We start from the raw sequence: 71,344 nt of genomic DNA, 5'->3' as shown, positions 1-71,344 counted from the left end.
CCTCGTTGGGAGGGAGGCCGGGGCCAGAACCTGTGTGGAGGCTCCTCCCCTGGTGGAGAAGTTGCAGAGGGGAAAGTCAGACCCCCTGAGGAAAAGCTAAGTATGAGGAAGGGGAATTTAGGGGTGTAGGAAGTTAAGGCCATTGGCGAAAGCTTGTCTGGGAAAGGGAGGCCTGTTGGGAAGAGGAGGTCATGTGAAGTCGTTGTCCCTGAGGGAGGGGTGACACTGCTGGCAAGTCCTGTAAGTTCCAAGTCCCGAGGACCTTCCTTTGCCAGGACAAGCGGACGCTGGAGCCAGCCCGGCCCAGGGTACGGAGGCAACACAGCTCCGTGTGGTCACTAGGGGTCCCTCTTGAGCTGCTCCTACAGCCCAGCCCTCAAAGGAACACCAAGTGGGACACACGTGCAGTTCCTGGCACTTTGGACAGTTAGGCCCTAAGAAGGCCAGCGGTCAAATGGAAGTGTCAGGTTTCACTATGCTCACCTATTCCACACATCCTGGAAAATCAAGACCTTTCAAAGCTACAATCCAACTTTAAGCCTTTCTTAGGGCCCAGCGTGGGGAAGTCACACTCCAAGGAGAAACTTCACTTAAATATTTCATGACTTGGCCGGGCACAGTGGCTCACGCCTGTAATCCTGCACTTAGGGAGGCTGAGGCAGGTGGATCACTAGGTCAGGAGTTCAAGACCAGCCTGACCAAGATGGTGAAACCCCATCTCTACTAAAACTACAAAAATTAGCTGGGCATGGTGGCAGGTGCCTGTAATCTCAGCTACTCAGGAGGCTGAGGCAGGAGAATCGCTTGAACCAGGAGAGAAAGGTTGCAGTGAGCCAAGATCAAGCCAAGATCACACCACTGGGAAACAGAGTAAGACTCCGTCTCAAAAAAAAAAAAAGCCGAGAGATCCTCACTGGAGGTCACCCTGGGCACCGTTGGTCAGGTGGAGGGGTGTAGGGAGAAGAGAAGAGGAAAAAAGTCAGGGCAGAGATCAATGTTGAACAGCATTCTGAGTCACCAACCTGCATGTCACGAGGAGGCCTGTGGCGCCATGGGAAGGAAGCAGGCTGACACACACAGGCACGGGGTCTGCCCCATGACAACCCGGCGAGGAACTCCTTCTGCCTTAAGGACTCCTGGCCTCGAGGTGGACACAGGTGCCCCTAAGAGCACCCGGAAGCCCCTGATCCCAAATACTTCCCCCATATCTGGAATTCCACAATAAAAGATTCTGTGTCCTGGAGTACACACAATTAAAAAAAAAAAACTGGAATCAGCCTAAATGTGGATAAATGAGGGCCTGCTTAAATAACCTACAGTACACACTTACAAAGGAACACTACACACCTGTGGAAAAAAAAGGAGGAAGCCAGGTGCAGTGGCTCAAGCCTGTAATCCCAGCACTGTGGGAGGCTGAGATGGGTGGATCACTTGAGGTCAGGAGACCAGCCTGGCGACCATGGCGAAAACCCATCTCTACTAAAAATACAAAAATTAGCCAGGCACAGTGGCACGAGCCTGTGGTCCCAGCTACTCAGGAGGCTAAGGCAGGAGAATCGCTTCAACCTGAGAGACAGAGGTTGCAGGGAGCTGAGATCACGCCACTGCACTCCAGGTTGGGTGACAGAGCGAGACTCTGTCTCAAAAAAAAATAGAATATAATAAAATAAAAAAGAGGGAGTAAACTCTTACCAATGGGTCTCTGAAAAACACTGTTCCATGAAAAGAAATCAAGGCGCAGAACTCTGGGCATAAGAAGGAGGGGGAGGATGTGTCTATATATCTGCTTGTGTATGCAAAACCTCTCTCTGGAAGAATCCACAAGGAACTTAAATACTTGTCTCTACAGAGTATAACTGGGGGTGTGGTCAGGCCATGGGAGGAGGGGTCTTGCATCACATGCTCTTTTGTGCCTTGTGAATTTTAAATCCATGAATGCATTATCTTTTAACATGGATTTAGATTTTGAAAGGAAAGAAATGGAAAAGTTCTCTATGTAGCGACATGGAAAGATGTACAGGATTTGTGATTCAATAAAAAGTGAGTTGAACAACAGTGTGTCTAGTGCACTTCAATGTTCTACAAAAACAGAGAGAGAGAATAGGATATTCACATGTATACTTGTAAATATATAGAAAAAGACTTGAAGACTATACTAGGAAACAGAGGACCCTGCTGGGGAAGATGGAAAAACACAGATCTTTCACTTTTTTAACCTCTTCTCTCAGGTTTTTTTTTTTTTAAGAACCACGTATTACTGTTCTAATAATAGTAATACAGAAATGGTGAGGGGAAAGGGAAAGGCCTGGTGGCTGTCACATGGAGATGGTACTGGTTCCTGCTGTCCCAGCCATCCCTGACGGGCAGTGCAATGGTGGGTAAACTAATCCAAGATGGGGCGGCTGTGCCAACCTCCAGGGCTACTATAAAGCTCACATAAAGAGACCGGTGTGAGCAGCTCCAGCACGAAGGCTCGTGCTGAGGTCTCATGGGCAAGGGCAGCAGCCGGGAGGCTGTGGTGTGGGAAGTGCTCGTAACCTCACTGCCATGGGACATGCACAGCGGCACAGGTGATAGAATTGCAGAGAACTAAATACACACACACACACACGCATACCATAGGTGTGCAGAGCTAGGAAAACCTGCAGAAGATCGGTGGATTGCATTAATGTCAATATCCTGGCTGTATGTCACACTGCAGTTTTATGAGATGTCACTGTCAGGGGAAACTGGTGAAGAGTACCTGGAATTCCTCTGTATTATTTCTTATAACTACATGTGAATCTACAATCATCTCAATAAAGATTTCAGTTTTTAAAAACACAGAAGCGGCCGGGCACAGTGGCTCATGCCTGTAATCCCAGCATTTTGGGAGGCCGAGGTGGGTGGATCACTTGAGGTCAATAGTTCAAGACCAGCCTGGCCAACATGGTGAAACCCTGTCTCTACTAAAAATACAAAAATTAGCCAGGCGTGCACCTGTAATCCCAGCTACTTGGGAGGCTGAGGTAGGAGAATTGCTTGAACCTGGGAGGCGGAGGTTGCAGTGAGCCAAGATCACCCCACTGCACTCCAGCCTGGGTGACAGAGCAAGACTCTGGCTTAAAAAAAAAAAAAAAGCCAAGCGTGGTGGCTCACACCTGTAATCCCAGCACTTTGGGAGGCTGAGGAGGATAGATCATAAGGTCAGAAGTTCGAGAGCAGTCTGGTCAACATAGTAAAATCCTGTCTCTACTAAAATTACAAAAATTAGCCTGCCGTGGTGGCGCACACCTGTGGTCCCAGCTACTTGGGAGGCTGAGGTAGGGGAATCACTTGAACCTGTGAGGCAGAGGTTGCTTTGAGCCAAGATTGCGCCACTGCACTCCAGCCTGGCAACAGAGCAAAACTCCGTCTCAAAAAAAAAAAAACAAAAAAACAGAAGCAACTTGCAGCCTCATGAACTTCGCCACGATCAAATGAAGCGTTTCAAGAGTTGAGGCCACAGCAGAGATGTGTGTAAGGAGACAAGCCCCTGAAAGAGGATGAGGGAGACTCAGGATCCACGTGTGTCCTTGGGTGCTGCTTCCTGGGCCCGCCAAGGGGAACCATCACAGGGCCCTCCCTGCCCCACCGGGGGAACTGGGCCTGAGAAGGAGGACTTCGTCCAGGGAGGTGAGTCCCGTAGAACAGGAGCACACAGGGGAAGTGCACCAGCCAAGGAGGTCTCTCTTTCCCACCTTGGAGTGTGGCAGAAATATCGGGGTCTCCCGTCTGCGAGGCAGGCCTGGCTCAAGGCCCAGCGTGCCTTTGGGCAGGGGGCTTTGGCTCTGAGTCTCGGCCTCCCGGCCTACGCAGTGGGGCCTGCCGGGAGGGTTAGCAACACCAAGGCTGGATGTGCTGGTGCTGTCTGATGTGTGGTGGATGCTCAGGAAACATGGTTTCCTTCCCCTCGGCACCAAGGGGAGAATGACATTGATGAGCACAGTCCTGTAGTCTTCTGAGGATCATCCCTCCTACCTTTCCCCAGAGCCCCTTCCCTTTAGGGAGAAAACACCCAGAAAGACAAAACTGTGTCTGCTTGGAAACATCTATCGCACCCGGACCAGAGCTGCTTCACTGGAGCAGCAGTGCTTTCACTTAGAAGGAACATTTCCAGCCAGTTCAGGTCGGGCCAAGCGCGGGGCTGGAAACAGCAGTGACCCGGCCTCTGCCACCTCTAGGCAGACCTCTGCAATCCCCCGTGCCTGTTCCCTCTTGTAACCTAGGGTTGAGAACTCCCAGAATGAGAGAGGACATGAAATGAGACAGTACGGATGAAAGGGCCTTGCACACAGCAATTTGCTTGCTATTATAGTATTACTATCAATCCATTTGGTTCCGGGACACATCTCCCCTCCACTGTCACCTGTGGGCACAGACCCATGTCCCAGTGGATGGAAGATTAAATGGTCATAGTAACACTCACATAGCAGGGCTCAGCTTCAAGTGCTGGGCTGAACTGATTCTCACAACCTTGTGCAGAAGCTACTGGTGTGTTCCCCACTTTCAGGTGGAGAAAATGAGGCCCAGAGAGATCAAACCACTGCAAGAGTTCAAACTTCCCACACAGCCCCAGTCAGCTGGCAGCGAGCAGCAGCCACCTTCCTGCATGGAACATGTGCACCAGTTAGCCAGAGTCCCCACCACTTCCTACTGCCACCTGACATGGAAGCTGAGATACTGTTTCATTTTTAAAGGCCCTTATGCTATTGCTTTTTGTGTGGTGGAGGCGCCATTCTTGGTGCCCATGTATCTATCCAAATTCACACTGTCTGGTTTAAGAAGACTCACACGGACACACAGGCCAGGGGGCACCTTTCATGAAGACTCAAACGGGCCTGGCATTCCTGAGTCGTGCAGTGTGGCAGCTTGGTCTGGTGACAAGTTTGCACTTCTGGGGCCTCAACAGGACCACTGGGAAGGCAGAGGCCAGTATCAACATGATGTGATGGAGGACAGCCAGCCCTCTGACCATGCACACTCACCTCAATTCCTTTTTTTTTTTTGAAGAGTCATTTCTCTGTGCTCAGCAGTGCCCTCTCCCCTTTCAAAAATCAGAAAAGCTGGCCAGGTGCTATGGCTCACACCTGTAATTCCAGCACTTTAGGAGGCCGAGGCAGGCGGATCAGTTGAGGTCAGGAGTTCAAGACCAGCCTGGGCAACATGGCAAAACCTCATCTTTACTAAAAAATACAAAAATTAGCTAGGCATGGTGACCTGAGCCTGTAATCCCAGCTACTCAGGAGGCTGAAGCAGGAGACTCACTTGAACCCAGGAGGCAGAGGTTGCAGTGAGCCAGATTGTGCCATTGCACTCCAGCCTGAGCGACAGAGTAAGACTCCATTAAAAAAAAAAAATCAGAAAAGCTCAAGTCTTTGGTCCCCAAGTCATAGAAGAGGAGAAGAAAAACAGAAAAGAAAAGAGAAGCTGCTCAGGTACAGTGGCTCACACCTGCAATCCCAGCACTTTGGGAGGCAGAGGTGGGCAGATCTTTTGAGCACAGGAGTTGGAGAACAGCCTGGCCGGCATAGCAAAACCCCGTCTCTACAAAAAAATACAAAAATTGCCAGTGTGGTGGCTCACACCTGTGGTCCCAGCTACTTGGGAGGTTGAGGCAGGAGGATCGCTTGAGCCTGGGAGGTGGAGGTAACAGTGAGCCGAGATCATGCCACTGCACTCCAGCCTGGGCAACAGAGTGAGACCCTGTCTCAAAAACAAACAAACAAACAAACAAAAGGCCGGGCACAGTGGCTCATGTCTGGAATCCTGAGGTGGGTGGATCATCTGAGATTGGGAGTTCGAGACCAGCCTGGCCAACATGGTGAAACGCCCATCTCTATTAAAAATACAAAAATTAGCCAGGCGTGGTGGCACGCACCTATAATCCTAGCTACTCAGAAGGCTAAGGCAGGAGAATCACTTGAGTCCAGGAGGTGGAGGTTGTGGTGAGCCAAGATCGTGCCACTGAAATGCAGCCTGGGTAACAGAGCAAAACTCCATCTCAAAGAAAAGAAAAGAAAACGAAAGTTGAACTCCAACACCTAATCCCTACATATGAATGGTTTGAGACCACAGATAAAAGGAAGGGCTAAGGAGCAGAGGCAGCGGCCCTGCTTGCAGGGTCTTACATCTGTTGTCCCATTACTCCTGACAAGGTAGTTGCTATGAGTCCTCCCATTCCACAGATGGAAAAGCTGAGGCACACATAGGGTAAGTCACCTGCCAAAGGTCATTGAGCCAGGAGATTAGCCAGGAAGAGCTCTGCTCACCGAGTTGGGACTGAGGAGTGGCAAGGGGGAGACTAATGTTTAGGGAGACCCACTGCGTGCCTGCCGCCAGGCTAAGTACCCTCTGCACTAGCTACTCTCATCCTCAAGCAACATTAAGAGCCTGGCATCCTGCACCCAATTAGAGATGATGAAGCAGGGGCTCCAGGACTGGAAGCCTCGGCTCACACAGGAGTGAGTGCAGGACTAAGGCTAGAGCCCGTCTGCCTGGCTGCCAGGCCTAAGCCCTAGAGAGAGAAGACATCACCCTGCTGGTACTATCATCAGCCCCCTCCATGCCCTGGGCACTGGTGCCTGACACCCAGCAGGGGTGGTGGCCTTGGCCCTGGGCAGACACTCTAGACAACCAGCAGTTCTCTAGGGCCCCCACTCCAAAACACAAGGGCCATGCTTGAGACTCCAGGTGAGAACAAGGCTCTGCTGCTTCTACCAGCCCCCACAACCAAGGTGGGCAGGGTGGACACTGGTGTTTCTCAGGCCCCTGCGAGCACTCAGCCCTTGCCATACCAACAGGTGACAGGTGTTGCTGTCCCAGCTGCTTCTCCACGCCTGGTCAGCCCTCCAGCAAGCTTTGTCAGGCCTATGTGGTGATTTAAACATCTGAGTCAACATGTAAATATCAAACAATTGCACTTTTTAAAATCCAAATTTCAGATTTCCCTAGGAAAAAAGTAGATCTGTCAGCCCTAGGCCCATACTCTCACAGAGCCCCGGTGAGCAGGGCTGAGCAGCAGCCTCCTCTTACGTGAAACACGTGAGCACCAGTTTGCCCCAGTCCCCACCACCTGAGGCCGAACTACTGGTTGTTTTTGTTTTTGTCTTTGTTGCTTTTTTGGGTTTTTTTTTTTGTTTTTTTTTTGAGAAAGAGTCTCGCTCTGTCACCCAGGCTGGAGGAGTGCAGTGGAGCGAACTCGGCTCACTGCAACCTCCACCTCCCAGGTTCAAGCAATTCTCTTGCCTCAGCCTCCCAAGTAGCTGGGATTATACTGGGTATGTGCCACCACACCCAGCTAATTTTTTGTATTTTAGAAAAGACAGGGTTTCACCATGTGGCCCAGGCTGATCTCGAACTTCTGAGCTCAATCCTCCCAAAGTACTAGGATTACAGGTGTGAGTCACCGCACCCAGCCCTACTGTTCTCATTTTTAAGGGCCTTTATGCTGCTGGTCTGGTAATGGTGGAGACATAGTTCTTGGTACTCACGTCTCCATCAAAAATTGGAAAATAGAAAATAAATGGAAGGGCCACGAGTTTTACTCCGTGGACATGCAGAATGTTCACACGCGGTCCACCTGCAGACACCTGTCCTGTTCAACATGTGCAGTGCCCCTGGGCCAGAGCCACCTCTCAAGGCGGTAACGGCTGCGCACTGCTCCTCCCCAAGGGGCACTGTTCAGCCAGGTCTGCAAAATGGCACCTCCACTGTCCACCACCACCACCACCAGCCCTGCCCTGGCACAGCAGAAGGCCCAGGAGGTTTGGCATCTTTGATGTCAGCTCTCAGCACCCTCAGCCCTGCTCCCCATGCCGTGCACACAGGGCTGCCTGGTTTGAGGGTGCCCTTCCGTGGGCTCCACGCTTGTGGTGTGCATCTGCCCCAAGGCAGGCCAAGCCTGGGGCTGGGTCCTCTCTACCAAGCCCCGAGCACTTCCCGAAAGGGCTGCAGATAATGCAGCGAAGATGGCCGTGGGCGATAAGGATAATGATGATGCCGACAACGGCACTGCCCAGAAAGAAGCTTCCCGAAAGTGATCTGAGATGCGTCTTCTGATCTGTGAACCTCCACGAATGAGAATCCCCTAGTTTCAGTTTGGGCCTCACATAATCGCTGCCAGGGACCATTAAAAATATATTTTTTAATCTATCCCCCTTGCCCTGTTTATTTATTTATTTCTGGAAATCTAATCTTAGAAAGTCATTATTTAAAAAAAAAAAAAAACAGATAAAAGGAGGGGAAGAAAAAAGAAAAAGTTATGTTTATGAAAATGTCCACTGGGCAAGGACACACCCAAATGATCACAGTGGGAATGCGGTTTTATGGGGCACTGTTTTGTTTGCTCATTTTGGTTTTGTTGTGTTTAAAACTTTCTACAATGTTATGTCACTTCTCAGAATAAACAGATACAGGCTGACAGCAGTGGCTCACACCTGTTATCCCAACACTTTGGGAAGTCAAGGCAGGAGGATCACTTGAGTCCAGGAGTTCAAGACCAGCCTGGGCAACATAGGAGATCCCATCTCTACAAAAAACTTAGCTGGACATAGTGGCACACACCTGTATTCCCAGCTACTAGGGCAGAGGGGTGGGGGCTGAGATGGGAGGATTGCTTGAGCTTGAGGCTACATGAGCTGTGATCATGCCACTGCACTCCAGCCTGGGCAATAGAGTGAGATTCTAACTCAGAAAATAAAAAAATAAATGCAAGCCAGGCATGGTGGCTTATGCCTGTAATCTCAGCACTTTGGGAGGCCAAGGCGAGTGAATTGCCTGAGGTCAAGAGTTTGAGACCATCCTGGCCAACATAGTGAAACCCAGTCTCTACTAAAAATACAAAAAAAAAAAAAATTAGTGGGGCATGGTGGAGGCAGCTGTAGTCTCAGCTACTAGGGTGGCTGAGGCAGGTGACTCACTTGAACCTAGGAGGTGGAGGTTTCGGTGAGCCAAGATCATGCCATTGCACTCCAGCCTGGGCAACAACAGCAAAACTCCATCTCAATAAATGAAGAAATGCAACTTTAAAACTTGAAGTGTCCTGAGGATTCCAGGCCACCCGTGTCCCTCCAGGCGAACCTGGTGGTTAATAGCAAAGACAGGCTTCCTAGGCTCCTGTCCCAGCTCTTGCAGTCCCCTGCCACCAGTGTCTGTGGCAAGCTCCCAAACCTCTTTTTGGCTCAGTTTCCTTTTTTTTTTTTTTGAGACAGAGTCTCACTCTATCACCCAGGCTGGAGTGCAGTGGTGCAATCTTGGCTCACTATAACCTCTGCCTCCTGGGTTCAAGCGATTCTCTTGCCTTAGCCTCCTGAGTAGCTGGGATTACAGGTGCCCATCACCACATCCAGCTAATTTTTTTTTTTTTTTTTTGTATTTTTAGTAGAGATGGGGTTTCACCATGTTGGCCAGGCAGATCTCCAACTCCCAACCTCAGATGATCTGCCCGCTTCAGCCTTCCAAAGTGCTGGGATCACAGGTGTGAGCCACCACACCTGGCCAGTTTCCTTATTTTTAAAATGGGCATCTTAACAGTTCCGACCATGTCGGGTCATTGCAAGGGTCAAATGAATTAGTTCGTGCAGAAGTGCTTAGAACAGCACCCAGCTCACAAGTCCTTCTGAAGCCCCAGTCACCCTCCTCCGTCTGCTGCCCCCTGCCAGGCCTGGGCCCCTTCCTCCCCAAGCCCCTCACCTCCACGTTTCCCCAGGCCTGTCTTAGAGCCACCCACTTTCTCAGCTAGTCCTCAACTTTATGACCATTATCCCTGGAACACTGATGTGAAGCTCCTATCTGAAGTTAAACTTAATTCATTTTATGCAGAAGAAAACCTCAATTCATTTTATGTTTATGCTGACATATTTCTCAGTAGATCACAGCCATTGTGTCTTCATGTACCTTCCAGTGCACGAGTTAAAAAAATACAGAAGTTTTTCTACATAGTCAAAACACGTTGTCATCGCAGACAAAATAATTCATCAATTCCATCTAATAGTTGGTTCACAGGCAAATTTAGAGGCAACATTTAAAATCTGTAATGTTCTTTTTTTTTTGAGACAGTGTCTCATTCTGTCACCCAGACTGGACTGCAGAGGCATGATCCCAGCTCACCACAACCTCCGCCTCCTAGGCTCAAGCGATTCTCCTGCCTCAGCCTCCTCAGTAGCTGGGATTACAGGCACACACCACTACTGCCCAGCTAATTTTTGTATTTATTTATTTATTTATTTTTGAGACAGTTTCACTCTTGTTGCCCAGGCTGTAGTGCAATGGTCCAATCTCGGCTCACCGCAACCTCCCTCTCCCGGGTTCAAGTGATTTTCCTGCCTCAGCCTCCCAAGTAGCTGGGATTACAGGCATGCACCACCACACACAAATAATTTTGTATTTTTAGTAGAGACGAGATTTCTCCATGTTGGTCAGGCAGGTCTTGAACTCCCAACCTCAGATGATCCACCCGCCTTGGCCTCCCAAAGTGCTGGGGTTACAGGCGTGAGCCACTGCGCCCGGCCTAATTTTTGTATTTTTGTATTTTTAGTAGAGACAAGGTTTCACCACGTTGATTAGGCTGGTCACTCCTGACCTCAGATGATCCACCGGCCTTGGCCTCCCAAAGTGCTAAGGCACCATTACAGGTATCAGCCACCGTGCCCAGAATTTTTTTTTTTTTTTTTTGAGACAATTTCACTCTTGTCACCCAGGCTGGAGTGCAATGGCACGATCTCGGCTCACTATAACTTCCACCTCCCAGGTTCAAGCAATTCTCCTGCCTCAGCCTCCCGAGTAGCTGGGACTACAGGCACCTGCCACCACTCCCAGCTAATTTTTTTTTTTTTTTGAGGGGCAGTCTCACTCTTGTTGCCCAGGCTGGAATGCATGCGCTCTCCGCTCACTGCAGCCTCTGCTTGCTGAGTTCAAGCGATTCTCCTGCCTTAGCCTCCCAAGTAAGTGGAATTACAGGCACAAACCACCAGGCCTGGTTGATTTTTGTATTTTTAGTAGAGATGGGGTTTTGCCATGCTGCCCAGGCTGGTCTCAAACTCTTGAGCTGAAGCAATATGCCTGCACCTTGGCCTCCCAAAATGCTGGGATTGTGGATGAGTACGGTGCCGGCCAAAAGTTAAAAATTAAATAAAAGAATGAGATAGGAAAACATAACCAATATGGGCAATCTCCAGAATAACAGATGAAGCCTGGTGCTGCAGGCTGAACGGCTGTGCGCTCTGGTCCTGTGTATGGAAGAATCCACACAGCCGCAGATCTCAGCCCACGGGTGTGCAGAACCCTGGGGAAGCCTGCAAAACAGCCTCAGGAGCCAGGGGAATATCTCATTAAAGGGACAAGAAAAAGCCATCATCGGGGTGGAGAATGATTTAGGTGGCCCTGGGGAACTGCCACAAGCTCTGTGTCCCTCACAGCTTCACCACAAGGACGGGAGTCCTGGGTTCCTGAGGCCTCCTAATTTCAAAAATTCCCCTCCCAACTTTTGTTGATACCCTCAGCCAGCTGGGGGTCCCAAAGTAGGCTTGAAAAATATGTGGGCAAGAGTCTCGTCCTCCCCTACCCTCTGCCCAAGAAGGACAGGGCTGCTATCCCGGACCCAGGCCCTGGAACCCATCCCCACTGGCTGGGCAGTCTGGGCTTGGCTTGGGCCAGCAGAGCTCCCAGGTACTCCGGCGCCACCTTGGCCATGCTGCCTGAGAGCGTCTTGCTGAGCAGACGGCCTGGAGTCCTAGACCCTTGTGGGAAGCCGAGCCTGTGCCAGCCCGGACGCCCCAATCTCCTTCCTCCCAGTGCGGGGCCTAATCACTCATGGTTAGCTGGAGGTCTGCAGAGGGAGAGACGAGATTGGCCCTCCAATCCTGCCTCTGGGAAGGCTGGCTGGTGCCAAGTTCTGAAGGAAGGGCCTGGAGCTTCCAGAAAAGTTTAGGAAGCAGGAAGGCAGAGGGGCACCCCTTGCTCTGCCAATTCAGACCACTCTCACAAGTTGGGGCCAGAATAACCAAGCAGCTTCCTCTGGTGCCTACTCTGAGGGGTTGGCAGTGCTGCCAAGCGCTGTGATGAGGATTCTGAGGCACCGTCCATGCTTGAAGGAAGGAGCTCCTTGGAGATGTCGCCAGGTTCACCCCAGTGGAGGACCAGCAGTGTGCAGACCAGATGTCTGCCGCCCTGGAGGCAGGGACTTCCCTTCCCCCAAGTTCTATGCATGACCCCAAGTAAAGAGGGGTGGGAGGTGTTATCAGGAGGATGATTGGTAGTATTGCTTTCATTACGGTCCTGCTGCCAGTCCTGGAACACCCACTTTTAGCCAGGCACTTCACAGATGCTGCCCGTAGTAGTCCTAAAGGGTAAGAGATCAGCAAGGCCTCGCATCTTGCTGATCTCTGAACATTTGCTAATTGGGGGCTGGGCATCATGATCCCATTTTACAGCTGGGGCAACTGAGACTACAAGCACCTGCCAAGGACCCGCGCCGGTAGGAGTGGGCCCCAAACCTGGGCACTCTCTCGCAGGCACCCTCACAGACAGAGCCTGGTCTCCCACTGCCTCTCCTGAGCCCCCACCCCGGGCCTGAGCTCCCCTGCTGATGGGGGGCAGGGGACACACCATCTGTCTGCAGAGCCAGAGGTGCCACTGGGGGAGGACACGCCACCCCCACAAGGCAGTGGACGGGGCCTCCCTGCATCCGTTACTTGCCCCCCACCCAGACTCTGCCCACCGCACAGCAGTGATAGATAGTTTGTGAAATACCCTGAGCTTGCGGTTGACCAGAATTCTGAAATAATTCCATTGAGACCGGAATTCATGCAATGTTCTGTATCCTGATGTGGTAAAGCAGGCCGCCCGCGGGGGCGCAAGGGGATGTGAAGGCCCGGGGATGGTGAGGCAGTCTCCAGGCCCTGCAGCAGGGGCTTCTGCCACCCCCCCTCGCCCACGGGCTCCGGAAGGCCCATCTGACAGGAGCAGGGCCCTGATAAGCACCACCTGACCAGGAGGCCCCCGGCAGAGAGATTAATGCACAAATTGTCAACAACCTCCCCATGCTTCACCCCCCGAGAAGAGCAGGGCGGGGGGGGGGGCCACTGGGAAAGGAAGGACAGAGGAGGCCTCACCCGGAGAGAGGCAAGAGGACAGCTCAGCCCGGCCCTGCCCTGCAGCCTCAGGCTGACTGCCCCACCTGCGCCGGCCGGGCTCTGGGCATCTAGGGTGGGAAGAGGCCAAGGTGTAAAGCCAGGCCAGCATCGTGGGCCAGTGTGATGCCCGAGCAGACCCTGGCTGTGCAGGAGGGTGGGTGGGAGCTGCTGCCTGCTGAGCCCCCTCAGCCTGGAAGCTCCCCGAAGCTGGAGCTGACGCCAAACCTCCTGGCCCAGGACCCTGCACTCCAGTCCCTGGCTCTGCCGGCCCCCAGGGTGGCTGCTCTGGAGGGAGACATGGGTTTCTCCTTGGCGGACACCCCTCTCAGTACTGTGGAGTGTCCCTGTATTTCTGCAGCCAGGCAGGGACTCCAGGCCTGCTTGAGCCTAGGAGGTTGAGGCTGCAGTGAGCTGAGCTCACACCACTGCACTCCAGCCTGGGTGACAGAGTGAGACCCTATCACTTGGCAGAGCACGGTGGGATTACAGGAGGAGGCTGAGGGTGGCTCTGGGGTCATCACATTCAGGACCACACATGGTCAACAGGCTCAGGCTGATGAAGTCCCCTCTCCTCGTGGGACAACCAGAAGCTCAGGGGCAGCCTGGTGGGTTTTCTATAAAGCAACATGCAGCCATTGGAAGGGCTGCCCTGGGCTCTGCCATTAGGAGCTTCCTATTTCTTACGTGGAGGAAACTTTTCTCTAAAGCAGTGAAGGTACCAAAGACACAAACTGAGGGCCACTGGCATACTGAGCTTGCTGCATGGGTTATCAGGTTCTCATTTTCTTTAAGTCCATTCTTTCAGGTCGTATTTCCAGCTTTGCTGTGGAAGCTCTGGCCACTCTGAGCTCACATTCCCTCAAAGCTCCACGTCTGGAGCTGAGCAGGGGCCACCCTAAAACAGGCCCATCCACTTCCCACCCCTGCTCCTCTCTGCAGTGAACAGAACAGTGAGGATCCAGAGTGTGAACCCCACGGACTGGGAGGAGTATGTACCACGCAGGACAGCACTGCGGTTCACGCTCCTGCAGGGGCCCCGGCCTGGAGTCCGTCTCCATCATTCTCCCACCTCTGCTAGGGCACTCAGCTGCTGCAGTTGCTCGTCATGGACTATTTTCATGCAAGTCCATCTTCCTCATTGGGTTGCCAAAGACAGGGAACACAGGCTCAGGGGCCATGGGACTCAGGGACTAGGAGCGGGGGTGGACGTACATGAGGCTGCACAGACCTGAGTGCTCAGTGCTCAGATGAATCCTCTGAACCTTTTCAAGAGCAAGAGATCTGGAAAATTCAATTTCTTTTTTTTTAGCGGTTTTGCTCTGTTGCCCAGGCTACAGTGCAGTGGTGCAATCACGGCTCACTGTAACCTCGACCCCCTAGGCACAAGCGATCGCACCTTGGCCTCCCAAATAGCTGGAACTATAGGCACACACCACCATGCCTGGCTAATTTTTTAAAGATTTTTTTGTAGAGATGAGGTCTCCCTCTGTTGGCCAGGCTGGTCTTGAACTCCTGGGCTCAAGCGATCCTCCCACCTCGGCCTCCCAAAGTGCTGAGATTATAGGCATAAAGCACTGTACCAGATGGAAAAATTGCATTTTTTAAGTAATATCTCCGAGGTTTTAAATGTTGAAAATGAATTCACCATTTAGTAATAAAAATAATATTCTATAAGGAAAATAAAATACATCTGCCAGATAGGAGGTGCAGCCTCCAATTAGGAGCAAGGAGGTTCATCAGATCCCATGCTATCTGGTCAGCTGGTGTCAACAGGGAATGAAAGTCTATGGCCATATCACCCTGAACACGCCTAATCTCGTTGGATCTCAGAAGCTAAGCAGGGTCAGGCCTGGTTAGAACTTGGATGGGAGACCGCCTGGGAATACCGGGTGCTGTAGGCTTTGTGTAAATAAAAAAAAAGAAAACTATCCCCTGTAAAATGTTCTGATCATCTTTTCTAGCCCGGCCTAGGGCTGCTTCTGAGCACCTAGCTAAGTCAGATTCTAACCAGCCCTCGGGGAACTAGGCATGGTGCAGTGGACAGAGACAGATAATTAAAGCAATGAAATAGCATGACATCCTTCTGTACATGAATGGAGGGTTTCCTGAGGAATTCACAAGAAATTGCTAGTACCGTTCTCCTCTGGGAGGGAGGCCGGTAGGAAGCTGGAGCTTCTGCTTGCCTCTCTACACCCTTCTCATCTGTCTGGATCCTTGCTATAAACATGTGTTACTCTTACAATTTTTGTTTTTGTTTCTGTTTTTGAGATATGGTCTCACTCTGTCACCCAGGCTGGAGTGCAGTGGTGTAATCTCAGCTCACTGCAGCCTCAACCTCCTAGGCTCAAGCCATCCTCCCACTTCAGCCCCCTGAGTAGCTGGGACTAATCTTTGCATTTTTAGTAGAGATGGAGTGTCATCATATTGGGCAGGCTGGTCTTGAACTCCTGAGCTTGAGAAATCTGCCCACCTCAGCCTCCCAAAGTGCTAGGATTACAGGCATCAGCCATCACGCCTGGCCTCTTACAATTTTTTTAATCTCTTTTTGTTGTTACAAACGGGTCTTGCTATATTGCCCAAGCTTGCCTCAGTCTCCTGAGCTAGACCTATCCTCCAGCCTCAGCCTCCCAAGTAGCTGGGACTATAGGCCCACACCACTTTTATAATTTTTAAAACACAGAAACATTTTTAAAATAAATCTGGATATAAACAGATGTGGCAATACCTTCACAACATTGTAACCTCAACGCACAGAGAGCCCACCAAGGCAGTAACCACATCTATGAGAGGGAGAAGGAAAGTAGCACTGAAGTTTTCCCAGGGGTAACGCTGGAGGTGGGTTTGAGAGAATGAATAGTTTTTCCAGGCAGACCAGAAGGAATGTTTCGAAGACACAGGACACCAGGAGTTGTGGGGATCACCAGGAACGGTTTTGTGGCGTTTGTGGAGGGGTTAAGCCTTGAAGGAGGGGAGAATAGGACAGAGACGGGGTTAGGGCAGGAAGTGTAGCACAGGCACGGACACGGAGCACAACTCCAGGGACAGTGGCATCTGGCTGCGGCTCCATGAAGGCCATCTCCCCAATGGCAGGGAGGGGTGAGGACCTGGGTTCAAGTCCAGGTTCTGCCACTTACTTGGCATGAAGCCTTGAATTTGCCCTATCCATGCACCGTTAGCTCCCCTGTTAAAGGGGGGATGTGTAGCAGGGTGTAGTGGTGCACGCCTGTAGTCCCAGCTCATCAGGAGGCCCAGGCAGGAGGATGGCTGGAGCCCAGGAGTTTGAGGCCAGCCTGAGCAACATAGCCAAACCACATCTCTAAATAAATAAACGGGAGCGTGGAACTTGTGTCCTACTGAGAGAGTGTGCCAGAGCACCTAAGAGCCACAGCTAAGGAACTGTGCACACGCTGTGAGGAGTTGGCACAGGTCCTCACTGCCCCAAACAGGGTCAGCCCAGGAGAGCGGCTGCCCCACCCCTCGCTGCCACACAGGCCGGGAAAAGCCATGGCTCTCCAATGGGCATCCATGCTCCGGGCTAAGCAAAGGCTCTGCAAAACTGGGGCCAGACAGCTACTCAGTGTCTGCTGTCTCCTCTAGCCCTGAATCACAGGCCGCCGCAGGATGGCTCTGGTGACAGAGGGTAGGCTCTGAGCAGGAACCTCAGCCTGGGAATGTCAGGTCCTGAGGACAGGACCTGACACGGAGCCGCCACTGGAAAGAAGCCCAGGGCTCCCAGGCCGGCGCTGCGGGGACGGGCCCGGGGCAGAGGTGCTCCAGGTCAGCGGGGGACTCTGGTCGCTGCAGAGGCCGAGGACACACGGGGTGACAGCCCGTTCCGGAGCCGGTCATCAGGCGTCAAGCCCCGCTGGGCTCCTCGCCGTCGCAGGGCCTTTCTCTGCCCTTCCCGAGGCTCAGTTTCCTGAACTGGAAGCTGACGGCGCGGGGCAGCCGGGAGGAGCCAGGGCGTGAGGAAGGGAGTTCCCGTCACCCCTGGCTCAGAACAGCAGCGCCACAACAACCGCTGGCGTTCATCGAGCCTCTCAGCAGCACTGCGAGGCGATCTCGGGGAGAATTCCATGCCACAGCAGAGGAAACTGAGGCAAGCAGGGTGATCCACAGCCGGGGAGTAGCGGGCGGGCGCCCAGGCTGCCACTGAGCTGAGGACCGGCCCCTCTGCCCGCCGGGAGGCGCGTGTGGCCTAGGCGGGGGCGCCCTCTGGCGGCCGCGGGCTCCGAACCCCGCCGGCTTCGCAGGCGTGGGCCAGGACAGCAGCGCTCTCGCCAGGGCCCAGCGCCCCACTTTGCCAAGGAGAGACCAAGGCTGTCCCTGGAGCAGCAACTTTGTTCAGAGCCATGGAACACGTCCACGGGAGAACTGGAGGAGGAGGCCAGACTTGCTGCTGGGCAGCTGGCACGTGGACGTGGGGTGTGACTCCAGCATTTAATGGAGTGCCTGCTCCCAAACATGAGTCCCCGAGTATGAGGTTATCCTCTTTTATGGATGAGACCCTGAGGCTCAGAGACCTGTCCGACGCTAAAGCCACCCGTTGGGACTGACCCCAGACAGCCTCTTAACAGCCACTGGGTTCCACTGGGGCCAGTGGAATGTGGCATGAGGCAAAAGGGACTCTTTCCCCTCTGAAATGTGAGCTGAACTAGATCAGTGTTTTGCCAGCATTCAAGTCCACCTTGCAGCGTGTGCAGGATGCACTATCGCCCATGTTCATATTCACATCCTAACACCAGGCCTGCACAGTGCTGATGGTGGGCACTGCCTCATGCTGTCAGCTTATTTGAGGATCACACCAACAATCACAGTCTGGTTAGAAATTAATATGACCCTGTTTTATGAATGGAAAATGGAGGCTAAGAGCAGCTGAGCACATTTCCACAGTCACACAGCCAGACAGCATCAAATCCAGCAACCCAACCTGGGCCACCGGTTTCTGGCATCTGCAAAGCAGAGATGCCAGCTTACCCAGTTCTGCTTTGCTCACTATGTTGCCTGGACTGGTCTTGGTCTTGAACTCCTGGGCTCAAGCCGAGTACGGGAATTAAGCACAAGCCACCACCCAGGCCTATATTCTTTTTTAAAATTTATCCTTATATGAAACTTTGTATCTCTGACGTAAGTGGAAAATTACTTTCACATGGCTAAATACAGGCAGCTGTAAAAATCAAATACAATGTATGGCCCGTGAGGTGGCTCACACCTGTAATCTCAGCATTTTGGGAGGCTGAGGAGGGAGGACCACTTGCGCCCAGGAGTTTGAGACCAGCCTGGGCAACACAGTGAGACTTCATCTCTTAAAAAAAAAAAATCAATCAAATACAATTTACATGAAAAAGTGATCCAGTTCTGGCTAGAGAGAGAATGGTCAGCAGAGAGCCTGGCATTCTAGACAAGGGTCCATCTTCATTGAAGAGGTTTCCATGTTACAAGTGAGTGAACTGGTGGGGCACTGCCTGGTTTTCTCCTGAATCCCACCCCACTGCGGCACAGATTTCACTCCCCAGGAGCAGCAGCACCCCCTCCCAACCCCCAGCCTCTCCGCTGCAACATGAAGCATGCAAGAAAGACGAAGGTGTGTGTGTCACTCACTGGGGAGTGCTTGTGAGACTCAGGGAAGACAGAGGCATGGCTGTCCGTAATTGGGGTGCAGGTGGTGAGGCACGGGGGAAGATGGTGGTGTGGGTGTCCATCTCTGCTGTGAGGTAGAGGGCAGACCCCATGTAGATCTAGGGTCACAGGTTAGCCTGGACATACGAGTGGTGACTTAGATGACAACTGAAACCAGTGCCACGGTCTGAATGATTTTGTCCCCCCAAAATGTACTTATTGATGTCCTCATTCCATAGTGATGGTATCAGGAGGTGGGGCCTTTTGTGGGATTACCTAAGTCATGAAGGAGGAGTGCTCATGATTGGGCTCCAGGACCTGATAGCAGAGCCCTCGCTCAGCACGCCAACTTCTGCCTGCGAGGACAGTGAGGACACCGGCAGGCAGCATCATGGAAGAGAGCCCTCCACAGAGCCCGCCACTGCTGGCACCCTCATCTTGGAGTTTCCACCCTTCTGAACTGTGAGAAAGGAATGCGTGTTGTTCTGAGTGCCCCGATTGTTGTTATTTTGTTATCACAACCCGAACGGACTAAGACAGCCAGCAGAAGCACGTGCTTCTGATCCACGTGGACCCAGGTACATGAAAATCCACCACGTGTTCCCCGGTGTGCACACGCACCTGTCCCCATGCGTCTCACACAAGATGCTCTGGCGGTGGGCAAGGGGAGGGAAGTTGGGGCTGGAAAGCAGGAAGACGCAGCGAGCCCAGAGGGTGCCCTGATCTGATGAAAAAGATAAAAATAGAACGAACTAGAATCAAATGCCCCACACAGGGCCTGGCCTGTTCTGACCCCCAGATCCCTCACGCCCAGCTGTGGAGCCTGAAACAGCTGCTGTGTTATCTGTACCTCTGTCAGCCAGTGTGTTGCCTCTGTGCCTGGTCCATGGACGTCTGACTACGGGTCTCTGTAAACATAGGGGCAGTGTCCGCAGTCCCTCAGGGCAGCCCCAACAGATGGGCCTTCCAGACTGGCTCTGTCAAGACCTGAAATTCCCAAGTCCTAAAAAGGCTCCAAATCCTCCTCCCACCCCACATAGACAACACACAAATAAATTGCAACTGCTGTGTCCTAAGCACTTCGTGTGTGCCCGGATGTTTACACACGTATTTGTCATCCTCACAACATAAGTAATATTTAGTCCATTCTTTGAATGGGATAACAAGCAGAAAGAACTTAAGTGACTTACCTCAAAGTCACCCAGCTGGCACAAGCAGGGTTCAGGTCCAGATAGGTGGGATCCCACCTCCCGCCCTCTTCTGACAGCCCCAGGCTGCCTCCCACCACACACACACACACAGATGCACACACACGCACGTGTACATGACATGCACGAAGGACAGCCTCGGGTCAGCCTCCATCTCTGACAAATCCCCCCACCCCATCCTCTGGCCCTGCTCCTCCAAGGCTCCCAGCATGTGGCCCAGTGGCCCAGCCTCAGGCTGCACCTCTCTGCTGGTGGAGAAGGAAACCCTGGGCTCTCCAGCAGAGCTGCAGGTGCTGGCAGTGAAGCCGTGTCTTCATCCATGTCCATCCAACACGCACTCCCTGAGTGACTGGACCCACTCCCTCTACTCCAGGCCTTTGTGCCATACACAAGATCCAGTCCAGGGCCCTAGTCTGATGGAGAGAAGTGGTCGGGAAAGTGAGCAGGCCTCGGGGCTTCGTGACAGGCCCCAAGGGCAGAGGGGAGAGTGACAAGACCTAGGGCTGAGACTTAGGAAAGTGACAGGTGGCCAGCATAGTGGCTCACGCCTGTAATTCCAGCACTTTGAGAGGCTGAGGTGGGCAGATCACTTGAGTCCAGAAATTCAAGACCAGCCTGGGCAACACAGCAACACTCCATTTCTACAATTCAAAAAATATGTACATATTTAATTTTTTCTTTTTTTTAGACAGAGTCTTGCTCTGTCACCCAGGCTGGAGTACAGTGTTGTGATCTTGGCTCACTGCAACCTATGCCTCCCTGGTTCAAGTGATTTTCCTGCCTCAGCCTCCTGAGTAGCTGGGACTCCAGGCGTGTGCCACCACACCTAATTTTTGTATTTTTAATAGAGACGGGGTTTCATCATGTTAGCCAGGATGGTCTTGATCTCTTGACCTCGTGATCCACCCACCTCAGCCTCCCAAAGTGCTGAGTTTACAGGCATGAGCCACCACGCCTGGCCTATATTTAAATTTTTTTAAAGAAAAGAGACAGGTGCTCTCCAGAGCAGCGGCGTGTGTTAGCACACAGCGGCAGGGTGCACTCACCATGTGAGCACACCATGCAAAGTGTTTCTGCACGCACGTGTGCCCTGGAGCAGCCTGTGTGCCTCTGCGTGGCTCTGAGAGTCTGTGCATGTGTGCATGAAGGGGAGAATCTGTGGGAAAGGACGTGTAGCGCAGAGGTGAACACAGGCTCTGAGACCGGCACGCCGAGCTCACATGCTGTGCAAGTTCCCTCAGTGACAACAGTGGCAGCCGGAGCAGCACCTGGCAGAGCAAGCGTGAGCAGGCTCCTTATCATTTCCACTCTGCAGGCATCTTTGTGGGCTGCACGAGGTCCCTGTGGCAGGGACTCTGCCCACCCCCCACTGTATCCCCAGGGCCAGGGGCATGGCAAGTGCACATATCTGGCATGCATGGATCTGCCTAGCACCAGGTGTGCACCTGTGTGTGTTCACTCGTGTGCATGTCTGTGAGCCTCAGTGACAGTCACAGGTGTGAGAGAGGCAGGTGCACACCTGAGCACTGGAAGGGCTGCATGTGCGTGGCATGCATATGACATGCGCAAGGACACACGCATACATATACACAGACACACACGTGCACACACAGAGACACATGGACATGGACATACACACACACACACACACACACACACACACACACACAGAGGTCACAGCCCAAAATAACACCTTCCTGTAGCTAATGCCTCTCCTTCTCCCTCACCCCCTCACCCCAGGTGTATATGGATTCCCCCAGCCCAAGCCTCCCTCCCCAGACCATCCTTCTCTAGCCCTGTCAAGTTCAAAAGGGTCTCCTCCTCGGATCAGCCTCCATCTCTGACAAATGCCCCAGCCATCCTTTGACCCTGCTCCCCCAGGGCTCCCAGCATGTGGCCCAGTGGCTGTGTGCCTTCTGTGCACCCCCCATAAGAGTAAACATGACAGAGACAGAGAAGGCCCCACGCTGCTAGAACAGGTCAGAGGGGTCAGGAAGGACCCATGTTGCATCACAGCACCCCAAAATTCACTGAGGCAACCAGGAGACCCACCGTGGGGACCTCAGACCTGTCTTGTCCCAGCACTGTGGAGGAAAGGATCCCTGGGGCCCTCGAGATCCTTAATTATGTGATGGTGATATTGACAAATGTGATTTTTAGTTATTATCTAAGAAAATGTACCAACATTTGAAAGATCCTGCATAATTTATTGTATCAATTTTCCACCTTCTTCATATAACTAGTGCTTGATTTAAAAAGATCCATTCAAAGTATCTTCCTCCACTGAGGCTGCTTCTGGAACTCTCCCTGCACTAACTGGCCCCAGAATCCCAGCACATCAATGCTAGAAGGCCCTCTGACATCTGTCATTGTGCAGGAAGACTTGAGGCCCAGAGAGGGCAGGGCCTTGCCCAAGCTCACACAGGTGCTAGCTGCAGAGAGGGACTGGTCCCAGGTCTGTTTGTCTCGGTGAGGGCTGGCTCCTCCCTCCCTCCACACCTACAGCTCCAACCCCATGTGTGCTGACACCTTGATCCGCAGTCTGAACCAATGAATAAATGGACATTTATAAAGCACTTTGTAAACAGCTAAGCTCAGTTCAAACCAAAGGGTTATACTGGTCACCTGGTATCCGTCAAAGGAAAAGACTCCTCCTGTTCCTTGAGCCAGTGCTGCGCCAGGGGCTTTCCCAGGTGGCACACCTCTGAGCTCCTTCCAGTCCTCGTAGCGTTATGGTCCCCATTCTCCAGGTGAGCAATGCGAGGCTCAGAGAAGAAAAACAGCAATCCCTGAGCCTTGAGTGGGTCAGACACCATCAGGAGCCTGGCATAGGTATGAGTGCTCCCTGATGCAAAGGCTGAGGTACATGAGTGCCGGGGCCATGCAGGCACCAGGACCCAGGCCTGGGGGAGAGGAAGCTGGAAGCTGAGGAGCTGGAGCACTCTAGAAGGCAGGTGTGAAAGAGACCTAACTTGGAGGCAGGAGGTCCTGCAGTCACCAGAGGCCTGGATGGGGGCGCGAAGAGACCAGGAGAAAAGAGGCTGCAGGATTTGTGGCCGCCCAGCCCACGCCCTGCTACACCACCCTGCCCAGCTCTCAGCTGTCCTGGGTCTCAGCTCAGGATCTCCTCCAAGGGATGCCCTCCTGACCTCCAGACACATCCATTTATCACATCACCCATTTTACTTCCTTCATTGCATTTATCACTATTGTACTGCCAGTGCCCAAAACAGTGCCCACTACAAAGTGGATTTTTTTTTTTTTTTTTTTTGGTGTGTGTGTGTAGTTTGTTTGTTTTAAACCATTCGGATTGCATTTATTTGTAAAAATAGGCATGCAGCCCTCCCTCTGGTCTTCCAGTCCCTGTCCCTCCCAGGGCAGGGCCTTTCCAGAACACTCCTGTTTACCCTTTGAGTTGCTGACTTGCAGAAATCACAATAAGCACCCATTTTTCTGTTACTGGCTTTCCTAGTCACCTATGAAAAGGGCAAAAACCTCGACAATACATAAACCATATAGAAGAGGGCAAATTCACAAGGAAAAATGACCAACCTTGTCCATTACTTAAAAATGGCAAATGGGGGCCGGGTGCGGTGGCTCACGCCTGTAATCCAAGCACTTTGGAGGCCAAGGTGGGCGGATCACCTGAGGTCGGGAGTTCAAGACCAGCCTGACCAACATGGTAAAACCCCGTCTTTAAAAAAAATAATAAAAATTTAAAAAAAAATTTTTTTTTAATGGCAAATGGGCCAGGTGCGGTGGCTCATGCCTATAATCTCAGCACTTCAGGAGGCCGAGGCAGGCAGACAATTTGAGCCCAGGAATTCGAGACCAGCCTGAGCAACATGGTGAAACCCCATCTCTACAAAATATACAAAAATTGTTTTTGTTTTCAAGACAAGGTCTCACTCTGTCACCCAGGCTGGAGTGCAGTGGTGTGATCATAACACTGCAGCCTCAACCTCCCAGGTTAAATGATCCTCCCTCATCAGCCTCACAAAGTGTTGGAAGGACATTTATAAAGTCCACTACACTCAGTTGAGGATATTTGTTAAATGAATTGATGCGCTGCCTCTGTTTAAACTCTACTGAAAGAGAGCACCCAGTCTAGGGAGGCAAACAATCCATTCCACTTCAAAGAGTAAGGCCCAGTGGTGTAAGGTAGGGACCTCTCAGCCCACCTGGAGAATAGGGAAGGCTGCCGGGAGGCAAAGCTTCAATGGGTCTTTGCTGATCTCCTCCTCAGTGCTAACAAAGGCACCATTTCTCAGGGCTCTCCCATGAGATCTCTCCCTTAAGCCCTCAATCCCACCCAATCCTGCTCTACAGGGATCTATTCATGGGCCCCTTCTCTCCTGGATCTTCAACCTTTGTGTCCCTGTTACTTCCTTCCTTCCCATCAGCATTTGAACAGTCTCCTGTCCTTCCCACAGTTACATCGACTGTCTGCATCCCCCCAGAATTCCTACGTTGAAACCTTACCGCCAGTATGAAGCATTAAGGGGTGGCACGTTTGAGAGGTGATTAGGCCATGAGGGTAGAGCCCTCATGAACGGACATTAGTGCCCTTATAAGATACCTCCGAGAGTTCCCTCATCTCTACCACCATGTGAGGACATGAGAAGTTCCTATCTTTGAACTAAGCAACAGGACTCCTTGACACCAAATCTGCCGGTGCCTTGATCTTGGACTTCCCAGCCTCCAGAACTGTAAGAAGCAAATTTCTATTTATAGCTACCCAGTCTATGATATTTTGTTATAGCAGCCCTAACAGACTGAGACACTCGTCTTAAAACAAATCTTTCTGGATTCTATCGCATGACTGGAGGTCAAAAAAAGAGTCTGGACTCCTCCCTCCCCACCATCCCCCTCAGACAAATCCTTCAGATGCAGCGATGGCCCCTCCTGATGGCCCTCCCTTCTGGCCTGACTTTCCTGACGCCCAGTACTTCTACTGTCTGCTCCCTTCTATGACCCCTGCATTTAGTCCTGAGCCTGTCACACTACATGTGGAACCAAGGGCCTGATGGAAGCTGAGACCTTAAAGGGCTGGGCTGGGGACACCATAAAGGGCTTGGCCATGGTAGGGGACAGGCTGCCTCATTCAGCTTTTGCTTCAGCTCTAGCCCAGTCTGAAGGTGCTCTCTTCCCTCCGTCATCTCCCACACCTGTCCGAGCAGGTGACAAAGCAGTCCCCAGATCTCAGGCCACCAGCCCCAAAACCAGGCCAGAGTCCCAGAGGCAGGCCCAGCTTCAAAATGGCGCCAGGTCTCATCCAAAGCATCAGGCCTTTGCAGAGGCCATGAGCCCTGGGGTACACTCGGGGGCATTTCCTGTCTGAGCCTGCAGCCCCCAACCGCTGGCAGCATGGGCTTCCGGCGGGGCTGCGGCCGGGGCCTGCACTATCAGCTCGGCACCAGACGCCCGGTCAGGATACTTGTGGTGAAACTGTGAGGGCGCACTGGGTCCTTGGGGTTTTCTCCCATGACAGCCTCTAAGACAAATGGAAGAGAGAAAGTGACACCCAAAACTTCTTCAGCCGTGTTTTCCCCTCCCTGAGCCAGGGTCCAGGTTGCTGGCTGGGGCCTGCCATGCGACCACCTATGGTTACAGGGACATCCCAAAGCTGCAGCCATGGAGGCTGCCAGGGCCAAACCACTAGTGTCAGGCATCTTGGCCAAGGTTGGACAAAAGGGACTGTGGCCTGGGAATCTGAACAGGAGTGGGAGTGTGTGGGTCACTCCTATGTGGCCACGTGAGGGCCAGAGAGGATATGCTGGGTCCAACACCAAATGAGAGTTATCAGATGTCTGGGGCACGTCCCCTTGAGCCAAGAGATGCCTGGCCTGAACTTGGTTTTACACCCAGGGCCCCACTTCACCTCCTCCCTGAGATTTACAAAGGGGAAACAGACTGGGCTAGAGCTGAGGCAAAAGCCGAAAAGCAAACCCTGTTTACTACTGGGGAAATAGGATCAGGGAAGCGCAGGGCTGGCAGTGGTCTAGGGCGCTCCGTCCCAGCAAACAAGGGATGTGAAGAGGTCCGGGGTGGGGAGGGCAGCGCTGGATGCCCCACCCGGCCCAGGGATACACCCAGCACAGGATGCTGGGGGAGCCACTGGCCTTGGCCAGCCCAGCTGGCCCTGTGGCCTTCCAGGGCAGCTAAGAGCCCAAGTCCGCATGGCTAAGCCTCTCAGCAGCCCAGTGGCCCTGAGCCTGCCGACCCCAGACCCAGTCCCAGTCCGGGCAGAGGCGGCCGTTTACGAGCCCACACCCATAGGTGGCGCCACAGCCGGAGAATTGTCGGAGCCGCCCTGCCTCTAAATTAGGAGCAGCCCCACGCATGCGCGACTTTTCCAGCCCGAGCCCGCACTCCGCGCCTCCCTGTTCGGTCTTACTCCCCGGCGCCCCCTGGTGACGTGCCGCAATGTTTCAAACGGACACCAGGGCGCAGGCGCAGCTCGCTGCTCAGGCCTGCGAGAAGCCCACCAGGCCAGCAGAGAGCGCCTACCAACTTGCATGCGGGCCCAGCGAGTTCTCTTGGTTTCGCCTAAGCTGACTGCTCCAAAACACGGAGAAAAAGTTTCAGGGAGAGTAAGATGAGTAAACAGGAGAGCTGGTGAAGCAGCTGGCCAAATGGCCCGAGGTGATATGCAGCCAGCAAAGCAGGGCCCCTCCGTGAGGCACAACCGCCCGGGGGCTTCCCTAGGGGAGCAGGGGCTGCGGCGGACGCTTCCCAGGCGTCAGGATATGCACCCTTCCGCAGGAGCTCCCGAGGCCAGGCGTGCGTGGGGCCTGGTTCACGGGCACACCACAGTGGTGCGAAGCATGGGTTAAACGCGGCCATAAGGCCTTCCAACCCCCAGGACAGGACCAATCCTCCGCTCCTGGCTCAGGCCAGAGCTTGGGGTCGCAGGACTCGACCGTCGCTGTTTAACAAGCACTTGCTACATCCCATTACGACCGCATGTGACCCACACAGCCATCCTAGGAAGCAGGTAATACAGCCCTGCTCCATTTTGCACGGAAAGACTTGCCTAAGGTCACACAGAGCAGCAGGCCTGAGATTTCCTTCCAGGGATCAGACTGTAGAGCCCCACTCTGGAGGGTCCTCCTTCTGTCCATCCCATCCTTCCACTGACCTTGGACCCTCATTTCCCCTCTGCACAATCTTTTAAACCCTATGTTCAACTTCTCATTTCAACCGGAACTTTCCCAATGGCATTTAACACACTTGGTGTCTTCCACCTTAGAGTAGAGCATCCAAGCTGCACATCCTCCTGGAGGCCCTCGATCATCCCTTTCACAGCCTGTTTCACAGCGAAATGCACTGTCGGTATCCAGAGAAAGCCTCACTTCCATCCAATTCCCATTCCCACACCAACACAGTTCTCAAGTGACCAATGCAGTAAAAGGCTTCAGTGATCCACTCCTACAGCCAAAAGGCACTGCCCGGTCTCCTCTTCAGCCACAGCATTTGCTGATGGTTCACTCCTACAAACATTTTCCCACTTGGCTTCATGACACCACACAGTCCTGGTCTTTCTTGTCCCAGGCTAGGAGAGACCTGGTCTTTGTCAACCCAGGTGGCCACTATTACTTCGTCATAGTAATATTCAGGTCTGGATCTCTTCTTATTCTACACCCTTCCTAGGCACCCTCACCTGCCACAGCCTCCTTCTCGCCTTTTCCATAACTATCTGTAAGCCCAGCAGCCTGAGATTTACCATTTCCACACCAGACCTTAGAATCCGAAGGCCTGACTATCTACCTGTCCAAGGACATTCCCACTTGGATGTCCCAAGTACCTCAATTTTGCCATATCTGAAACAAAATTCAACATCAGCTCCTCACAACTGGTTTTCTACAGACTTCCCCAGTAATACCTCAACCCACCTGCCAATATTAAAGCTGTTTGTAAGCCACTCATGCAAACATTCAATAACCCAACTAAGTGTCATAGATTGAGCTGAACACCTAGCTGTTAACATAAAGATGAGCATATCAGAAAAAACTCCTGCCCTATTGAAGCTAGTTCAGTAATCACACACATCCCAACTGTGGTAGATGAGGTGAAAGAGAGGTATGAAGGAAAACGAGGGTACCACAGGTCTTGACTGAGTGTGGCAGGCAGTGGACGGCTTCCTGACCCAGTAACCTTAAGCTGTTGCCTGAGGCTGAGCAGTAATTTATTAGGTGGAGACAGGGAGTGAACCCCCACAGAGAGGAAAGAGGGCAGAAAGCCTGGCACTCACTGGCACCATCAATTTCCCACCTGACCTTTCAATCCTTTGCCCCTTGAGAGGAACCACCTCTGCTTTGCTTATCACTGTTTCCTTGATGCTGAGTAAAATGTGACTCACAGGAAGGATGAAAAAACTACAAAAATGGAGGCCTCACTCCACTACTCCATTCTGTGACCTAAGCCACTTTACCTCTTTCAACATTCTGGTATTAGAATACATCAGTGTTCTAATATGTAAAATGTAAATGCTTGCCTTGCAAACTTGCTGAGAAGCAAATCCATTATTTAATGAATAAAAAGCACTTGATAAAAGCACTATTCCCAAAATTAAGAATTAAATTATGAGATCTTCAACAGAACAAAAACCAATGATCACAGTCCCTGCTTTATTTCCATTTGTTCACACACGCTTTTAAAAAAAAGTAACACATGCACTCACAAAATACCTAAACATCAGGAATTAGAAGGGCATAAAATAAGGGACTTCATAGGCTGAAAAAATATCCTAGGCTTCAGAACAGAATACCGATCAAATATTTAAAATTCCTTTGTTCAAAACACAAAGATGTTTTGTTTTTAATGGGAGTATTTTTAAGTTTTTTTTGTTTTTTTAAAAAAAGGAAAGATTTAAGGACAAACAGCAAGCTGCTCACACTGCCTGAGGCAGGACCTGGTTTCTCCTCCTTAAAGGACTTTTACAGATGTCAGCCTTGACTGGCCTCCATGCTCAACCTCCCACTGCCACCCACTCTGCCTGCCACTGTGAAGTGCAGGCACCCCTGGGCCCCCCTGAGGACGTGGGCAGGGGCTACAGGGCATCCAGGATGTGGTCGATCTTGGTGACCAGCTCCTGGCGCTTTCCTGAGATGAGCTTCTCATTCTCGATGTACGTGTCTTTCTTGAGCTTGCCAGCCACCAGGCGCTCAGCCTCCACCGCCGACTTCAGCACCAGCTCCTTGACCTGTGCATCCAGCTTCTGCATTTCGCTTACCTGGCCGAGGCAAGAGCAGGGCAGGACTTATGAGCGGTCCTCCCACCCAACTCAGCAGGCCCCACCATCTCCCAGGCCTATAGACCCCCCATAGCTCCACAGGGACCACCCACAAATACAGCGAAGAGCACAGTGTCCCAGGGCAGCAGGGCTGGCTATGGAGAAGACAGGCCTGGCTTCAAATGCCAACTTCACCACCCACAAGCCCTGTTCTTAGGCCCTTGTAAACAAGCCCTGCACCATCCCTGGGCCTCATCTCCATTCCAGGATCGTTGAGGACTGAGTGTGAAAGTACTTGGCAGCACCTGGTACACGCCCTGGCACATAGCAGCTGCTCTCTTACTGTCCCTTCTCTCCCTGCAGCTTGCCAAATTAGGTCCAGGGATTCAATTAGGCAAATCACCAATGGCAAGGGAAAGGGGGGTGACAGCCATTGTCACCTACTGTATATCACACTGAGAACTGGTATAGTCTCATTCGTTCAACATTCAACAAATGTTTAGTGAGCCATGGCGTGAGGCACGATTCGAGGTTACGGAAAACAGCAATAAGGACAGATGAGGGATCTTGCCCTCAGATGCTGACATATAATTAATAATTAAGCACAAGATTAAATCATTTCAGAAAGTGGTAGGTGCAGGCCAGGCACAGTGGCTCATGCCTATAATCCCAGCACTTTGGAAGCCAAGGCAGGCAGATCACTTGAGCTCAGGAGTTCAAGACTAGCCTGGGCAACATGGGGAAACCCCCATCTCTACAAAAAATACAAAAAGTTAGCCAGGCATGGTGGAGTGCACCTGTGGTCCCAGCTACTTGGGAGGCTGAAGTAGGAGGATTGCTTAAGCCTAAAGGTGGGGCTTGCAGTGAGCTGAGACTGCACCACTACACTGCAGCATGGGCAACAGAGTGAGAACCTATCTCCAAAAAAAAAAAGAAAAAAGAAAAAAGAAATGGTAGGTGTTATGAGGAAATTCACACAGGGTGAGGAGAGGGAATGCCAGGGGAGTCAGGGACTCTGAGGGGCACCTCTGCAAAGAGGTTACTGTCCTCATTTACAGATAACATAACTCCTTTACATAGCTTGTATGAGGCACAGTTCTGAACATTTTGCATGCATTAACTCATTTCACACACACAACCCCCGTGAGGGGGCTAACAGCATTCCCATTTTACAGATGAGGAAACTGAGGCATGAAAGTTAGGTGACTTGGCCAGGTTTACGAACTCTGAATCAGAGCCTAGATTCAAACCCATTGATTCTAAAATCTAGGTTCAACAACATGAGCAGCCTGAGGCCTAGACAGTCTGGCCTCCAGGAGAAGCACAGTTACTCTCAATACTGGCCACAAGAGCACACAGTGCTGAGGAGGCTGGCAGAGCTTCCTCCAAACCCAGCTCACAACCAGGACCCCAAAATCCCTTGTTTCTCCACAAAGACTGGTACCACATGAAAAGCTATGGCCAGATGCAGTCTGATCCCACAAGCATGCAGGTAAGCAAGAGAGCTGCCTGGTGTGTGCCCCAGACACATCAGTGAGGCATGGAGGGCCCCAAGCCAAGAGACTCTGTGATGCTCAACACTTACTCTGTCGCACAGATCAGAGCCCTCTGTCTTCAGCCTGGACTGCAGCAGTGCAATCTCACTGGTCAAGGCCTTGTGTTCAGTCTCCAGGCTCTTCTTGCCACTGTTGAGGGTGGAGATGTCCCGGGATTGCTTATACCTATTGACAGTCTCATCAAAGTGACGGTAAAGGCCTATTCTCTTGTTGACCAGGGTCAAGACCTGCTCTGTGATGCAGGCTACCTTCATCCTGGCTTCTGCGGCCGGATCCTGAAGGAAGGAGAGGGACCATGCGTGACCAACATCCAGGCTTGGGCCCACTCTGACCTTATCTCCCAAAGAACATCTGCCACCACCAGCCATCCAAAAAAGAAATGCCACCTTCTTAGAAAGTCAGAGTCAAACCCCTACTGACACCTAATCTGGACCAGGCTGAGCAATGGGTAAGACTAGGACCATAAAGATGAAGCAGACATTCACTTCACAGTCCAGTAAAGCAGGCAGACAGATGTGAACAAGGATAATGTCAGTATGCCCTGCACACACAACATTACTTTACAGCAGTCTTGCCCATTTAATCAGCAGGAAACACTATATAAACCAAAATTAAGGGATGCTGTATAAATCTAGTCTCTACAATACAAATGTCAAAGTCATTAAACACAAAGAAAGGACCAGGAATGGAGGCTCACACCTGTAATCCCCACACTTTGGGCAGCTGAGGCAGAAGGATCACTTGAGGTCAGGGGTTAAAGACGAGCCTGGGCAACATAATGAGACTCTGTCTCCACAAAAAAATTTTTAGCCAGATGCAGTGGCTCACACCTGTAATCTCAACATTTTGGGAGGACGAGGCAGGCAGAATGCTTCAGTCCAGGAGTTTGAGACCAGCCTAGCCAACATGGCAAAACCCCATCTCTAATAAAAATACAAAAACTTAGTCGGCTATGGTGGCATGCTCCTGTAGTCCCAAACTATTTGAGGTGGAAGCACGGCTTGAGCCCAGGATTTCGAGGCTGCAGTGAGCTGTGATTGATTGGGGAACAGTGGGCAAAATTTAATTATGGACTCCATGTTGATCAACAGTAATAATTAACTGGCCAATTAATATTATTAATTAATTAGCAGACAATTATATTACCCATTCTTTTGAGGAAGAAGGCACAGAAGGCAGAACAGTGGAGCCACTCAGCACAAAGTTCTGAACATGCTATTCTACCAGATTTTTAGCAACATTACATTTCCTGAATTTGGTCACTATATTGTGATTATGTAAGAGAATACCCTTGCTCTCAGGCTGCACACATGCTCAACTATTCAAGGGTAAAGGGGCACAATGTCTACAACTTAACCTCAAATGATTCAGCAAAATAACTGCATTTACACACACACACACACACACACACACACACACACACACACACAGAGTTATACTTCAAAGCCACCGACTATCTGGACATACTCAAGTCCTGTAGTCAGCTCTATGGAACTCAAGTATACAAAAAGTCAACCCTCCACATACTTGGTTTCAGATCCCTCAAACACTGTATTGAGTACTGTATTTCCTATCTGCATTTGATTGAAAAAAACCTGCGTGTAAGTGGACCCACACAGGGTGGATCAACATCTTACACACATGCCCTGCCACTATCCACAGGTGTCACCAAAATCCCTCCCTGCTGTCTCACAAACATCAGCCCCTCCAGCTGACTGTCCTTCCCCACCTTCTTTGCCTGTCACCTCCTCAGGGTAGCCCTTGGGGCATCCCAGGCCGCACCACTAAAAGCACACCCTTGGTGCACACCTGTAGTCCCAACTACTTGGGAGGCTGAGGCAGGAGAATTGCTTGAACCTGGGAGGCAGAGGTTGCAGTGAGCTGATATTGCACCACCGCTTCCAGCCTGGCAACAGAGCGAGACTGTCTCAAAAAAAAAAAAAAAGCACACCCTATACCTGTCATCACGTTCCCACAGTCCTCAAGCACCAGCTTCGCTCGTGTCCTCCCCAAAGCCTCACCCCCCAGGCTCCAATAAGTGCGCAGTACTAGTGCCTACCCTGAGGCATAGTGCCAAGAGTCCTCAGTAACAATGAGAGAATGAGAAATAGAGGAAAGAAGGAAGAAAAGACCAAGAGGATGACCTGAGGATAATGTCAGTGCAGCCTGGAGAGGACCAAGGAGGCACGAAGCCTGCCTGTCAGGGAGCAGAGAGTGCAGGTGGGAGAAGGGTGTTGATGGGGCCAGGGAATCATAAGGAAGGGAGACGGGACAGTTCCACCTCCAAGTTCCACTGAATAACAAAGAAGCAAAACAGCTAAATAACAAGCACCAATCTTTTCATGTTTTTTCTACCTCAACTGAGCATCCAAGTTACTCTGTCTCCAGAACCAAAATAAGACAGAAGCAGGGACTTAACCTCCTGTGCTGGTCACCACAAGAAACAAAAACAAAGTACCCTTCCAACAAGGATGAACACAGGCAGGGGTCTTCTGGCCATGGTGTCCTCCCCTGGGCTCACTGTAAGGATCAGTGCTCAAGCTGGTGCTACTACAAGGACACAAATGACACAAATGACAAGCAGGAAGAAGGCTGAGAGGGTACCTTGGTGATGGAGAAGTCCAGCCGGACATAGATGATGACAGTGAAGAACAGGATGTAGAAGGCTGCCACCACCAGCAGGGGCTCCTGCAGCATAAGCACCTTGTTGAACGTGTAGTGGACCTGGGAGAAGCAGGAGACAGGCTTCATCGGGGCTGCAGGGACACGGGAGCCTAGACTCACCCAGGCTGGCCCACTCAACCTGCTGCCCCACCCCAAGCCCAGAAGAGGCTGTGGGCTCAAACAACTCCAGCCCAAGGAGGGACAGGGGGTGAGTCCTTGGTCCCAGTGTCCACTGTCTGGGAAAGACAGCACGCAAGGCACGCAAGCAGCGGAGCCACTCACCACAATGTCCTGAATGTGCTGTTCTACCAGATTTTTCTTGTAGGCAACAATCACAGGGCGGCCAAATGTGTCCAGATAGGTGTAGTGCAGCTCATCTGGGGAACGGATGATTTCATAGGGACTATCAATTTCAATGTTCCTGGAAGCACATGGGAATAAAATATAGCCTCCAACCAACTACACCAATGAACCACATTTAGAAGCAAAGAATTCCAAGGCTATGGGGCCTTCTGAGGTCACTAAGTTCATATTTCTCCACTGAGCTCCCTCTCTAGCTATGGAGAACCCAACTCTCTTAGACAGGGGAGCCGCTGCCAGAAAGCCCTTTCTTTTAAAGCCCTCTTCTGCTGGGGCAACAACTGTCCCACTATATCCTCCACTTCCAAGTTCTCACAGGTACTGGCCCCATTCCTTGGAGTCACAAAATTGGCACAGCTCTCCTGTACGTTCTAACCAGTGAGTCCCAGTGTTGAGGGGCTTCAACAGACGCCTCACAAGCTGTCGTGAATATTCTTTCTCTTCACATGAGAGAGCTTCTTATGGGGGACATGTCTGCCCAGGACCACTGTCCCTTCCCCTGGTAAACAGCACACCCTGGATTTGCTTGAAGAACTACCTTTTCCCCATGGAACATACTACACAGGATAAAAATCAAGGGATCTCTCATTCTGGCAGTCAGAGTGGACATGCAACTCAACAGAGGCCAAGCAGATGTTCCCTGATAAAGTAAATCTAGAACAAAGTGACACAAAGACTGTGCCCCTAGAACATACCATAAGGGTACAACCAGAGGAAATGGGTGCAGAGGAGAGGAACTGTCACACTCACTTTGCTCCTTCAGGCAGGATGATCTTCACAGTCAGAGAATCTATCACTTGTTCATCAAACACATGGTCCACAAACCTCATCTTCAGTGCATACTGGTCACCTGAAGGATCAAGCAAACATACACAATGATGTGGAAGATAGAGTAAGTGGGCAGGAGAGAAAGAAGTACAGGGGCCAACATAAAGACAGAGCAACTAGACAGCAAACCCAAAACCCACGGACCATGTTTACAACAAAACCAGGCAACCAAGTATCTGTACTGAACCCCACAATACAAAGACAGGGGCAGAGGTCAAAACACGGACAGCCACAAGACCTTCACTTATCAGTGTCTGTGAAGAAGAAAGCAGAGAGAAGCAACAGGACAATGATGGGCTTGAGAACAGCAGAACCCCAAAACATACAACTGGGATTCCCTAGACAGCATGGCAGGCCAGTGTGAGGAGCGGCTGAAACTCGGAGCAGTAGTGCCCTGCCTAAAGGCGAGTGAAACGGGCCTGCAGAAGGTCTACGAGTCTGCAGAGTCTAATCCCTGAGAGCAGAACTCCCCTTCTGGGACAGTGCCCTACTCTGAGGAGAAACTGCTCAAAAGAATCAAAATTGAGCATGATAGGGACAATGGAGCTCAAAAACCGAGCGGGGGAAGCTCAGCAAGCAAGCCACGTGTTTTTGCAGTATACTACACTAAAACAGCAGAGGTCTGGGAAGGTACAAAGGCCACCCTAAAGCATCCCTCCTTCCAAAGGGTCACATTAAAAATGACCAACAGACAGTGGCTCACGCCTGTAATCCCAACACTTTGGGAGGCTGAGGCGGGCAGATCACCTAAGGTCAGGAGTTTGAGACCAGTCTGGCCAACATGGTGAAACACCATCACTACTAAAAATATAAAAATTAGCTGGGTGTGGTGGCAGATGCCTGTAATCCCAGCTACTTGGGAGGCTAAGGCAGGAGAATCGCTTGAACCTGGGAGGTGGAGGTTGTGGTGAGCCAAGATCATGCCATTGTACTCCACCCTGGGCAACAAGAGCGAAACTCCAACTCAAAATAAAAAAAGGATGGGTGCAGTGACTCATGCCTGTAATCCCAGCACTTTGGGAGGCTGAGGCAGGTGGACCACATGAGGTCAGGAGTTCAAGACCAACCTAGCTAATATAATGAAACCCCGTTTCTACTAAAAATACAAAAAATTAGCCAGGCATAGTGGTGCATGCCTGTAACCACAGCTACTTGGGAGGCTGAGGCAGGAGAATCACTTGAACCCAGGAGGCGGAGGCTGCAGTGAGCTAAGATCATGCCATTGTACTCCAGCCTGGGTAATAAGAGCGAAACTCCATTTCAAAAAAACAAACAAAAAAGACATCAATCCTTTCCTTTTCCAAATCTAGATTTTAAAAAGCTTGTAAGTCTATCAGGAGAAAGTAAATCAGACTTTGAAACGAATACTTTATGCAACCCCCCAAAAAAACGAAGTAACGTTTAAGATACTAGAGAAAAGAAGTGTAAGCTAAGGATGTTATATTCAGCAAAAGTGACTTTTAACTACAAAAGGCACAACCTGTTATCAATATGAAAGAACTCATTTTATGGCCAGGCAGGGTGACACACGCCTGTAATACCAGCACTTTGGGAGGCCAAGGCACGTAGATCACCTGTGGTCAGGAGTTCAAGACCAGCCTGACCAACATGACGAAACCCCGTCTCTACTAAAAATACAAAAATTAGCCGGGCATGGTGGCAGGTGCCTACAATCCCAGCTATTTGGGAGGCTGAGGCAGAAGAATCACTTGAACCCATGAGACGGAAGTTGCAATGAGCTGAGATCGCACCATTGTACTCCAGCTTGGGCAAAAAGACGGAAACTCCATCTCAAAAATCAAACAAACAAACAAAAGACTTCAATCCTTTCCTTTTCTACATCTAGATTTCTTTTTCAAAGCTTGTAAGTCTATAAGGAGAAAGTAGATCAGACTTTGAAAGGAATACTTTATGCAACACCCCCAAAAAACAAAGTAACATTTAAGATACTCGGCAACTTCTGTTTCCTGTAGAAACCTGGTATAGAAAGAAAAGAGAAAAGAGAGAAAAAGAGAAAAGGAAAGAAAGAAAAAAGATAAGAAAAGAGAAAAGAAAGGAAAGAAAAGAAAGAAAGAAAGACACTGGGCAACAAGAGTGAAACCCCATTAAAAAAAAAAAAAAAAAAGAACTCATTCAGAGTAAAAAGAAAAAAATGAAAAAAAAAGAACTCATTCTATAAGCCCTTCCTGCAGAATCTACGTGAAAATTACCTTCAGGTAACCAGAAGGACTAGCTATCAATCAACGAGGGTGAGCAGTCAATAGACACTGAGCTGGGGAACTACAACTAAACTTAAAGGGGAGAAAGTACACTACGTAATGGCTATTTGTTCTCACAATAAACACGTAACAAAAAAAATGGGGGCAAGGCCAGGTACGGTGGCCCACGCCTATAATCCCAGCAATTTGGGAGGCCAACAGCAGGGAAACACTTGAGCCCAGAAGTGCAAGACCATCCTGGGCAACAGGACAAAACCCCATCTCTACAAAAAAAAAAAAAAAAAAAATTAGCTGGGTATTGTGACACACGCCTGTAGTCCCAGCTACTTGGGAGGTGGAGGAAGGAGGATCGCTTGAATCCAGGAGGCAAAGGTCGCAGTGAGCCAAGATCATGCCATTGCACTCCAGCCTGTACAAGAGTGAAACACTGTCTCAAAAAAAAAAAAAAAAGGAAAGACTTGAAGAAAATACAACATAAAATGTTTACAATCATTAATTCTGGATGCTCATATAAAAGTGTTAGTATTCTCTGAATTTTTATTTTTTAAATAACCCAAAAACTATTTAAAGGAATTTAAGCAGTTCCATCTAATGACAGAACTGCAAGTAAGAATAGGACTTTTACATACTGTTTGAATTGACTATCAAATCCATGTACTACTTTTACAATAGTAATTTGTACCCACTCATAAAAAGTTGTTCCTGATACCCTAGCCTTCCTAAGAATGACAAATGAACACCCTCCATCTAGAAAGACTGCTAATTGAAAGAAAAAAAAAATGCACAAAATTAAAGGTTAGTTTTTCTCTTACTATTGAAGACTGACCCAAATTATAGAGGTACTCATAGCTTGGGAGGTTGTAGCCAACGATGTAATGGGTCTTCCACCCGCCAAAGAGAGGGAAGCGAGGCCGGATTTCCATCTCTACAGAGTCATCCAAAATAAGGAGGTGACTGGTGGAAACATTGCCAATCTCATCCCGGTAATAAACATCCTGGGCAGCAGCAGGAAGGATGGTCTGCAACAGAGTAGATATGCCCTTCTAAAACTCCAGGAACCTGCTCAGAGGAAATGATCCTAAACACAGAAGACTTTCTGCCACAAAATCTTCATATGTAGTACTTAATTAAAGTAGTCCCCAAACATAAACAACCTAAATAAGTCTAACTTTCACACAAAGATTTCAAAATTTCTAGAAATTGTGTCAACTTCTCAATCAAGGGTGCTAGTACCCAAATTCTTCTAGACAGTAAATAATTTAGGGAATTGCAAATAACTTGTGAACACTGAAGACATGATACAAAGGTAAAAATAATCTTGGAAGTTATTTTGCAGAGAAGATAACTAAAGATGGAAGATGTAAGAAATTTCATCAAATTACTAGGTGGTAGGATTATGGAAAGGGTTTGTGTACCTGATATTTATTGTATCTTCCAAATCTGTCAGTGTATTCTGATCATGGGGGGACGGGATAATACTTGGTTCACATACTGAACTCTTCTATCATACATAAGTACAAGAAAAGTTTATAAGATTTCATTTATAAAACAAAAAAGATTTTAAAACTGTATATGCAATATGATAAAATTTTTTTAAAAATACTGCAAAAGAACAAAGAAATAGATCAAAATGTTAGCTGTGTTTAGGTGATGGTACTGTGAGTGTGAGTATGAGTATGCTTTTCCTTTTTTTATTCAAATTTTCATTTAAAAAATATGGTTTAAATAAAAATTTTAAAAAATTAAAAATTAAAAAAATATAGTTTAGGCCAGGCACGGTGGCTCATGCCTGTAATCCCAGCACTATGGGAGGCCAAGGCGGGCAGATCACTTGAGGCCAGGAGTTCGAGACCAGCCTGGCCAACATGGTGAAACCCCATCTCTACTAAAAATACAAAAATTGCCAGATGTGGTGGTGCATGCGTGTAATCCCAGCTACTCAGGAGTCTGAGGCAGGAAAATCGCTTGAACCGAGGAGGCGGAGGGTTGCAGTGAGCAGAGATCATGCCATTATACTCCAGACTGGGTAACAATGAGACTCTGTCTCAAAGAAAAAAAAGAAAATGGCTTATTTATATATATGGGGAATTTGTTTAAGATTCTGTTAATTTCTAACACTGCCACTCAACAACATGAACATCAATCCTAAACTATCTATATATTTAGCTACTTTCAAAAAGCAAAGAATAGGTAGATATGATAAAAAAGTCCGAGTTTCTCACAATGTCCAAGTTAAACATTCTATACCTTAAAAGAACGGATGGAGGATATTCCACTATCTGGCTGTCTCTGGTAATCATAGCGTGAAAAAGGCCCCTTAAGCACAGCCCCTGTGTGCTTCAAGTCCACATTTTCTTCCACAGCAATATTACCCCAGTGAGAGACTTCAATGACTCGAGTCATGCTGGTGATGGTCAGGAAAGGACTGTTGTTCTCATAATGTACTTTAAAAGTATCCTGGAAGGAAGGAAAAAAGTAGTTCAAAGTTTTGGCAACAGAGAAATCACCATTAGTTTAAATCAAATTGACTGGAAACAACCGAAACATCAGCAACAGAATGGGTAAATTACGATGTATCTAATGTATGCAACATTTTAAGAATAATGTTTACTAGGACTTCTTCAAACATATGGGAATAAATGTTCATGATATTATTAACTGGAAAAATAGGACACGAAAAAATAACGTGTTTGGAGCTGACATGTATGTGGTAGGCACTGTTTTATGAGTTCTAAATAAGTGCATTATCTCATTTCATTCTCCAAACAATATGATGAAGAACTACTTATCCCCATTTGACAAATAAAAGTCTCAAGGCCTGGCGGTTACCATTACCTTGTTCAAGGTCATAAACCTAAGTGGCAATACGAGATCCGCTAAGTTGACTTCACTTCTTTTTTTTTTTCTTTTTGAGATGGAATCTTGCTATGTCACCCAGTTTGGAGTACAGTGGTGCAACTGTCTCACTGCAACCTCCAACTCCCAGGTTCAAGTGACTCTCCTGCCTCAGCCTACTGAGTAGCTGGGATTATAGGTATATGCCACCACACCTGGCTAATTTTTGTATTTTTAGTAGAGATGGGGTTTCATCATGTTGGCCAGGCTGGTCTCGAACTCCTGACCTCAGGTGATCTGCCCACCTTGGCCTACCAAAATGCTGGGATTACAGGCGTGAGCCACCGCACCTGACCAGCCATCCCCTGGTCTGACTTCACTCTTCTATGTGGTAAGTACTACCTCTCAATGAGGTATAAGAGAAAGTCAATACCTTCGCCAATTCCTCAATTTATTTGCCAATTTTACCACTGAGGTTAGTATTAAAAAATCTTTCTGGGCTGAGTGCAGTGGCTCATGTCTGTAATCCTAGCACTTTGGAAGGCTGAGGCGGGTGGATATCCTGAGGTCAGGAGTTCGAGACCAACCTGATCAACGTGGTGAAACTCCATCTCTACTAAAAAGTACAAAAATTAGCTAGGAATCGTGGCGGGCACCTGTAATTCCAGCTACTTGGGAGGCTGAGGCAGGAGAATCACTTGAACCTGGGAGGCAGAGGTTGCAGTGAGTTATGATTGCACCATTGCACTCCAGCCTGGGTGACAGAGCAAGACTCCATCTCAAACAAAAAAAATACATATATATATATATATATATATATATATATATATTTCTGGTCATTAAGGAATCCAAGCATCCTTCTATAAATACACTCCTAAGAACCTTAAAGAAATGCAATGTAAAAGAAAAAAAAGGGCCAGAAAACACCCTGCTTCCCAAAAGACCATGAAAAGGACAAGATCTATTTTGTTAGCTGTTACAGTTCTTGCTAGTTTATTCACTCATTCTGTGACTAGATTTTTAAAAGTACAATTCACTCATAATCATATTTGATAGCATTTAAAGCTAGTACAGGCAAAGGTATAGGGAAACCAGCAGTTTCACACAGTATCCTAAAATATTAATTAAATCGCCAGGCAGCAGGGTCTCACGCCTGTAATCTCAGCATTTTGGGAGGCTGAGATGGGCGGATCATGAGGTCAGGAGTTTGAGATCACCCTGGCCAATATGGTGAAACCTCATCTCTACTAAAAATACAAAAATTAGCTGGCATGGTGGTGTGCACCTATAGTCCCAGCTACTCAGGAGGCTGAGGCAAAAGAATCACTTGAACCCAGAGGTGAAGGTTGCAGTGTGCTGAGATCACGCCACTGCACTCCAGCCTGGGCAACAGAGTGAGACTGTGCCTCAAAAAGAAAAAATCTTTTGAAAAACTACTTGGCAACAGACACCAAAAAAAAAAGAAGAAGAAAAAGAAAAACTAGTTGGCAAAATACGCAAGACTTTTTTGGTTTTTTTTATAAACAGGGTGTTACTCCGTCACCCATGCTGGAGTGCAATGGCACAATCTTGGCTCAATGCAGTCTCAACCTCCTGGGCTCAAGTAATCCTCCCACCTCAGCCCCCTGAGTGGCTGGGATTCCAGGCGCATGCCACCACTCCTGGCTAATTTTTTGTATTTTTTTGTAGAGATGGAATTTCACCATGTTGCCCAGGATGGTCTCAAACTCCTGGCCTCAACTGATCTACCCAACTTGGCCTCTCAAAGTGCTGGGATTACAAGCATGAGTCACTGCGCCCAACCAGCAAGCGATTTTAAAATGTTCATATCCTGGCCGGGCGCAGTGGCTCACACCTGTAATCCCAGCACTTTGGGAGGCTGAGGCGGGTGGATCACAAGTTCAAGAGATCGAGACCATCCTGGTCAACATGGTGAAACCCTGTCTCTACTAAAAATACAAAAAATTAGCTGGGCACGGTGGCGCGTGCCTGTAATCCCAGCTACTCGGGAGGCTGAGGCAGGAGAATTGCCTGAACCCAGGAGGCAGAGGTTGTGGTGAGCTGAGATCGCGCCATTGCACTCCAGCCTGGGTAACAAGAGCGAAACTCCGTCTCAAAAAAAAAAAAAAAGTTCATATCCTTTAATTTGAAAAACATTACTTCAGAAAATCTATTCTGAAAATACAAAGTTACATATATTATAGTATTAAATAGAAAAAGAAAAACTAACTTTTTAACTATAAAAACTTGGCAAGTAAGCTCTAGGACATCAAATCAGTGAGTCAGCCACTTAAAAATGGTATACAAGTGTAAAAACAGTGGCTCACACTAGTAATTCTGGCACTTTGGGAGGCCAAGGTAGGTGATCACTTGAGGTCAGGAGTTTGAGACCAGCCTGGCCAACATGGTGAAAACCCACCTCTATCAAAACATACAAAATTTAGCCAGGCATGGTGGCATATGCCTGGTCCCAGCTACTGGGGAGGCTGAGTTGGGAGAATCACTTAACTCAGGAGGCAGAGGTTGTAGTGAGCTGAGACTGCACCACTGCACTCCAGCCTGGGCGACAGAGTAAGACCCCGTCTCAAAAAAAAAATGGACAAAGGAAGGTAATATAGTAATATGTAAAATATTCAGAGAATATATACAACATACATAATATGACATTAAACGTAATACATACATTAAAAAGCCCTATGCTTAGAAACAACTCAGGTACTAAAGTGTTAATAGTGTCAAAAGTGGTTGTGAACTGACCTCAAATCTTCCTCTGTATTTGCCAAATGGTTGCTCATGAACGTTTTGGGTTTTCTAAGTATGTTTGCTTTGAGACAGAGTCTCACCCTGTCGCCCAGGCTGGAGTGCAATGGTGTGGGATCCTGGCTCACTGCAACCTCTGCCTCCTGGGTTCAAGTGATTCTCCTGCCTCAGCATCCCAAGTAGCTGGAACTACAGGTGCACACCACCATGCCCAGCTAATTTTTTTCTATCTTTAGTAGAGATGGGGTTTCACCATGTTGGCCAGGGTGGTCTCAAACTCCTGACCTCGTGATCCGCCTGCCTCAGCCTCCCAAAGTGCTGGGATTACAGTGGGGGGTTAGAACACCCGGCCTCTCATGAACGTTTTGTTAACTTAAAATGGAGGAGGAAAGTCAAAAACCCAAAATATTTAGATTTTTAAAAGCCTGCATAAAAGAAAAATCAGTGTCCCGATATGAACCCTCACTCAGTTTTAAGTAAGTTAAAGAAATCACGCAGTTAGAGAAAGCACAGCTCAGAGTAGCAAGGCTGTCATCTTCACAGCAGACACGTGAGCCATGGGCACTCTGCAACCACAGCAGGAGGCACAGAGATCCTCTCACTCACCAAAACCAACCCCACAGTGCAACAATATGCATAGGGAGCTATGTTTTGAGACATGGGGGAATATGAATATGTTTACTACAAATCTGCATACATTTAGAAGGAAAAACTAGAAGAACACACCAAAAGCTATCATAAATGGTTACCAAGGAGAATAAATGAATGGGAGAATTGGAAGCAAGAGTTCTCTGACTATAACTTGTTTTTTTGTTTTGTTTTGTTTTCAGAGACAGAGTCTTGTTCTGTCACCCGTGTTGGAGTTTAGTGATACAATCTTAGCTACTGCAACCCCTACCTCCCGGGTTCAAGCAGTTCTCATGCCTCAGCCTCCCTAGTAGGTGGGACTACAGTTGTGTGCAATTACATCCAGTTAATTTTCGTATTATTAGTAGAGATGAGATTTTACTATGTTGGCCAGGCTGGTCTTGAACTCCTAGCTTCAAGTGATCTGCCTGCCTCGACGTCCCAAAGTGCTGGGATTACAAGCATGAGCCACTGCACCTGGCCTTGTAACTTGTAATATATTACAATTTTGACTATGAAATCATGTTGTTTTCATATTCAAAAAATTAAGTTGATTAAAAGTTCTTTTTTTTTTTTTTGAGACAGAGTCTCACTCTGTCACCCAGGCTGGAGTGCGGTGGCACAATCTCAGGCCACTGTAACCTCCACCTCCCAAGTTCAAGCAATTCTCCTGTCTCTGTCTCCTGAGTAAGCTGGGACAACAGGCACATGCCACCATGACTGGCTAATTTTTTGTATTTTTAGTAGAGATGGGGTTTCACCATATTGGCCAGGCTGGTCTCAAACTCCTGACCTTGTGATCCACCTGTCCTGGCTTCCCAAAGTGCAGGAATTACAGGCAAGAGACACAGCAATTGGCCAATAAAAAGCTCTTAAAAGTTTAAACAACCCAAAATAAACAGCCCTAACTGTATCAACCTGATATTTAAAAGACAAAAAACAGGCCAGGCATGGTGGCTCACACCTGTAATTCCAGCACTTTGGGAGGCCGAGGCAGGCGGATCACAAGGTCAGGAGATTGAGACCATCCTGGCCAACATGGTGAAACCCCGTCTCTACTAAAAATACAAAAATTAGCTGGGTACGGTGGCCCTCGCCTGCAATCCCAGCTACTTGGGAGGCTGAGGCAGGAGAATCGCTTGAACCAGGGGGTTGAAGGTTGCAGTGAGCCAAGATCGCCCCACTGCACTCCAGCCTGGTGACAGAACAAGTCTCCATCTCAAAAACAAAACAGAGACAAAAAACAGGCCAGGTGTGGTGGCTCACACCTGTAATCCCAGCACTTTGGGAGGCCAACGTGGGTGGATCACCTGAGGTCAAGAGTTCAAGATCAGCCTGGCCAACAGAGTGAAACTATGTCTCTATTAAAAATACAAAAATTAGCCGAGTGTGATGGCGGACACCTGTAATCCCAGCTATTGAGAGGAGGCTGAGGGAGGAGAGTTGCCTGAACCCAGGAGGCAGAGGATGCAGTGAGCTAAGATTGTGCCACTGCAGAGCGAGACGCCCACACACACACACGAAAAAAGAAAGACAATAAACAATTATTTCCAGTAGCATTAGAACAAAATATTTTGATTGTGCATCCTTAGTGACACATGTTCTAAACACACATAAAGATGCAAAGAAATCTTTTTTTTAGAGTGGGGTGGTGCAATCATTGCTAACTACAGCCTTAACCTCCTGGGCTTAAGTGATCCTTGAGCCTCAGCCTCCCAAGTAGCTGAGACTACAGGAGTGCATCACCATGCCCAGCTTTCTATTTTTTGTAAAGATGAGGTCTCACTATTTTGCCCAGATTGGTCTTGAATTCCTGGGCAACAAACAATCCTCCCATATCAGCCTCCCAAAGAGCTAGGATCATAGGCATGTGCCACTGCACTCAGTGCAAAGAAATCTTAAACGTCTAAAATAGCCATATTTTTTAGAGATGATATGGCAGTAGGTAGAGTAAAAAAATATAACTTCTGAGATTTGCTTTAAATCCTCTAGCAAAGAGGTCAGACACCATGGTTCATGCCTGTAATCCCAGCACTTTGGGAGGCCAAGTAGGAAGATCACTTGAACCCAGGAGTTCAAGACTAACCTGGGCAACAAAGCAAGCAAGACCCCATCTCTACAAAAAATAAAAATAAAAAATTGGCCAGGCACTGTGGCTCACACCTGTAATCCCAGCACTTTGGGAGGCCGAGGCAGGCAGATCACAAGGTCAGGAGATCAAGACCAGCCTGGCTAACACAATGAAATCCCATCTCTACTAAAAATACAAAAAAATTAGCCAGGAGTGGTGGTGGGTGCCTGTAGTTCCAGCTACTCAGAAGGATAAGGCAGGAGAATTGCTTGAACCCAGGAGGCAGAGGTTGCAGCGAGCCGAGATAGTGCCACTGCACTGCAGCCTGGGCAACAGAGAGAGACTCCGTCTCAAAAAAAAAAAAAAAAAATTAACTGGGCATGGTGACGCACATCTGTTGTTTCAGCTGCATGGGAGGCTGAGCTAGGAGGATAAACTGAGCCCAGGAGTTTTAGGTTACAGTGAGCTATGATTGTGCCACTGCACTCTGGGCTCGGCAACACAGCAAGATCCAAATTAAAAAAAAAATTTTTTTAATACTCCACCAAAGAAAAAGAGAGGGGTGGCTGAATTATGGTAACTGATAACCACTGAATCTAAGTGATGTTTGTGGGAGTTTACACTAGTCTCTGTACTCTGGCATGTTTGAAATTTGCCATAGTAACAAAATCTTTGTAAGCTTTAATTGCTCCCTCTCCTTTCAAGTTCCAACCTAAGGCCCAACATTCAAAGAAGGCCCTCAGCCACTCCGACAGCTTTGCTACCCCAGTATCTGCCCAGCCACACCATCTCAAGGCCTTTGTCCCTCTTACTGCATCTGCCTGGAATGCCTTGCTTCCATCTCCCCCAACTCCCATTCCACCTCTTGAAATGCTACCCCCAGCCTCTACCTGTGATCCCAAAAGGAGAAACGAGACTCCCATGGAGTCATTTCACTACAGGTTAAACACTTTTGGGATGACCTTATAAATGACTTCAGATTTCAAACACCCCATACCAGCCAGGCCTATCAACCAGTCACTCTGCAAGACATTCTCTGAAGCAGACAGGGATGAGCTGGACTCCACCTGAGCCTACCTGACTATAGGCAGGGACATCTCTGAAAGGCCCATAATCCAGCAGGTCCTCGGAGCGCGTGGGGTTCCCCAGCTTGGTGTAGCTCTCCACGTTTCGGGAGGCAAGCTTCACACGCATGGTTTGTGTCTTCGTTGGATAGGGAGAGTAGAAATAATGGTTCCCCTCAAACACCACAAACTGTTTCTCTGACTGGGTGATCTGGGTTGGATATGGCTGAAGCACATGGGTGTAGACTGTCTCCACAATAACTGATATCTTGGCCCCAGGATCAAGAGCAACTGGGAGCTTGACTGTGAAGAATTTCCCACTAAAGGAAGAACAAGGCAAGAGAATTAAGAGAGACTGAGGATACTGAAAACAGAACTAGCAGTTCAAAGTCACACAAAATTTTGAACTCAAGACAAAAGGAATTATCTTTAAGAAATCACCTTTTTTCGCCTGTAATCCCAGCACTTTGGGAGGCTGAGGCGGGTGGATCACGAGGTCAAGAGATTGAGACCATCCTGATCAATATGGTGAAACCCCGTCTCTACTAAAAATACAAAAATTAGCTGGGCACGGTGGCACGTGCCTGTAGTCCCAGCTACTCAGGAGGCTGAGGCAGGAGAATTGCCTGAACCCAGGAGGCGGAGGTTGTGGTGAGTCGAGATCGCGCCATTGTACTCCAGCCTGGGTAACAAGAGCGAAACTCCGTCTCAAAAAAAAAAAAGAAATCACCTTTTTTTCCCCCTGACAGAGTCTCACTCTATCACCCAGGCTGGAGTGCAATGGTGCGATCTTAGCTCACTACAACCTCCACCTCCCAGGTTGAAGCAATTCTCCTGCCTCAGCCTCCCAAGTAGCTGGGATTACCAATTAGAATTTTTTTTTTTTTTTGAGACAGAGTTTCGCTCTTGTTACCGAGGCTGGAGTGCAATGGCGCGATCTCGGCTCACCGTAACCTCTGCCTCCTGGGTTCAGGCAATTCTCCTGCCTCAGCCTCCTGAGTAGCTGGGATTACAGGCACGTGCCACCATGCCCAGCTAATTTTTTGTATTTTTAGTAGAGACGGGGTTTCACCATGTTGACCAGGATGGTCTCGATCTCTTGACCTCGTGATCCACCCGCCTTGGCCTCCCAAAGTGCTGGGATTATAGGCGTGAGCCACCGCGCCCGGTCACCTATTAGAATATTTTTAACTTTTGTCCCATTGTTGAACATTTAGGTTGTTTTATACTCTTGCTATTATAAACAACCCTGAGAGAAACATCTAAACATTTGTCTTAAAAGTCTTAAATTATTATTATTTTCTTTCTTTGAGATGGAGTCTCGCTCTGTTGCCCAGGCTGGAGTGCAATGGCGCGATCTCAGCTCACTGCAACCTCCGCCTCCCAGGTTCAAGTGATTCTCTTGCCTCAGCCTCTCGAGTAGCTAGGACTACAGGCGCTCACCACCGCACCTGCCTAATAAAAAACTTAAATTATTATATTAAAGGTGATCTCTTTGTTGGGCACAGTGGCTTGCTCACGCCTGTAATCCCAGCACTTTGAGAGGTCGAAGTGAGCAGATTACCTGAGGCCAGGAGTTTAAGCCCATCCTGGCCAACATGACAAAACCCCGTCTCTATTAAAAGTACAAAAATTAGCTAGGCGTGGTGGTGCATGACTAATCTCAGCTACTAGGGAGGCAGAGGCAGGACAATCGCTTAAACCTGGGAGGCAGAGGTTGTGGTAAGCTGAGATCATGCCATTGCATTCCAGCCTGTGCAACAAGAGTAAAACCCTATCTCAAAAAAAAAAAAAAAAAAAAAGAATAGTATTTCAAGGAATGTTCAACAAAATGTTAATGGTAAGTCTCTCAAGGTAGGAGAATAATCTTTAGTTTGTCTTTTCCAATTTGTTTTACTTTATTTTTATTTTTGAGACCAAGTCTCACTCTTTTCGCCCAGGCTGTAGTACAATGGCACGATCACCACTCACTGCAACAACCTCCGCCTCCTAGGTTCAAGTGATTCTCCTGCCTGAGCCTCCGCCATAGCTGGGATTACCAGCACCCGCCACCACACCCAGCTAATTTTTGTACTTTTAATAGAGTACTTTTAATTTTGTACTTTTAATAATTCTTGTATTTTTAGTAGAGAGGGGATTTCGCCATGTTGGCCACGCTGGTCTGGAACTCCTGACTTCAGGTGATCGCCCACCTCAGGCTCCCAAAGTGCTGGGATTACAGGCATGAGCCACTGCACCCGGCCAAGACTGATTTTTTGAAGATGTAGAAACCATTAGTGAAAAATTGAATTAATATGTTCCAATGAGTTTGTCCTCAAAGGTTAGAACATGGATCATTTTTCCTGATATGACTTTATAGAACACTGAACTTGCATGTCTTTATCAGTCACACCATTATATTTCATATTACTACTGTGAAGCTCACTACTCAAAACATAAGCAGTAGTATCTTCGCCCAGGACAGTCTTATCCAGTTCTTAGTTTCAAGTTTCAAATGTGCTTCTCATCCCATTCTCTGTCCTGAATTCTAAAATCAAACTTTCAAATGTTTACCAGACAGCTCCACTGACCACCCCACAGGCAATTCAACATAACTGTATCATTCATGATCCCAATTCCCAATCTCTCTTAATACCACTGCCATCTAATCAACTCTAAGCTGGAAACTCAGGCATTTTCTGATGCCTCACTCTACCCTGTCCCCAGTATCTGGGCAATCCTGCCTTAGAAATGCCTCAGACTCATCCCTTCCTTTGCCTCCCCCTCCATTCAAACCAATACCATGTGCCTAGATTAATGTCCTAATCTTCCTCCCCACTCAAGCCCATCTACACAATGTCAAGTCAACACTCCTACATTCATTTTACAAGTTGTTAAATGTTGCCACATAATTTTGCTTTGATGATTCGGAAGACAAATCAGAACCTTTCAGTGCTCCAGGATCATCATTAGGAACATCAGTTCTTATCAAAATGTGGAAGCACCAGCTAATGAAGGTTTTCAATCAATAAAATGCTAGTTAGACAACACAGAACTGACCAAACTGATGTACATGGAGCAGGCCTTTTTTTTTCCTGTAGCTCTTCTCTAGCTGGATCTAATGGGATAACATCGTGTGAATGACTTGGTTTTTCTAAAGCAATTACTCATGTACTCAAACAGATTTACTGAGAGCACCGTATATGTCAGTTTCTGTGGCAGGAAGAGGTGATGAAGACAAATTCGTATAATGTGTACACATATAAATAGAAATGAATGAAATGGTATGCTGTGAAAAAAAATTTTTTTAATGTTCCCAACTGCTTAAAGTCCACACCTCTAATAATGGTACTCAACCCACCCTACGCAGCTTCACCTTCCTCTGAGCAAGAGCCACTCTGAAAGCCCAGTTAAAAAAATGCACCATGAAATGTCAAACCTCTGTATCTTTACAGATGTCTCTGCCTGAAACGTTCCTTTCATTCCATTAGTTAGCCTTCTTTGTGATTAATTCAAAATTTATTAAGTACTCACTAAGGTTCCAAGTATGTTATATGTATAAATTTAGTGAGTCTTAACCATGATCATATAAGGTAAACACTATTCTTTTACTATGAGGAAAATGCTAGTAAACATAACAGAGCTAGGATTTGATCCCAGGCAGTAAAGATGTAAAAACCACACTCCTAACAACTATGTTACCTTGCCTCTTCAAGAGATACGCTACAGGACAATAAATAGCAGCCAGAGCCAATAAACACAGACAGGGTACTCAGACAGTCTCAGAGAAGGACAGCAGTCTCTTAAATGTTTACAAGAGAAAGTAGTTTTAATAGCGACTTGTTTAAAGCTAACTCTCAGATCTGACAGCCTCAGGGCTGATGAGATGCCTATTTCATACACTCAGAGGCTGTAACGGAAAAAGCAAGATAATCACCATGCACTAAAATGTGGCTCCTAAGAGGATGTTGTATATGAACTCTAATTCAAGGAGGATTAAACGTTAACAACAAAAGAAAGACAATTATGAAGATTACATGGAAAACAAAAAAGGTGGCCAAGCACAGTGGCTCAAGCCTGTAATCCTAGCACCCTGGGAGGCCAAGGTGCGCAGATCACTTGAGGTCAGGAGTTCAAAACCAGCCTGGCCAACATGGTGAAACCCTATCTCTACTAAAAATACAAAAAAATTAGCCAGGCATGGTGGTGGATACCTGTAATCCTAGCTACTCCAGAGGCTGAAGCAGGAGAATCACTTAAGCCTGGGAGGCAGAGGTTACAGTCAGTCAAGATTGCATCTGGCCCTCCATCCTGGGGGACAGACTGAGACTTCATCTCCAAAAAAAGGAAAGGTTATGATGTACTTATATATAAGAAATGCAAGGCCGAGGTAGGCGGATCACCTGAGGTCAGGAGTTCAAGATCAGCCTGGCCAACACGGTGAAACCCCGTCTCTAATAAAAATACAAAAATTAGTCAGGCATGGTGGCAGATGTCTACAATCCCAGTTACTCAGGAGGCTGAGGCAGGAGAATCACTTGAACCTGGAAGGCAGATGTTGCAATGAGCTAAGACAGGGCCACTGCACTCCAGCCTGAGCAACAGAGTGAGAGTCTGTCTCCAAAAAAAATAAATAAGAAGTTCTGGGCTGAGCACGGTGGCTCACACCTGTAATCCTAGCACTTTGGGAGGCCAAGGTGGGCGGATCACCTGAGGTCACGAGTTCAAGACCAGCCTGGCCATCATAGTGAAACCCCATCTTTTAAAAAATAATAATAATAAAATTGAATTCAAATAAAATAAAATAAAAAAAGAAGTTCCAGCCTCCTTGCTAGGTGCTGAGGTCAGAGAAGACAACTATGCGAATTTAAACCCGCTCAGCCTTCACAGATTTCACAGAAGACCTTCAAAGAAGTTACCACTTTGAATGCCCTGAAGGCTTAGGGGTGGGGGATCCAGTGAGAAGGTTGTCTACCCCTTGGAAACAGAATGGCAACCGACCATAGATAGGAAGATACATGCTACAGCAAACAGCTTGGAGTTCTCACATAAAGCTCTGTGGAACCAGGAGGGAGAACTGATCTGACATAGAAAGTAACTACTTTCTTCCTATAAAACAAACTGCCACTGCTTAGCAGAATCCAATTTCAGCATTAGTAATGACAAGACATAAATGAGTCCAGAATATATTACAGCATGTTGCTTATAATCACATACATTAATTAAAACATCCTCGGTAGGGCGTGATGGGCTCACGCCTATAATCCCAGCACTTTGGGAGGCAAATAACTGCTTGAGGCCAGGAGTTCAAGATCAGCCTGGGCAACATGGCAAAACCCTGTCTGTACTAAAAATACATACACACACACACTCACACTAGCCGGGCATGGTGGTACACACCTCTACTCTGGAGGCTGAGGTGGAAGGATGGTTTGAGTCTGGGAGCAGAGGTTGCAGTGAGTCAACACGGTGCCATAGCACTGCAGCCTGAGCAGCAGAGCCAGACCCAGTCTCAAGAAAAAAAAAAAAAAATCCTCTAGGACAGGTACAATGGTTCACAACTGTAGTCCCAGCACTTTGAGAGGCCGAGGCAGGAGGATTGCTTGAGCTCAGGAATTCAAGACCAGCCTGGGCAACATGGCTAGACCTCCTCTCTACAAAACAAACAAACAAAACGCTCCAATACAGTAGGCACTTCCTAAGCAACTCTCCTAGTTTATGATCCCACGTGATCCCAACCCTGACATGATAACCTTTAACAAGAAGAGACAATATATATTCTTTGTTGGCTTACCTTTTACCCTTAATTTTGGTTTCACGTACTTCCAAATTGTTCTCTTCCTCATCTTCTCCCTTCACCTACAACAGAAAAAGCCAGTTTATTCTTCTAGTCTTTTGGCACCTAAATTTTGAGTCAACAATTAACCAAGTGCTTTAGAACATCCACATTAAAGTACTCAAACTATCAGAACTTTTTAGAGATTGAATTTTCATTTCAGTTAACAATTTTTTTCATCTGAAACACAAGAATATTGTCAAAGACTTACAAAGTGACATAACATTTTGCTGAATGCATAACATTTTGCTGAATGATCAAATATACATACACATAAAGATTACACTTCCAACTATACTTCTCAAAGATCTCTTTCTTTTTTCCTCATTTACATTCAAATAAGCATACTCATAGAAATGTACTTAATGATGTAATAGAAAAGTTTCATTTTTTTTTTTTTGGTAGACACCTCAATAAAGTTGGAAGAAAAAAATAAAATAAAAATAAGATAGGGCCCGGCATGGTGGCTCACACCTGTAATCCCAGCACTTTGGAGGGCCGCAGTGGGCAGATCATGAGATCAGGAGTTCAGGACCAGCCTGGCCAATACGGTGAAACCCCCGTCTCTACTAAAAATATAAAAATTAGCCGGGCGTGAGTCCCAGCTACTCAGGAGGCTGAGGCAGAGAAGAACTGCTTGAACCAGGGAGGCGGAGGTTGCAGTGAGCTGAGATCCCACCACTGCCCTCCAGCCTGGGCGACGGAGCAAGGCGCCGTCTCAAAAAAAAAAAAAAAAAAGATAAAACAAGTACATTAACCTAGCTCACGAGCACGATGGCAGGACAGCTGAGCTCCTGCTGTGGTCCAGTTATACTATAACAAGCTCATTAAATCACAACTGGCTTCAATAAAGAATGGGATTTAATATTTAAGACATTCAAAGGTGGCAGGGCAAATTTACATGAAGTTTTGATCTATCTTTCCATAAGCCTTTGAGTAAAACTTTATTTCATGATGGACAGGCATGAAAAGAAAGAGGAGTCATTTCAGAAAAGTAATCTCTATAAACCCGGTTTTATAGTTCTACATTCAGTCAAAGAATGAAGTGTGCTTAGAAGAAATGTGACACTATAATGACTATTCTCTCAACAAATAATTAAGTAATCATTTAACAAAATTGTTTAATAACAATAGTAATAAAAAGCAAATCTCGGCCGGGCGTGGTGCCTCACGCCTGTAATCCAAGCACTTTGGAGGCCAAGGCAGGCGGATCATCTGACGTCTGGAGTTCAAGACCAGCCTGACCAACATGGTGAAACCCCGTCTTATTAAAAGAAAAAAAAAGAAAGAAAGGAAAAAAAAAGCAAATCTCTGTATGTGTGTATTCCCTCTACCCCCAAATCCAATATTTTCTTTAGTGATCACTAAAATACCTGGAAGCATTTAAGGCAAACACAGCCATTTCTTGCCGAGGTTTAAGAATGACAGGCAGTAGGGGGAAGGGAGGGAATCGGACTTTCCTTTTCTGTACAGCATAAGATAACATATTACATGCAGGAGTTCTAAAACTAACTTTAAAAAGAGTTTTAACATTTAGAAAGCGTTCATTAGCAACCTTAAGAAATGCCTCACATTAATAGTGATTTCAAGTGATTACCAACTTAAAAATGCGAAACCTGTTAACATTTCTGGTGAATCTGTATGTCTAGAAAGAAGCGCTTACAACGGACCAGATAGTGAATTAAGAGAATGAAATTCATTTTAACTCATTTATTTGTCCTCCACTTGGGCCACTGCGTCGGGCCGTGAGAAATGAAGTCTGGCGCCCGCTGGCACCGTGCCAGGGTGCCGCCACGCTCACCTTACGGAAGGGAGGTGCTTTCTATAGGCTGGAGGTCGCCCGAGCGATGGAGAGAACAGCCCACGTGCGGGCAAGCTCCGCGGCGAGTCGGCCGCGAATTTAACCGGCTGCCCTTCTGAGCAGCGGCCCGACGGGGGCAAGTCAGTGCTGACGTGGCCCAGGCGGGAGGGCAGGCACGCACTGGCCGCGTAGGCGCTGGGGCCCCTGGCCACCCCGGCTCCTCCCGGGTCCCGAGCCAATCCCACGGACCCCGGGCGCCCCACCAACCGCCCAGGTCTCGGCATTTCCTGAAGCGTAGAGGGGCGCGGGCCGAGTCGTGGGACTGGCGGTAAGAGCTCCGGGAGCGGCGTTGAGGGGTCGCCCGCACTCACCTGCACGCCCAGATGCGCCAGCCGAGCCTCGAGGTCGGGCTCCAAAGCCAGAAGGAAAGAGGTAGCTCGGGACGTGGAGCCGCTGCCCAGGTGCGCCAGGACCACCTCGGCCGTCACCTTTGCCAGGTGGCTGCTTAGGTCCACTGTGCGCTTCACCTCCTCGTTGATCAGCGAGGGTGCCTCGGAGGAGGCGCTGCCCGGCGCGGGGGCCCAGGCCCCAAGCCACAGGAGCAAAAACAGGCGGGCGGCTAACGCCTCCATGACCGGAAAGAGCAGAGCGCCAGGGCGAGCAGAGCGCCGCCAGGGTACCCCGCCCTCCCGCCACTAAGCAGCCGCTCATTGGGCAAGGACTGGTGACACAAATTGCGACGCCCAACGAGAAAGGACCCCGTCTCCAGGGCAACCGGGCAGCCGGCCCCGCGCCTAATTGCAAACCTCTGTCAGAGCTGCCTGAGCCATCCTTCTATGTGTAGTGCGAGTGTTCTTATTATTATCAGGCTTCACTTACCTAATTTTTACAAGAACGACCCTTGCCTAAGTCTGTGCTCTCTTCTACCATTCTTCCTGTCCAATAATTCTGCTTGTTTTGCTTCTTGAGACAGGGAAATTTTGCTCAGACTGAGAAAGTAAAAGTCGGCCTTCTGCACATCCACCAATGGATGCTAAAATTAGTAGGCAGAATTTGAAGCCAAAACAGGATATATGCAGTTTCAAAACATCTCTACTAAAATGGTTAGTAATTAGGCCGGGTGTGGTGGTTCACGCCTAGAATCCCAGCACTTTGAGAGGCAAAGGCGGGCAGATCACTTGAGGTCAGGAGTTCGAACCAGCCTAGCCAACATGGTGAAACCCCGTCTCTACTACAAATACAAAAATTAGCCGGGCATGAGGCCGGGGGCGGTGCCTCACGCCTATAATCCCAGCACTTTAGGAAGTCGAGACGGGCAGATCACGAGGTCAGGAGTTCCAGACCAGCCTGGCTAACATGGTGAAATCCTGTGTCTCCTAAAGTCACAAAAAATTAGCCGGACGTGGTGGCGCGCACCTGTAATCCCAGCTACTGGGGAGGCTGAGGCAGGAGAATCGCTTGAACCCAGGAGGCAGAGGTTGCAGTGAGCCGAGATTATGCCATTGCACTCCAGCCTGGGTGACAGGGCAACTCCGTCTCAAAAAAAAAAAAAAATTAGCCGGACGTGGTGGTGCATACCTGTAGTCCCAGCTACTCGGGAGGCTGAGGCAGGAGAATCACTTGAACCCAGGAGCCAGGGTTTGCAGTGAGCCAAGATCGTGCCACTGCACTCCAGCTGTGGCTACAGAGCAAGACTCCCTCTCAAAAAAAATAAATCAATAAAAATGAAATGTTTATGACATCCAATTTTGAGGAAAAAGAAAAAAATAATAAAATGTTTAGTAATTACCAAGGAAGAAATAGTTTACTATGGAGAATCCTGGCAGGCACCACTTTAAACAAGTGATCAAAGTTAACATCCCCAGGTATAAAACATAGTGACATTATGTATCTACTGTTAGGATCCATTGAGAAAGGCACATCACTTCTGTGATATTGCCACAACATTCTCAAAAAGGCATTACCTCAGTCTAGTCATAAATACCCAACAAGGCTGGGCACAGTGGCTCATGCCAGCAATCCCAGCACTTTGGGAGGCTGAGTAGGGAGGATCCCTTAAGCCAAGGAGTCTGAAACCAGCCTGGGCAACAGGGTGAAACCCCATCTCTACAAAAAATCAAAAATTAGCCGGGCGTGGTGACAACTGCCTGTGTACAGGAAAGGAGTCTGGATCCAGATCCTGAGAGAGAGTTCTTGGATCTTGCACAACAAAAAATTCAGGGTGAGTCCACAGTGCAAAGTGAAAGCAAGTTTTTTGGGTTTTTTGGTTTTTATTTTTGAGACAGAGTCTCACTGTGTCACCCAGGCTGGAGTACAGTGGTGTGATCTCAGCTCACTGCAAACTCCACCTGCCGGGTTCAAGCAATTCTCTGCCTCAGCCTCCTGAGTAGCTGGGATTACAGGTGCTCACCACAACACCTGGCTAATTTATGTATTTTTAGTAGAGATGGGGTTTCACCATCTTGGCCAGGCTGGTCTTGAACTCCTGACCTTCTGATCCACCCACCTCAGCCTCCCAAAGTGCTGGGATTATAGGCGTGAGCCACTGCTCCCAGCCCACAAGTCTATTTAGAAAGTAAAAGAATAAAGGAATGGCTACTCCATAGACAGAGCAGACCCAAGGGCTCCTGGTTGCCCATCTTTATAGTTATTTCTTGATATGCTGAACAAGGGGTGAATTATTCATGCCTCCCCTTTTTAGACCTTATCGGGTAACTTCCTGACATTGCCATGGAATTTGTAAACTCTCGTGGCACTGGTGGGAGTATAGTAGTGAAAATTCGTGCCGTTTTGATTTTGGTGGGTTTTGGCCGGCTCCTTTACTGCAACCTTTTATCAGCAAGGTCTTTATGACCTATATTTCTGCCGACCTCCTATCTCATCCTGTGACTTAGAATTTCTTACTGTATGGGAATGCAGCTCATAGGTTTCAGCCTCATTTTACCCAGCTCCCATTCAAGATGGAGTTGTTCTGGTTCACATGCCTCTGACACCTGTAGTCTCAGCTACTTGGGAGGCTGAAGCAAGAAGATCACTCAAGCCCAAGAAGAGATCAAGGCTGCCGTAAGCCATGTTCATGTCACTCCAGCCCGGATGACAGAGCAAGACAAAAAAAACAAAAAACAAAACCAACAAGCCTGGGCATCGTGGCTCATGCTTGCGATCACAGCACTTTGGGAGGCTAAGGCAGAAGGATTGCTTGATCCCAGGAGTTTGAGACTAGCCTGGACAACATAGCGACACTCCATCTTTACAAAAAATTTTAAAAATTAGCCTAGTGTGGTGGCATGCACCTGTAGCCCGAGCTACTCAAGAGGCTGAAGTGGGAAGATCAGCCTGGGAGGTTGTGGCTGCAGTGAGCTGTGATCACAACACTGCACTTCAGCCTGGATGACAGAGTGAGACCCTGTCTCAAAAAAAAAAAATAAAAATAAAATAACAAAGAAGGTCAGACACAGTGGCTTATGTCTATAATCCAAGCACTTTGGGAGGCCGAGGTGGGTGGATCACCTGAAGTCAGGAGCTCAAGACCAGCCTGGCCGACATGGTAAAACCCTGTGTCTGCTGAAAATGCAAAATTTAGCCAGGTGTGGCACACACCTGTAATCCCAGCTACTTGGGAGGCTGAGGCAGAAGAATCGCTTGAACCCAGGAGACGGAGATCACACCACTGCACTCCAACTTGGGAGACAGAGCGAGACTCTGTCTCAAAAAATAATAATAATAAATAAAAAGCATAGAAAGATAAAATCAGACAAACTAAAATTGAAGAAAATTCTACAGAATAACTAACTCTTCAAGTGTTAATCCCTCTTACCTCCATGTCTCCTCAAAATCCGTAATTTTCTTTGTGGGGAAGGAAAACACCAAGTCATTTCTTCCCCATTAATGACTTCCAGAGTGACTGGGGTGTTGCAGGTCTCAGTAAAAAGGTGTATAAAAGTGTTTCCGCATAGTCAAGTAAACCTGAGAAATACCACACTGCACATCAGCAGATTAGTGGAACTTTATTATTCCCTAATTTTGGAAAGACAGAACTAACCAGATATCATTGGAAACAAAAACGTTGAGCCCACCAAATGCACAAGGAAGAATGTTCAGAATAGTTCCTTCACACTACAAATTTCTGCTCTCTACTTTTAAGAGGGTGGCTTGGCCAGATGTGGTGGCTCACGCCTGTAATCCCAACTCTTTGGGAGACCAAGGCGGGCACATCACTGAGGTTGGGAGATCGAGACCAGCCTGACCAACATGGAGAAACCCGTCTCTGCTAAAAATACAAAATTAGCCAGGTGTGGTGGAACATGCCCATAATCCCAGCTACTCAGGAGTCTGAGGCAGGAGAATTGCTTGAACCCGGGAGGTGGAGGTTGTGGTGAGCTGAGATCACACCATTGCTCTCCAGCCTGGGCAACAAGAGCGAAACTGTTTCAAAAAAAAAAAGAGGGTGGCTTTTTACTGCATCTTCCAGGGAAAGGAATGCTGGGTGTTCATGATGGCAGAAGGGCAAAAAAGGAGTGAACTCTCCCCTCAGGCCATTCTATAAGGGAACTTAATCCAATTCATGAAGGCAAAGCCCTCATTACTCAATCTTATCTCCTAAAGGCCACACCTTCCAATACTGTTGCATTGGGGAATAAATTCCAATATGAATTTTTGGAGGATACAAAAACATGTAAATCATAGCACCAGCTAATAGAAAGAGAAGTAGGGAAACAAAAGGGCATATTCCTTCCTGTCAGAGCAGGAATCTGCAAATTACTACCTGCAAGCCAGCCACAAATTTCTGTAAATAAAGTGTGTGTGTGTGTGTGTGTGTGTGTGTGTGTGTGTGTGTGTTGGTTTTTGTTGTTGTTGTTGTTGTTTTGGTTTTTTGTTTTTTGGGGTTTTTTTGATATAGCATCTTGCTCTGTTGCCCAGGCTGGAGTGCAATGGCACGATCTCAGTTCACTGCCACCTCTGCCTCTTGGGTTCAAACGATTCTCCTGCCTCAGCCTCCTGAGTAGTTGAGATTATGTGCTTGCACCACCACACCTGGCTAATTTTTGTTTTATTTTTTTGTAGAGATGAGGTTTCGCCATGTTGGCCAGGCTGGTTTTGAACTCCTGATCTCAGGTGATCTGTCTGCCTCGGCCTTCCAAAGTGCTGAGATTACAGACATGAGCCATCGTACCAGCCTAAAGTCTTAATATTTTATTAGAACGTATCTTAGCAGTGATAGCTCTGGGGATGCATTATGTTCTTTGAGCTTGGTAGTTTCAAACTTTTTTGAAAGTCTTTTTTTGGGATTCCTCTTATTTTACTATTGGGTTTTGACCATCTTCAATATTTTGTGCTTTGTCTTAAATAACTTTTTCTTTTCTTTTTTTCTTTTTGTTTTTTCTTTTGAGACAGAGTCTTGCTGTATCACCCAGGCTGGAGTGCAGTGGCATGATCTCAGCTCACTGCAATCTCTGCCTCCTGGGTTCAAGTGATTCACCTGCCTCAGTCTCCCAAGTAGCTGGGATTATAGGTGCCTACCACCATACCCAGCTATTTTTGTATTTTTAGTAGAGACAGGGTTTCACTTTGTTGGCCAGACATGTCTCAAACTCCTGACCCCAGGTGATCCGCCTGTCTTGGCCTCCCAAAATGCTGAAATTATAGGCATTAGCCACCATGCCCTGCCTTTTTTTTAAATTAAGACGAGTCTCACTGTATTGCCCACACTAGACTACGGTGGCATAATCTCAGCTCACTACAACCTCCACCTCCCTGCTTCAAGCAATTCTCCTGCCTCAGTCTCCGGAGTAGCTGAGACTACAGGCGCCCACCACCATGCCTGGCTAATTTTTGCATTTTTAATAAAGGTGGGGTTTCCCTACATTGGTCAAGCTGGTTTTGAACTCCTGACCTCAAGTGATCTGCTCTCCTTGGCCTCCTTAAGTGTTGGGATTATAGGTGTAAGCCACTGTGCCAGGCCTGGTTTTTCATTTAAAACTTCACTGGGAGGCTGAGGCAGGAGAATTGCTTGAGCTCAGGAGTTTGAGACCAGCCTGGGCAATGTGGTGAAAACACATCTCTACAAAAAAATTTTTTTAAATGAAAAATTATCTGGCTCATACCTGTAGTCTCAGCTACTCAGGAGGCTGAGGCAGGAGTAACATTTGAGCTCAGGAGGTTGAGGCTGCAGAGACCTATCATTGTGCTACTGTCCTCTAGCCTGGGTGACAAAGCAAGACCCTGTCTCTAAAAAAAAAATTAAAAGTTTTTTCTTCGGTTTACCTTCTATTTATTATACTTTATTTTTTTATTTTATTTTATTTATTTTATTTTTTTTTTGAGACGGAGTTTCGCTCTTGTTACCCAGGCTGGAGTGCAATGGCGTGATCTCGGCTCACGGCAACCTCCGCCTCCTGGGTTCAGGCAATTCTCCTGCCTCAGCCTCCTGCGTAGCTGGGATTACAGGCATGCGCCACCGTACCCAGCTAATTTTTTGTATTTTTAGTAGAGACGGGGTTTCACCATGTTGACCAGGATGGTCTCGATCTCTTGACCTCGTGATGGACCCGCCTCGGCCTCCCAAAGTGCTGGGATTACAGGCGTGAGCCACCGCGCCCGGCCCTTCTATTTATTTTAAAGCATTATTGTTTGTTGTTATTCACTCTATCTAGCTTAGCCTTAATTCCTAAAATGCTTCTTTTATTTCTATTTTTTTCCTTATTTCCATCATTTTTCTGAATTTTTCTAATTCTTGTTTACATTGTTCTTGAGTGAGTCATTTTCTTAACACCTTTAGCTTGTTTTGGAATAGCAGAAGCAGTCCTGGTTCATTTTTATGGGTGACTTTCTGGAATACTTTCATTTTCTTTTCTTTCTTTTTTTTTTTTTTTTTACTCTTTTCATATAGTATATATTTTAATAGTTTGTACTAATACATTCTCATATTACAAAGGCAATTTAATGGAAGAACCTTCCTTCTGATATTTGAATCATCTGAAATAACACAAACAGAACTATACATTCAAAAAAATTCCCATTTGGTTAAGAAAAAAAGACAAGTTAAACAACAAAAAAACTTTTTCTTTCTCACAGGTGGACACTGAAGTGGACCTAATTCGGTTTTCTTTTTTTTTTTTTTTTTTTGAGACGGAGTTTCGCTCTTGTTACCCAGGTTAGAGTGCAATGGCACGATCTCGGCTCACCGCAACCTCCGCCTCCTGGGTTCAGGCAATTCTCCTGCCTCAGCCTCCTGAGTAGCTGGGATTACAGGCACGCGCCACCGTGCCCAGCTAATTTTTTGTATTTTTAGTAGAGACGGGGTTTCACCATGTTGACCAGGATGGTCTCGATCTCTTGACCTCGTGATCCACCCGCCTCGGCCTCCCAAAGTGCTGGGATTACAGGCGTGAGCCACCGCGCCCGGCCCCGTTTTCTTTTTAAAAGCCGCCACAAACAAAAGCAGTTTAAAACCTATTTAAAATGAATAAAAATTGGTTTACTAAACTACTGGTCTCCAGCACCATTTTCTGTTTTCCGTTGTTTGGATGCAGGTTCTTCTTTGTCTGTTTCTTCTCTTGCTCTTTTCATAGGTTCAGTTGCACCATCTTCATCATGTTCATCATCACTAGCAAATTTCGTTTTCTTGCCCTGAAACTGTACTTTCCCTTTACCAGACCCAGGCTGGGCAGCTTTATTACCCTTTCCTTTTCCTTTAAATTTGCGACCTTTTGACTTCCATTTGTTTAGGGATTCTTGTTGGTCTTCTATTATTTTTTCAGTGCTTCTTTTTCCACCTCTCCTTCTAGTACTTCCCAAGTCACTTCTTTGTTCCTTAATTGTAGGTTACCATTATTTGCATCTTTGGCTTTACTCAATGCTTCCTTGGCTTTTTCTTTAAATAGAATTATCCCCTCTTTTGCTCCTCTGACGAAGTTTATCCATTTTATTTCACCGTGATTTGAGAAAAGGATATGTAAATCTTTTCTACAGATCTGATCATCTAAATCATCCGAAAATTTCAACAAGCACCCAATCTTTTCTTCTAGAGATTTCATTTCAGCATCTTCTTCTAACTTTTGTTTTGCTTCTTGCTCTTGTTTAGCCCTTAATTTTGCTTCCACTTTATTTTGTTTCCTTTCTTCATTTTTTTTGGCAAAATAATCATCCTTGAAAAGTATTAGCAGGTCTGTGTCTTTGTACTTCTGGCCAGGGGTCTCTACAAACTTCTTAGCAGATTCAATGCACAACAAAAATTGATCCCTTAAATGCTTTATGCAGTGTTCTTCTCATCTGAATATTTAGTACTTGACCTTTATCTTCTAACCATTCTTTTATGTCATCAAGAGTTGCATCAGTTGGGAAACCTTTAATATAAACAGATCTGTTTTTTACATCATTTTTATACTCATCAGTCACTTCAGGTAGCGGTTTGCTTGGAGATCTTCTGATTTTAGTTTTATCTTCACTAATTTCCGTGAGTTCTGCCTTGGATTTGCTCAATGCTTCCACAATTACATTAAAGTCTGTTGTTAGACGGTTCAACCTGTTGAATTTTATCATTATCTCCAAAGGTACCCAGCCTTCATCCAGCTTTATCTGTTCCTTTAAAAACTTGTCCCATGGCAAATTGAAGTCTCCAAAATAATACTCAATTTGATGACAGATTTTGGCCTCCAGGGCAGCCATATTTTCATTATCACCATTTTCAGCCATTGTGGCTATCTTTAAGGTTCTGGTCCCACAGAGTCATGCTACAGGCTCACAAACAGCAACAGCAACAATTCCACTCCCCAGCGCAGCCGGCCGGCCTTAAGGGCTCCTACTTTCATTTTCTTATAGGGAGATTCTCAGCCGGGCGAGGTGGCTCACGCCTGTAATCCAAGCACTTTGGAGGCCAAGGCGGGCTGATCACCTGAGGTAGGGAGTTCAAGACCAGCCTGACCAACATGGTGAAACCCCGTCTTTACAAAAGAAAAAAATTTAAAAATAAATTAAAAAATATAAAATAAATAAAAATAATAAAATTTTAAAAATTAAATTAAATTAAAAAAAGGATGTTCTCGTTTTCATCCCATTTTTCTTATATAACTTATTCTAACAGTGAGGGACACCCTTACCCTTTTCTTTTTTTAAAAATTTTTTTTCACCCTTACCCTTTTCTGTCGTCTGGGTTTTTTTTTGTTGTTTTTTTTTTTTTTTTGGTTTTGTTTGTTTGGTTTTTTTTGAGATGGAGTTTCGCTCTTGTTGCCCAGGCTGGAGTGCTGCAATGGCACCACCTTGGTTCACTGCAACCTCCACTTCCCGGGTTCAAGTGATTCTCTTACCTCAGTCTCCCAAGTAGCTGGGACTACAGGTATATGCCACCATGCTCAGCTAATTTTTGTATTTTTAGTTGAGATGGGGTTTCACCATGTTTGCCAGGACGGTCTCAAATTGCCGACCTCTGGCGAATCACCCACCTTGGGCTCCCAAAGTGTTGGGATTACAGGCGTGAGCCACTGTCTGTTGGTCATTTTTAATGTGACCCTTTGGAAGGAGGGATGCTTTAGGGTGGCCTTTGTACCTTCCCAGACCTCTGCTGTTTTAGTGTAGTATACTGCAAAAACACGTGGCTTGCTTGCTGAGCTTCCCCCGCTCGGTTTTTGAGCTCCATTGTCCCTATCATGCTCAATTTTGATTCTTTTGAGCAGTTTCTCCTCAGAGTAGGGCACTGTCCCAGAAGGGGAGTTCTGCTCTCAGGGATTAGACTCTGCAGACTCGTAGACCTTCTGCAGGCCCGTTTCACTCGCCTTTAGGCAGGGCACTACTGCTCCGAGTTTCAGCCACTCCTCACACTGGCCTGCCATGCTGTCTAGGGAATCCCAGTTGTATGTTTTGGAGTTCTGCTGTTCTCAAGCCCATCATTGTCCTGTTGCTTCTCTCTGCTTTCTCCTTCACAGACACCGATAACGTGAGGCATTGGTTGCAGTTAGCCGAGATCATGCCACTGCACTCCAGCCTGGGCGATAAGAGCAAGACTCCATCTCAAAAAAAAAAGGGGCAAGGTGTGGTGGCTCACAGCTGTAATTCCAACATTTTGGGAGGCCGAGGCAGGCGGATCACCAGAGGTCAGGAGTTCGAGACCAGCCTGACCAACATGGAGAAACCCCAACTCTACTAAAAATACAAAATTAGCTGGGCATGGTGGTGCATGCCTGTAATTCCTGCTATTCGGGAGGCTGAGGCAGGAGAATAGCTTGAACCGAGAGGCAGAGGTTGCAGTGAACCAAGATTGTGCCATTGCACTTCAGCCTGAGCAACAAAATGAAATTCCATCTCAAAAAAAAAAAAGATGGCCACCCCATTCTTCATTTTTTGTAAAGAAAGGGAAAGCTGGGTGAAGGATGCCAGAAACAAATTGGCAGTTGTGCAGACACTCCTAGGTCAGACAAGAATTCTCTCTATTGTTTTTTCAACTCTTCTATATATCAGAAATTCAAAATTAGAGAAAAAGATATCATTAACAAAGTAGAAAGAAAGCTTCAGAGTGGGAGGAGAAATTGGAACACATCTAATAGAAGACTTATACCCAAAATATACACAAAATGACAACTCATTAAGAAAAAGATAACATGATAGAAAAATGAGCAGAAGAATTGACAACATACTTCCAAAAGAATATACAGCCAGGCCCGGTGGCTCACATCTGTAATCCCAGCACTTTGGATGGCCAAGGTGGGTGGATCATGAGGTCAGGAGTTCAAGACCAGCCTGGCCAAGATGGTGAAACCCTATCTCTACTAAAAATACAAAAAAAAAATTAGCTGGGCCTGGTGGCAGGCACCTATAATCCCAGCTACTCGGGAGGTTGAGGCAGAGAATTGCTTGAACCCGGGAGGCGGAGATTGCAGTGAGCCAAGATCGAGCCACTGCACTCCAGCCTGGGCGACAGAGCAAGACTCTGTCTCAAAAAACAAACAAAAGCATATACAAATGGCCACTGAGGATGAGAGGACATGTAATGTCATTAATAATTAGGGAACTAGCTGGGTGCGGTGGCTCACGCCTGTAATCCCAGCTCTTTGGGAGGTCGAAGCAGGCAGATCACCTGAGGTCAGGAGTTCAAGACCAGCCTGACCAACATGGTGAATCACATCTTTAAAAAAAATAGGCTGGGTGCGGTGGCTCACGCCTGTAATCCTAGCACTTTGGGAGGCCGAGGTGGGTGGATCACCTGAGGTCAGGAGTTCAAGACCAGCCTGGCCATCATGGTGAAACCCCATCTTTAAAAAAAATAAAATAAAATAAAATAAAAATTAGGGAACTGCAGGCCAGGTGCAGTGGCTCACACCTGTAAAACCAGCACTTTGGGAGGCCAAGGTAGGCGGATCATCTGACGTCAGGAGTTCAAGACCAGCCTTGCCAATATGGTGAAACCCCATCTGTGCAAAAAACTTCAAAAGTTAACCAGGTATGGTGGTGTGTATTGTAATCCCAGCTACTCATTAGGCTGAGGCACAAGAATTGCTTGAACCGCTGGGCACGGTGGCTCATGCCTATAATCCCAGCACTTTGGGAGGCCGAGGCGGGTGGATCACAAGATCAAGAGATCGAGACCATACTGGTCAACATGGTGAAACTCCGTCTCTACTAAAAATACAAAAAAAATTAGCTGGGCATATGGCGCAGCCTGTAGTCCCAGCTACTCGGGAGGCTGAGGCAGAAGAATTGCTTGAACCCGGGAGGCGGAGGTTGTGGTGAGCCAAGATTGCGCCATTGCACTCCAGCCTGGGTAACAAGAGCGAAACCCCGTCTCAGAAAAAAAAAAAAAAAAAAAAAAAAGAATTGCTTGAACCAAGGAGGTGGATGTTGCAGTGAGCTGGGATGGCACCATTGCACTCCAAACTGGGCGACAGAGCGAGACTCTGTCTCAAAAATAATAACAATGATAATTAGGGAAATGCACATTAAAACCATAATAAGACACCAGTATATGCTCACCAACTGGCAAAACTTTTTCTTTTAATTTTTTTTTTTTTGGAGGCAGTCTCACTCTAACCCCCAGGCTATAGTGCAATGGTGCAATCTTGGCTCATTGCAACCTCTTCCTCCTGGGTTCAAGTGATTCTCCTGCCTCAGCCTCCCAAGTAGCTGGGATTACAGGTACCTGCCATCATGCCTGGCTAATTTTTGTAATTTTTAGTAGAGACAGGTTTCACCTTGTTGGCCAGTCTGGTCTCAAACTCCTGAGTTCGGGTGATCCACCCACCTCAGCCCCACAAAGTACTGGAATTATAGGCATGAGCCACGGCGCCCAGCCAAACCTTTTTCTTTATTGCAAGCTAGTATCTCTGCACAATGGGCCAAACTTTTACTTTCACAATACCAATTGTTGCTGAGGTTATAGATCAATAGGAACTCTCATTACCTGCGATAAATAGGTATCATCACTCAGGAACACAGTTTGGAATAGTCTACTAAATATATGCAAACCCTACAGCCTACCAATGTCATTCCTAAACATATCCCCTAGGGAAATGTGAGCACATGTGCCCCCATTTACATAGACAAAAATACCGAAGCTTTGCTTGTAATACCAAAAAGTGAAAACATCCTAGATGAAAAGAAAGGTAAAGACTTCTGTACATATTATACAGGTAAGATAATATCAGTAGGAATGGGAAAGTAAAGACCTCTACAAATCCTTTCCTCCAAGTCAACAAAAAATGTGACACTCTGTAAAATATTTCAAATGTGAGTCAAATGTGAGTGACCATGGCCTGTGATACAGCCATAGGAGATTCTGAGAAACGTGTGCCCAAGGTGGTGGGGCTATAACTTGGTTTTACACATTTTAGACATCAGTCAATATATGTAAGATGTACATTGGTTGCATCTAGAAAGGTGAGATGACAAAGCAGGAGGGGGGCACTTCCAGGTTATTGGTGGATTCAAAGATTTTCTGATTGGTTATTGGTTGAGCATTTATCTAAAGCCTTGGAATCAACAGAAGGGAGTGTTTGGGGTTAAAATAAGGGGTTTTTATTATGCAGGTGAAACTAAGGTTCTATTATGCAGGCTTCAAAGAGAATAGCTTGTAAATGTTTTTATCAGACTTAAAGAGACAGTTTTGCAAGTGCATTTCAAAATATGTTAAAGCAATATATTTTGGGATAAAATATTTTGATTTATTTTGCGACTGCAATCTGTCACGTTGATATCTTACTGCTACAGACTCTGTTTTCTCCATCTCAAGGACTCTGTTTTAATGTTAATGCTGGCCAGCTGTGCCTGAGTTTCAGAGAGGGGAAGGTATAATGTGGCCTGTCTGACCACCCATTCCCATGAGAGTCTGAGGAGAGTTAGGAAGGATAAAGACACTTTTCTGAAGTAGAGAGTTGCCTCTGACTTGGCAAGTCTCCACAGGGTATAATAAGGCAAGTATCAAATGTAATAGTTTGAGGCAAAATTGACTTGGTTACATTAATAACTAGGTGGTCAGCAATACAGCAAGGAAAGAAGAAGGAGTAATAGAATAGATGAGAGTTAGATTTTTCTTAGCTTCGGTTTGGTAGGGTTTTCTCCTGGGACTATGGCCCATGACTCTGGAGGGGGTGGTGCTTTCTTAACTCGGGTGTGCTGGGTCCATCCTTTTTCTGCCATCTGGACTGTGGTTTCAGTAGTTAGGAACACTAGGTAAGGCCCTTCCCAGGCCAGTTTGAGCTTTTCCCTCTCTCAAACTTTCTCGAGGACATGGTCCCCAGGCTCATGTTGGTATGCTGGAAACTCTAGGGGTGGCACCTGTGCTAAAAGACCTTTAGTTCTGGGGGAAGGGAAAGTAGAAGATAAACCAAGTATATAATTTCTGAGAAACTGATTTTTTGTTTCAAATGTAGGGAGATGAGTAGTAGAATGTAGATAAGGCAATCCATAAAGCTTCTCATAAGGTGATAGTCCTATGTCTTTTCAGGGAGCAGTTCAGACTCAACAGGGTAATAGGCCTTCCTACTTTTCCTGATGAAGGTGGGTGTCAGGAGTCTGATATTTCCATGTTATATGTACAGTAACTGAGCTAATTTCTTAATGGCATGTGCAGTGAAATGAGTTCTATTATCTGAATCATTGTTCTCTATTAATCTAAACTTGGGTATAATATTTTCAATTAATGCCTTAACTATGTTATTAGCAGTTGTACTTGAAAAGGAAGTAACTTCTACCCAATGAGTAAGGGGATCTACTATTACTAATAAATACTTTAGACGACCAGTTGGAAGCATCTCTGTGTAATCAATCTGGATACTTCGGAATGGCCTTAAGCCTGGATTCCTTCCGCTGAGGGGTAATTTTTTTATAGTTTGTTTGTTTTCTTACTAAGCAACTGTCTGTAACCCGTTCAGCCAGGGTATAAATTCCTATGTACCCATAAACTCTGAGGGCTGTGTCACACATGGCTTGGGGCCCCCAATGGGTTCCTTGGTGCAGTTGGAACCACAGTCCACTCATAAGGGGTTTGGATAACATTTCTCTCTGGTCTGGCGATATCCATTTTCCTTCTGAATTCTCTTTTTTTTTTTCTTTTTTTTTTCAAGAGATGGAGTCTCGTTATGTTGCCCAGGCTGGAGTGCAGTGGCTATTCACAGGCATGATCCCACTACTGATCAGCACAGAGGTTTCTGACCTGCTCCATTTCCAACTTGGGCCAGTTCACCCCTCCTTAGGCAACCTGGTGGTCTCCCACTCCCAGAAGGTCACCATATTGATGGCAAACTTAGTGCAGACACCCGATTGGCATAGCGCACTACAGCCCAGAACTCCTGGGCTCAAGCAATCCTCCCACCTCAGCCTCCTGAGTAGCTGGGACTACAGGCATGTGCAACCATACCCAGCCTGAATTCTCTTTAGTACCTATTTTTATTCATTTTTAGACTAAAGAAAGCCAAGGCCGGGCCCGGTGGCTCACGCCTGTAATCCCAGCACTTTGGGAGGCCGAGGCGGGCAGATCACGAGGTCAAGAGATCGAGACCATCCTGGCCAACATGGTGAAACCCTGTCTCTACTTAAATACAAAAATTAGCCGGGCATGGTGGCACACACTTGTAGTCCCAGCTACTTGGGAGGCTGAGGCAGGAGAATTGCTTAAACCCAGGAGGCGGAGGTTGCAGTGAGCCAAGATTGCGCCACTGCACTCCAGCCTGGAGCCTGGCGACAGAGCGAGACTCTGTCTCAAAAAAAAAAAAAAAACAAAACAAAAAAAAGAAAGCCAAACACCATTTTATATTTGACAATGCTTCCTGTATGATTTTATACCAGATAAGCTAAATTTCACCTTTATATTAGTGTGCTTTAATGTTAAACTCAATTTTAATAAAACCTTGTAGACATATTTATCCAATTTTAATGTCTGACCATAAGGCAAGATTTTTATAGACTTTTTTTTTAATCCCATAGTTCTTGGATATAGGCTCTTTTTAACCCTGTATAATTTTTGTTAAAGAGCAGGTTAGTGCTTTTAAAAACAAACAAACAAACAAAAACTGTTGCACTTTTATTTTAATGTCCAGTTCACAGAAAAACTGGATGATACACCTTTAACTTTAGCCAATATGTTTACACACAGCATTTCCTTTATAATTAACGTTTTAAAACTTGTTTAAACCTTCAAAACTTTTAAAAAAAATTTGTTAATGTAGGTAAAAAATCCACATTCTATGCCCCCTTATAATCCTTTAACCAAAAGTAGATTTTAATTTCCTTACACACCTTGCATATAAACTGTTTCTTCAATTGTTTTACATTCAGGAGGCCCAATTACTTTTAAATCATACAACATTTCTTGCGTAAATTCCCTTTTATAACATTTTTCATGATTTTAACAGACAATCTTCAATATGCCTCAACTTCCTGACTGGTTGTAAACATCCATTTCTTTAAACAGTCAATTTATTTTAGGACAAGAATTTACATATAAGATTCTTTTTATATATATTCTCCCCTATTTTTTTCAAAGATGATAACTGTTCTTTTTCAAAGCAAACTTCCTTCATGTCTGTGAACTAGACTGCCTAAGGCTACAAGATTATAAATTAGGATAAAATGTGTTACACTGTTAACTTTTAGCAAACTTTACTTTTGTTGAAAACCTTGTAAGTTTAGGATTTTAATTATTCTTTGCTATTAATAAGAACTCATTCAGTCCAAATGTTTTTTTCCAAATGTATAAGCCACTTCAAAGCTGTACTTAATATAGATGGAGATGACAGTATCCAACTAATACTAAAATTTTCTAAGTTCTTGTTTAGTCTCTGACAGATAAGAATATGATGCCTTCAATCCATTCAACCTCAAATTTTTGTTTACCTTTGCTAATGAAATGACTTGTTCTAATATTTGCCTAAATAAATTTGGAGACTCCATAAACCCTTGGGGTAAGACTGTCAAATCAGTATTGCTATTTTTGCCTGGAGTGAGGGTCGTCTCACTCAAAGGCAAATAGGTCCCAGCTGTCCTCTGCCAATGGACAAGCCCAGAAGGCATCTTTTAGATCTTTTACTGTAAACCACTGGTGATTGTAATAGTATAATACTTGGGAACAACAGAGTTTAAGAAGACCATCACAGAGAAGACCTTCAATTATCAATTATAGGTTTTAAATTTACCCTGGCTTTTAAAGGAATAGGGCACATTGCTTTCTCTTTACTACTTCTATCTCTCCCTTTCTCTCTCACTCTCTGACTCTTTGTTTCTCTCTTTCTCCCTCTCTTTCTCTGACTTCCTCTGTTCCCTCTGTCTGTCTTTCTCTCTCCTTTAAGATTTTTTTTCTTAGAAGCTCTTCTATAGGTTTACCTTTCTAGTTCTCTATCTTTTGTAATTTCTTGTTAATATCTGGCCAATTGTTAGTGACAAAATGAAGTTCTAACACTCCCTACCCAAGAGGATCCTTGAGACCTAGACCAGCATATTTTCTCATTTGTTCCTTTAATCTGTTAAAAAATTTTATAGGCCCTTTATCTTTTCCTTGCTGTATACCAAATGTTCAGATAAGATTCTGGGTTTGGGGCACTGATTTTTTAATCCCCTTTATTATTAATTCCTCAAGGTTTTGCATATTTTCTTGGTGGGCTGTGTTGTTATTGTTCCACTGGGGGTCCTGGGCAGAAAATTTTTGATTCGCTGTCGGAATGTTTTGGCCGGGGTGTGGGGAGGGCGCTGTTCCTGTTCCTAGGCTCCCATAGCAGCTCTACGGATTATGCCTCTTTCTTCCCCTGATGAGAGGGGAAAGGGAAGTTCTGAATATCCTTTTTACATTGCTCTGTCTTGTGTTGAAGTCCTTTTAGGGAAGTGTACTCAGGCTAGTAGTGAGTGGGCTCTTGGGACAATTTCCAAGAGGCAGGGTTATAAGGAGGAGTACAACAGGGATAGCAGAAGGGTCTGGGACAGCAGCTACTTTTTCTTGGTTTTGGTCCTTTCATTATTTTTCTAATATTTTACTATTTGGCCTAGGGGATTATTAGGGGGAATACTATTATTGCTAGCTTTATCCTTTTTATCCCTTACCTTGCTTGGGGTATTTC

General features: G+C 47.2%; 2 protein-coding genes and 1 pseudogene across 2 annotated transcripts; 1 reads left to right on the top strand and 2 right to left on the bottom strand.

Annotated features, from left to right (window-relative positions):
• The first annotated feature begins 14,933 nt into the window (after positions 1-14,933).
• On the top strand, positions 14,934-15,052 carry LOC135268906 (5S ribosomal RNA; annotated as a pseudogene).
• A 13,539-nt stretch (positions 15,053-28,591) lies between these two features.
• RPN1 (ribophorin I) lies at positions 28,592-54,463 on the bottom strand. Its single transcript, XM_012435381.3, has 10 exons — positions 54,185-54,463; positions 51,971-52,035; positions 46,211-46,517; positions 39,088-39,297; positions 37,667-37,859; positions 34,544-34,643; positions 33,716-33,854; positions 33,374-33,493; positions 30,799-31,044; positions 28,592-29,213 (listed from the first exon to the last, which is right to left on the bottom strand). Exons 1-10 carry the CDS (start codon positions 54,443-54,445, stop codon positions 29,031-29,033), a joined length of 1,824 nt encoding a protein of 607 aa, XP_012290804.2. The 5' UTR covers positions 54,446-54,463; the 3' UTR covers positions 28,592-29,030.
• Positions 54,464-61,283: 6,820 nt separating this feature from the next.
• On the bottom strand, positions 61,284-62,556 carry LOC105705467 (lupus La protein-like). Its single transcript, XM_064362159.1, is given in 3 exon segments — positions 61,284-61,564; positions 61,567-62,036; positions 62,038-62,556. Coding segments are annotated over 3 exon segments (1,206 nt in total). The 5' UTR covers positions 62,508-62,556; the 3' UTR covers positions 61,284-61,298.
• Between the last annotated feature and the right edge of the window lie 8,788 nt (positions 62,557-71,344).

Source organism: Aotus nancymaae, unplaced genomic scaffold (assembly GCF_030222135.1).
Source record: "Aotus nancymaae isolate 86718 unplaced genomic scaffold, 86718_ANA_hifiasm-v0.15.2.pri h1tg000046l, whole genome shotgun sequence".
Taxonomy (NCBI): domain Eukaryota; kingdom Metazoa; phylum Chordata; class Mammalia; order Primates; family Aotidae; genus Aotus; species Aotus nancymaae.
This window is presented reverse-complemented; position numbering and strand designations above follow the sequence as displayed.

What these genes read in the sequence shown, in the direction of transcription:
- RPN1 (XM_012435381.3), bottom strand. Translation starts at nt 54,445, where the DNA reads ATGGAGGCGTTAGCCGCCCGCCTGTTTTTGCTCCTGTGGCTTGGGGCC. An exon ending in ATGTCCCTGCCTATAGTCAG is followed by an intron (nt 39,298 to 46,210) that starts GTAGGCTCAGGT and finishes CCTTCCTTCCAG; the next exon opens with GATACTTTTAAAGTACATTA. An exon ending in TGAGTACCTCTATAATTTGG is followed by an intron (nt 34,644 to 37,666) that starts GTCAGTCTTCAA and finishes TTGATCCTTCAG; the next exon opens with GTGACCAGTATGCACTGAAG.